At 41.2% G+C, this 72,089-nt stretch overlaps 1 protein-coding gene across 2 annotated transcripts; it reads left to right on the top strand.

Moving 5' to 3' along the window:
• Positions 1–61,521: 61,521 nt before the first annotated feature.
• LOC119500417 (immunoglobulin superfamily containing leucine-rich repeat protein 2-like) lies at positions 61,522–69,690 on the top strand. 2 transcript variants are annotated; one of them, XM_037790134.1, is made up of 3 exons: positions 61,522–61,690; positions 64,615–66,865; positions 67,429–69,690. In XM_037790134.1, exons 1-2 carry the CDS (start codon positions 61,673–61,675, stop codon positions 66,820–66,822), a joined length of 2,226 nt encoding a protein of 741 aa, XP_037646062.1. In that variant the 5' UTR covers positions 61,522–61,672; the 3' UTR covers positions 66,823–66,865; positions 67,429–69,690. The 2 variants fall into 2 exon arrangements, with proteins under 2 accessions (XP_037646062.1, XP_037646053.1); XM_037790125.1 differs by having other exon boundaries at positions 64,615–69,690.
• Positions 69,691–72,089: the final 2,399 nt, after the last annotated feature.

The following is a 72,089-nucleotide window of genomic DNA, read 5'->3' as shown; positions in this document are numbered from 1 at the left end:
TCTGGTCACATGACCGGAGCACAGCCAATAGGAATGCTCTCTCAATGAAATGACCTGTGATTGGTCAAGTCTCCCGTCATGGATAGATGTTCTAAAGTCTGAAAACAGAGCCATGAGGAGGAGCAGAAGTCTAGTTATCTCTCAGAACACTTGAATTACAATATGCTAACAGGTTATTTTTGTATTTTTGCCCAGTGATGCCAAAAATATACTGCCTAGTGCAGCTTTAAGTACGGAAGTTACGCGACAAATAAATCAACTTTACTTCTGGTTTCACAGGGGACATGAACACCGGTCTCCTGGGCGAATATCCTGTGTTTTTAGACTCACTCATCCACCCCGACCTCCTCCTTACGCAGTGTTAGCTGCTGCTGCTGCTGCCGCCGGGCACGGTGCTCTCCACCCAGATCTACGTCTGTCCATGGGGTGGAATCGGACCCTCAACAATGTCCATGTTTTAGGAATGTATCCTCTGAAAAAGCTCCCTGTTCGTCTCTATCAGAGAACAGTTTATTTTACACTTTCATAATTACATTCTGAGACACAACAAGCGTGGGAGGTCCAAGGTGGACATTTAATTTGGTTCTACAGGTAAAAGTAGCTGAAGGTTGTTGATTTATTGTGCTATAAATAGTCCTTTTATTCTTGTATGTCACATTATCTATACATTGTAATTACAATGCATGATGCGACAAAAGCCATTGGTGAGGTCCAGCTAGGCTGTAGCCCCTTGGTATACTGTGGCCTTGGATGATTTGGTTGGCAAAGACTATGAGCAGTGAAGCACTTCTTATCTAACACTGTCTTAAGAAATCCAGCATCGTCCTCCACACAGGAGGAGAGTTGAGACTAAACCTAAATGGTTTCTCCTCTGAGCCACCACCTAAACAAGGAGACATTTTAATACCAAAACAATCTGCCTCCACTCCATCTATTTCTGCTTCAAAATAAGTCCATTGACCCCTTTTGGATGAAGAACAGCGGGGGAGACTTTGTAAATGATTCTCCATTTGTCAGAATGAGACGATGGTAATCGGAGTCATCATCGGTGATGGTGATGCATTTCCCTCCCTTGGCTCCGCACAGTGATTATAACTCTCATTTGGTTCTCCATATTACATCACTGAAAGCTTGCCAGTGCTCGGGGGCGTGCATTACTTACAAACTAATGTACCCACCCAGCCAGATACAGTACACTATCACCGTGCCCTAATGTTGCCTGCTGCTCCATAATATGGCCATTATTTGCCAGCATACTGATGTTCTCTCATCATGTTTGGTAACTGAGGAATGTGCAGGCAGATAAACACCATCTCCTCTCCTCCCGTCTGTCTCTCTGTCTACCCGTCTCCCTCCTCTGCTCATCCCTCCCAGCCTCTCTATTTCCGAGGAAGGACCTAATGAATATTTCCCTCTGAGTGGGAGAGTGTAAAACAAACACAAGCCTGGATCTCCTTTACCTTTTTTTGTGGTTCCTTGGAGGGAAAATGCAAGATGCATGAAAAAGAAGAGACAGAAGATCACATGCAATATTTTGGCATCTGCACTGCCTCCTCTCCTCTCACCAAATCCTCTCCAGTCCTCTGATCATCTCCAACAACATGGCAAACGCTGATGGCAGAGAGCAGGGATGAGGCTGATGAGAGAGAGAGATGCTGCTGCAAGAGGATCTCTGCCGCCCAACCTGAGCTGCTGATAACTCTGCAGAGAACTTCAAAAATAACATGATGGAGGAAAGAGAGAATATAATTATGTTATAGAGTAATGGCCTTTACACACCAGGGGCGTTTTTTGTTTGTTTGATTAATTCACACGTCAATATATTTTTAACTATTGTTTTTATCATGAATACTTTCACACAGAATGCTGCGAAGGCATATATATTTATATAGTTATAACCAGTTTTATATAGATATATTTATCAAACAACAACACAGAGGCTCTATAACATGGCTTATTATTATGCAGCATAATGTCATTTTTTTTCTACTGGCGAAGCAACCCAGTATCACAGGAAGGTGTGTAAATACCACATTACACAGACGTTCCGTGTGTCATGAGTACACATTCTGCTTTCTGCATGTCATTTATACGCCATGCAAACATCCGCATTAAGGTTTAAGCAGGAAAACCACTTAGTTAGGGTAAGGGAAAACACGTACGGAAACAAATACGGAAAATATGTCACAAACATAAACAAAAAAACGCGTGACCATCGTCACTAACGTAACTTACAAAACAAAACACCTCTCCTCCCCACCCACCTACCTGCCCACCTTAAGTGGTCTTTCTCTCTTTTTATACTACGTCACTAACTTTTTCCGTAGCATTTATACACAGATGTGTCTACATTGCACTCAGTACAGGATACATGGCATACAAAAGACATGCGGAAATCAAGAAAGGCGCATTATTGTGGCATTTATACGCTTTTTCATTCCCTTTAGCACTGGTATGAAACGCACCTGGCGTTCCATTAACTACGATGTAAACCCATCAGCGGCAACAGTAAATGCTACACAAGGCTTTCATCCAGGAGACCGCTGTTCGTGTACCGTGTTCACAACGTTCAGTTAATTTTCACTGTACGGACGTAGTAGTTTTAAGCAGTGCTGGAAGTGGGCCGGTGCGGCACGCAGCGAGCGGTACGCAGTACCGGCACTTCTACATTTTACTCTATGCCGTACCGTGACTTTTTCATGCGTACCGGAGCTTCTCACAAGCTGCAGGTACTCTCCTCTGCCCTCTCCATATCAGGCTCTCTGGGAGATTCATAACGGCGCAGCGCCAGCGTATTTGCGCCGCATGGGTTCACGTAGGGAATGGAAACGTTGCGCGAGCTGAAGCCTGGCTGTTCACATCAGAAGCACATTTGTCTGCGCCGGTCAACAAGCGATTCTGATCCTCTGCTGTTCACTATCCATCTCTCTCTCTGTGTCTCTGTGTCTCTGTGTGTCTGCTCGTCTCTCTCTCTCTGTTTAGAGACAACTGACACATGTGTGAAATAAGTACGTCAACAGCAGTGACACAAGGATATCTATAATAAATATAGTGGATGGATTTTGAAATGTGATTGGGGGAGTGGAGAGTGGGAGGGAATCAGAGAATTAAAAAAACTCCAGGAGAACAGCAGGGAGAGAGGGGAGGGGAGTCAAAGGCGTTCGTGGGATTCATGTTTTATCATCTAATCAGAATCAGATCATTTATGTAATATATATTATATAATATATAATATAGAGCACCTGGATGAACACGACGCACAGCACGGTGGAGAGGGGTGAGAACGAGGGGGCTGTAATTTAGCAATACAGTGTTATGTCATCCGTTTTGTAAAAGAATTAGTGAACTGTTCGTCATAACTTTTTTTATTTGTGAACAAATATCATTTATGAAACATTATTTAAAAGTTTTCTGAATCTGCTCTTTTTGATTTATAGAATATGATTTTACCGGACAAACATTTCCAGAAGAAATAAATGTTCAGACGAAGGCTGTGATAAATGATAAAAAAATAATAATTTCACTAGTAATAAGTAATGGTCCAAATGATGTAAAATGCGTAGCTTTAATTTAAAAACCTTCAGATTTTCTTGGGGAAGACCCCAAAACAATATCTCCTCATGTCTTTTATTCACTGTAGAAAATAGATAATGTTTTTCTTTATCCTGCTGTATAATATGGATGAGCACCCTGACTGGGACTGACTGTTGATTCCAGGCCTATAGACATCCCTATAATATATTATAGAGAGATACTACAAATAACACAAGGAAAGCACTTTAAGTAATAATACTATATACAAACACACCACTATAACCCTTTAATGTAGTAATAAAGTATAATAAATATAGCAGTGAAAGCATAACGATATGACTGACACAGTTTAACCTGCTTAAAGAAATATGAATGAATAAGAATAAGTTAAAGAGATCGCTGATACCGGCCGATACACACACCAACATATGATAAGAGGAGTACTGGCACTTATTGTTTTCCACTTCAAAGCACTGGTTTTAAGTTTTTAAAATAAAGTGATGCCAAAGGGCGTTACAAAAGCAGCGGTATGTGACGAGTTGGGATGACCCACCACTGTGCCATCTTATTACTCATTGCCTTTGTTGGTTGGGTTGGTTAGGTTTAGGCATGAAGAGTGAGATTGTCTAGGTTTAGAGTAAGAATATCAGGGTAAGCCAACCACAGGCACAGAAGGGCGGGTCACGCCTTTGTCGTGGTAGGAAAAAAGATATTGTGACTGGGAAGGTAAGATGATGTAATTTTGCATAATAATTAGCCATGTGCTTTTGTTCGATGCACTGACGCCCGGGACACACAGGGAACGTCAGGAGCACGTGGCATGGGGACTGCGTGATTCACGCGTCAGGTGTTCACACCAGCTGCAATCAGCTGCGTTTCTGCTGCTGCAGCTGCTGCTGTCAGCCCTTTCTTTCAACATAGAGTTTGCTTTTTAATGGCCATTTAATTTCATTATGAATAACATTTATATTTATTTTAGACAGAGAAAGGTTAAGAATTGTGTGGTAATTTGTAAATAATAGTAATAATCGACAATTAAAACTCTGTACTATATTTATTTATGGAGCTCTCCCAGTCACTGAATACAACATGGCACATATTTCAGAATAAAAGCCTCGTGTTGAAGGAATGAAGGAATTCTGTCCACAGAAAAAACGCTTGAGGGCTTTTATTTCGAAATGAAAGCAGGAAGTGTTGATTTAAAAAGAAGTCTTTACTTTTTTTTCATCTCCGTAACATATTCTACAGATAGATATCGAAACTGTAGTAATGTTGCTGATATTATGTAAATATACAGTCAATAGATCACCTTCACTGTCCATGACATATTCTACAGATGTCTAGACATGTAAACTGTAGTAATGTAGCTGACATGATGTTAATATACAGTCAATAGATCACTTTTACTGTCTGTTGCTGAGACGCTGCGTCTGACGTGCGTGAGGCGCGCGTGTGACGTGCGGCTCACGTGGGGGAGTGTGGCTGCTCTAACCTTTTAACACGGATGCCGAAATAAAAAACATCAGGTAACGCAGCTGCCCACTCGCTGCTGACGTTCCTGGTGTGTCCGGGCTGTAAGAAAAAAGTAGCTAAGAGGCGAAATTGGCCAATCATCATCTTCAGTGTTTTGGGAAGGAATATCTCCTCTCATATTCTCACAGTGTTGCCAGATGTATCCAAATGATCGTATTTGTACGGTAATTTTCCCTCTGTACGATCAATAATGCCATAATGTATGATAATTTGACCATTTTTCAACTCTTACTATTAGTAGTTTTAGTCTGCGCTGTCTCATTTTAATTCAGTTCAGAATAGGAAAATATGGGTCCTGTGTTTACGCATCTCTTCTCACGTGACCTCTTCCAGCCGATCATGCTCGCTGTAACGTCAGGCTGTGATGTTGATGACCGTGCCTCGCGAGTCCGGTTGTCGTTCTCTCTCCCTCCTGTACTTATAATTTAATTTTGTAATAGGCTATTACAAAAAATGGTCATACTGATGGATGTTTGAACACACAGCCCCTTCCACGTATCATAGCTATGTCAGTTTACTTTAAAAGACTTTTAGGTGTGTCAAAAAGTTGTTTAATTATGTGTTTTAGAAAATTACACATGTACGCCTATTTGTTCTCATAGCTATGACTTGCGTACGAAACTTTTCCTCAGAATACGATAATTAAAGATAAAGACCCTGGTACGATAGTTTAACATTTCTCATCTGGCAACGACGATCCTTTTCACTGTGAGCCAGAAAACTAATGAAGTAGCAGGAAATGGTCAAAGGCTAAAAGATAAAATCAAAGTTTATGATAGCTCCTTCTTAAATGGGACATGACATTATACTGTATAAATATTTTAGAAATGACTGAACAAAAATGAAGTAGTAACTGGAAGAAGCATTTCCATGAAGACAGTCAGTTATAAAAGGTCTACGCCACTTGTTTCAAAAGGGTTAAACGTGGTGAACTGGGCTTTTATTCTGATTGTGAGTTAAATAATAGCTCCATGTAAACTCAGCTCGTGTTACTCTCTACTGCCTCCAACCTGCTCGCTGGTTCTCCAGGGCGGCTGCTCCCCGTGGCCACGCCCGGCGTATCGAGTCTGATCAAAGGGGCTCCGGCGGGAAGATTACCCAAAGAGGGAGCGCTCCAACCGGGGTTTCCGCCGGGCACAGATGGCACACAGCGAGGCTGGAGGCCCGGGGCAGGAGCTGGTGAGCAAAATCAGAGAGATGTGGGCACGGTGCTGGGGGAGTCTGGGGAGGAGAGCCCCCTGGCTGCTGACAGTCCATCCAAATGGAGGCAATCTTACAGCCCCTCGAGGGAATGGCTTGCAAATGTACCAGCAGGAGAGGGGGTGAGATGAGGAAGGGGGGGAAGGATGATGTGGTGAAGGAGAGGCAGGCAATCTCGGTGTGTCCTTTGAAGCTTGTCTTATGGCTTTTCTCTGTCAGGTCTCTCTCCAGGGACACTCGGAGAATCTGGCGCTGGAAGGCATCCGTACCCTCAAAATCCGAGCCTGAGTTCAAGCATCCAGCCTGGAAAGACTCTGCATAGAGTGAACAGCTCCCAACATAACCTGTGACATTCACACTTCCGTACCGCTACAGTACAGAGACAGTGACATGTGAACATGAATATACATAATCCAGAATGTAAACATCTTCTTTCTGTAGTTTTGTCCATGGCAGGACGGAGGAGAGTGTGCAACCCCAGCTGCAGATCCTGGACAAAAAAACAGCAAACAAAGGAAAACACAAAAAAATGTATTGATGCAACATTTCAACATACGAGGGCTTCACCAGGCTTTTGTCCAAAAACATTTTGGAGGAGGAGAATTCACTAAACACGGCAGCTTTACTCCAACAGTCATGAGAGCAATTAACACAAGCCTTTACACTCTTAATTAAACTTTAAACTTAAACTTAACTTAAATCTGACTTCTTTACTGCAACCGGCCGCACTGAGCAAGTCCTCTGATTTAAACAATGAAATATGTCTTATGTAACTGCCTTCCAGAATGACCCATAGAAGCATTTTCTGAGTGATTGGTACAATAACATCAGTTGTCCAGTGGCTTCATAAAGGGTTACAAATCACTGTTACTACTACAAATAAAACTGTGTTGTGATTGGACACCCCAAAGGTTAAGGTTTCAGCACCAAAACTACTTGGTTAAGGTTAAAGGGGACATATCATGCTCATTTTCAGGTTGATGTTTGTATTTTGTGTTTCTACTAGAACATGTTTACGTGCTGTAATGTTAAAAAAAACTCATTATTTTTCTCATACTGTCCGTCTGAATATACCTGTATTCATGCTCTGTCTGAAACACTCTGTTTTAGCGTATTTCAACGGAATTATACTGCTAGGAAACAGCTTGGGTCCATGTTTACATCCTGTCAGCTGATGTCATTCATATACACAACAACAGGAAATAAACTGGGACACATTTAGAATGTTTACGTTTAAAACTGTGAAATGGTCTAAATATTGTATATTTGTGACATCACAAATGGACAGAAATCCTGACGGCTTGTTTCAAACACAATTTCTGAATACGGGCTGTGTATATTTCTCTGTGGATTGAGTGTTTTGATACTTTCACATTATTTACGTATATATCACTTAAACCTGCTTTATGACATAAAAGACATGCAAATCTCACTTTTTACAATATGGAACCTTTAAGGAAAGATCATAGTTTGAGTTAAAATAATTATGTGGTTAAAGGTGCAATGTGTAATATCTGGCCACATGCTCCAGAGAAATAAGGGGCAGAATTTCACCTCCATAAAGCCAACTACTAACTAACAGCGGGGCAAGAATACACACAATGTAACCGAACCGCTGAAACTCAGAACTGGTCAAAATAACACTGCTATCTTATAGTCTTCACATGTGGCGTCAGCCTATAGTTTACGTTAGCCATCTTTGTGTTTACTGTGCCACTGTAGGGACCCAGCATCTGGCTGGTTGTAAGTGACCCTCATGAACCTCAGTAACCTGATCCTTGACCACAGGACTCATCTCAGCTCTCATTGGCTACAGTAACATTTCACCCAGAGGTGTGAAATTCACACAGAACAAAACCAGAGGAATGTCCTTTGTTCCTCCTCTTTCGTCTCTTTCTTCTCATCTGCTCATCTCTCCTGACGTGCCAGAGGTGAGCTGCTGCGCTCTCTCTGCTCTTCATCTCCTCAACCCAGGCTGACCTGGTTGAGGTGAACGGCTCTCAAGTCCAGAACTTGCAAAACAGTTCTGGTTCTGATCAATGGCCCTGTTAGGAAACAGCCATTGCAACCAAGGAACCAAACGGCAGACGACGCGAGTGCTCTGCCCTTTCCACCAGCTAACTTCAAGCTATCAAGCAAAGAAGCACCAAACTAACAGCAAAGAACGACCTCTTTGACTTGGAACCACAACTTCAACACATGGAATCACAAATCCTTTCTTCCATGGATTGGTAACGTACTGGGCCTTAGCATTAGCAATCGCACAGGGCTGAGCAAGACTGTCCCAACTTTGATTTCTAGAAAGTACTTGTATTGATTTGGTTTAATGTTATTCATTGAGTTTGACTGTGTTGATTTATCTGTATTTGATTTTTGGGTAACTGGCTTCGCCACATCTGATGTGTTTAGTTTATGCTTCACATAGACAAGGTTTTGCATGCAAAACTAACCATCTTTTCTAACCAACTGCATATCTAACACACATAAAGATCACATACAGAAACTGTGAATTAGTTAAACATAAACATACAGCTTCAGATAATCTTAACCCCACATCACCCCCCTCTCTGTCCTTCTTCTCAGAAGAACAAAGAGGTCATGTGGTGACATGCTGATGGCCATCTTTGATTCCGCCATCTTTGATTCAGCCATCTTTGTAGTTTTACAGTGCCCGCCATTTTGTTTGTAGGCCATACAGACATTTTGAGACAAGAACCCATCTTGTTTCCCCCCCCCTCTCTCTCTCTCACACACACACACACACACACACACACTGTGTTTGGTTTGTTTAGTTTAGTTTATTTAGTTAGATTAGTATTGTGTTTTACACCTTTATTATCTTGTGAATAAATGATTGTGGAATATACATGCTGGTCTCTTTAATGTTGTACAAGAGTGAATAATGCCAACCTCTGCTATGTCAAGAACTCCGATATCCTTCAACCTTTACTATCTATTTTGGTTATAGTTATTAATTTAATTATTAATTAACGTTCCAAATTGATAGTTTAGCATATATAATGAGACTATATTAACGTTTTGGTCATTGGTCCCTGATCCCAGGGTGGTGCCCCGTTTATTATTGATGTTTATTGATAATCTTTATTAATATTAATAATTATATTATTATTTATTAATTATTTTGCTAATAACCAAAACCTACCAAAGTAGAACCCCTACATAATGGTGCCCCGTGTGAGGCATAGTATTCTTGTTGGCAAATGTTCATAATTGTGCAATATTAATTTTCAACCTAATTTTGGTCAAAAACAAAAATTTCATATTCCACTTCTAAACAAACCAAAAGTGTTTACATTCTACACCACTTGTCTTCCACAGGAGTAGAAGTCCAGCTGTACTTTTAAACAAGTATATTGTGGTTAGAATTGTTTATTTGAGAGATTTTGAGTATTAACACTTTAAGCCTTTATGGTGTTCATTTTAATAATTTGCTTTTGCTGCTAATTCAAGTTAACCTACGCTGTAGAACTTGAGAGAATTTTGGTTCAGCATTCGAATACCACAGTATTCAATGCAATCTAGTCTAGTCGTCATATTTTGCTGTTAATCTAAGTGTTCCTTTAATGACACAGCGTGCCACCGGCCCTGTGTAACATAGAGAGCTTGTACCCTGCTGTGTAACTGCCAAGCATTCCACAGCCTGAGTTAAGATAAGAGCCACAGTGTGCTAAACAGCCCTGTGATATAAGTTTGCACCTAGCTGTTACTTCCACATGTTCCAGCTTGAGTCACCTTTAAGAAACATCATCACAACTGTTACTGCCGTGCATTTCAGTTAGTGCATGTTGTGTGTAAGCAAACTTATTTTGTAAACTTTGTTTACTTTACTGGCCTTTTGTTTGATGCCCACTAGAGTCACTAGTTGGTCCCCTCCTCCACAGGAGCTACTCCACAGGGAGCTACCCCCCATAGTGTAGGCCAGTGTATTGTTGTTAGACTAGTGTACCTCCCAAACTACACCAAGGTGTCTGCCAACGCAACACCATAGCCAACAACATTGTTTTGTTTTCTACTAGACATCCTGTTTAGTTTCACCCTCCATTCCAGGTTTAACAATGGAGAACCCCTGTGTAGAGCTTTTTATTTCTTCCCTAGCACAGAGCCTAAACCCTGGCTGCCCTGAACTCATCAGCAGGTTGAGTATCAGTGAATGCAGGAAAGAAATGGAATCGCTCCTCACAGACAGGTTTGATGCGCAGACTGCATCCAAAGACTCATTGTTAAAATGCTTACTTCTGATTTTTCACAGGCAGACCAGTCTTGCCATTCAGAGTAAAACAGCCCTGGAAAAAGAGGTAGATAGCCTAAGAACGCAAAGTGCTAGTCTCCTCCATGAAGTTCAGACAGCTGATAAGAAAGCCATGCGTTACTTAGAAGACCTGCATTCAGCAGAGTTAGCTCTTTTTCAATACAAAGAGAAATTGTTAGGGCTTAGATTAGAACATCTCTCCCCACCACAGTCTGTCAGTCACTGTGATTCTGGTTACTCAGATTCGCACTCCTCACTCGATGAGAGGTTAACTCCCTCTCCACTCAGAAGTGAAAGATTTCCAACCGACTTAAAATCTTTGGGAATGAAGTCAGATCCTCAACCTCCGCTGAGAGAAAGAGTGAACAGCTACCTGACTACTTATTGTTCTGAAACTGACAGTGAAGACACATGTAGTTTATCTTCAAGAAGATATCCTGCCTCATGTTCTTCTCAGCCACAGAGAAATGAGACCTTCCTCTGTGCTCCTCCCTCCAAAAGTTCAGCCTCCTTTCCACTCTGTCACAAGGGTGATGACAGCGGTCCAGCCTCTGCTCCTCAGCCAGAGAGGACATTAGCATGTGATGCACCAGTGCATTGTAATGCTAATTTAGTCTTGCCTTCAGCAGAAAGGACTCCCCGCCATGAAGTGCTGGAATTCATAGCTAAGGACATTGAATGTTTTGATCCAGGCAACTGTGATCAACACATTGATGACTATTTTAAGGAATTAGATCACAATCTAATTGACTTAAACAACACGCCACCCAAAGGGAAGAAAGTTAAACTTGTGTGGAAAACCAGCTCTCAAGCTGTGCACAAGTTTATACAGTCACAACCTCCCAGTGTCAGAAATGACTATTGTGAGCTTCGCCATGCACTGATAGAAGAATTCTCTTCCACAGCTGACGAGACCTCAGCGATGTTTGCAGCCCTTCAAATTAAACATTCACGTAGTGAGAATCCTAGAGATTACTACAAACGTTTAAGGCATGCATACTTCCAAGGTAAGAATGCGCCAGGCTTAGAAGAAAACTCTTTCTTCAAGTCCTTATTTCTGCAGAATCTGCATCCCTGTGTACGCACTCACGTCGTACTGAGGACGCAGGAGGGTAACCCCTCACTGTGTGAGATAAGGAAGATGACACAGATAGCTTGGGAAACTCTGGTCATTTCCAAAAGGGGGGGCAAATTAACTGAGCCCACCAGCTCAAACACTGACGTGTCAAGCAGATCTGCCACCTCAAAAGCCCACCTTCACAACAGGTCGAAGGGGGGTCAGAAGAGGCGGCATAAGGACACTGAGCGTAACCGCCATGTTCCCCATTTGCATAGAGATAGGCATTCACACAACAGAAGTGTTAGAAAGCCATACGCTGAAATTCTGTCCCAGAATTGGCGTGACCGGTCTGACGATGACCTCAGCATCTCTGACCACATTTCAGACTCTGAACAAGGTTCAGAACATGGACATAATCTAGCATACAGTGATAGCTACTCTGAGTGCCTCTCTGCCTCTGGTTACCTGGAGCGTTACAGCCCTGAGCCACGAGGTAAGCACGAGAGATCCAGAGCTACCTTCCCACGGTACTAGCTAACACCTAGCTAACAGTGAGACTGACGCTAGATCCCGGTGCCTTCATTTTCCTTTCCTCTTTTGCAGATACTAGGGAAAACTTGAGTTTGTTAGCAACAGCAAAAACTCAACTCAGACACCACTGTCCAACTTTACAAGTACACTTGGACCAACTCCTTAGTAGTATCTTGTTTAGAGATCACTAGTGCACACACTAGCTTAGGACACCACATTATGACTGTACAAAAACAGTCATACACCTGTCCGCATTGTTTTAGGTGACACTCCGCCTCTCACCTTAACAACTTAACACCTCTGACATTCCTGTTCTTCACTAACCTTATAAATAACAGAGAAACATAGTTATGTATTTTATACAATGCTATTGTTTTTGTTTATCTGGTTTTATTTGTAACTTAGGGACTGTTCTTGCTTAGCCAGGATAGATAGTCTTAACCAATGCCCAATTGGTTAATGAACTGCCCAGACGTTACAAAATGGAATGAACTGTTGAATGAACTTTTTCAATCATGGATTTAACAACTTTTCAGTTGTCCCCAGGGATTGGACTGTACAACCTCCAGGTTGTTTCCAAGGATCTGTGAACTGTTCAACCTTCTGATTTGCTCTTGAAGGATGTTACACATCTTAAAGACCAAATGGGGGGATGTAGGGACCCAGCATCTGGCTGGTTTCAAGTGACCTCATGACCTCAGTAACCTGATCCTTGACCACAGGACTCATCTCAGCTCTCATTGGCTACAGTAACATTTCACCCAGAGGTGTGAAATTCACACAGAACAAAACCAGAGGAATGTCCTTTGTTCCTCCTCTTTCGTCTCTTTCTTCTCATCTGCTCATCTCTCCTGACGTGCCAGAGGTGAGCTGCTGCGCTCTCTCTGCTCTTCATCTCCTCAACCCAGGCTGACCTGGTTGAGGTGAACGGCTCTTAAGTCCAGAACTTGCAAAACAGTTCTGGTTCTGATCAATGGCCTGTTAGGAAACAGCCATTGCAACCAAGGAACCAAACGGCAGACGACGCGAGTGCTCTGCCCTTTCCACCAGCTAACTTCAAGCTATCAAGCAAAGAAAGCACCAAACTAACAGCAAAGACGACCTCTTTGACTTGGAACCACAACTTCAACACATGGAATCACAAATCCTTTTCTTCCATGGATTGGTAACGTACTGGGCCTTAGCATTAGCAATCGCACAGGGCTGAGCAAGACTGTCCAACTTTGATTTCTAGAAAGTACTTGTATTGATTTGGTTTAATGTTATTCATTGAGTTTGACTGTGTTGATTTATCTGTATTTGATTTTTGGGTAACTGGCTTCGCCACATCTGATGTGTTTAGTTTATGCTTCACATAGACAAGGTTTTGCATGCAAACTAACCATCTTTTCTAACCCACTGCATATCTAACACACATAAAGATCACATACAGAAACTGTGAATTAGTTAAACATAAACATACAGCTTCAGATAATCTTAACCCCACATCACCCCCCTCTCTGTCCTTCTTCTCAGAAGAACAAAGAGGTCATGTGGTGACATGCTGATGGCCATCTTTGATTCCGCCATCTTTGATTCAGCCATCTTTGTAGTTTTACAGTGCCCGCCATTTTGTTTGTAGGCCATACAGACATTTTGAGACAAGAACCCATCTTGTTTCCCCCCCCCCCCTCTCTCTCTCACACACACACACACACACACACACACTGTGTTTGGTTTGTTTAGTTTAGTTATTTAGTTAGATTAGTATTGTGTTTTACACCTTTATTATCTTGTGAATAAATGATTGTGGAATATACATGCTGGTCTCTTTAATGTTGTACAAGAGTGAATAATGCCAACCTCTGCTATGTCAAGAACTCCGATATCCTTCAACCTTTACTATCAATTTGGTTATAGTTATTAATTTAATTATTAATTAACGTTCCAAATTGATAGTTTAGCATATATAATGAGACTATATTAACGTTTTGGTCATTGGTCCCTGATCCCAGGGTGGTGCCCCGTTTATTATTGATGTTTATTGATAATCTTTATTAATATTAATAATTATATTATTATTTATTAATTATTTTGCTAATAACCAAAACCTACCAAAGTAGAACCCCTACACCACTAACCGGCAGAGCTCAACAATAAGAATTTCCTGATTGCCCGGGGCAAGTAAAATGCCACGTAGGGCTAGTAAATCCAGCAACTCACTCACAAGAGGTAAGAAAATAGTTAAACACATTGTTTTATCCGGAGCTGATGATGGAAGTAGCTAAGGAGTAAGCCACTTCCTTCTCATCTCTGTTGAGAGTTGTACATGTGTAGTACCAATCACGCACTCGTGAGAAAATGGCGGAGGGTAAAGAAAAAGTTTATGAGCTGAAGCGTAATCCTGGAAACAGGAGTTTAATTTGGGTGGCATTAAAGGATGTGGGCAAAACTCCAGATTAATTTACTTAAAGATTAAAGGGACTATTTGTAAGAATCAGAAATGTCTTGTTAACAGCGACACCTGTGGCCGTTAAGTCAACGAAAGTCAGTGTCCTGTTGCTCGCGCTTGTGCTCGCTCTACATAGACATGAACGAGCATTGCTCAAATCAGTGAGGCGACACACGTCAGCTAAAAGCACAATATCACTCTATATTTCAGCTGCTTGGCAATAATGTTAGCTGACCAGATGAAGGTCTCTCCATGAATCACTGCTGATCCTAGTGTTGGCTTTTCCTGCCTCAGCCTCCCGACCGCGGTCGGAGGGAACAGGGGAGACAGGGGAGAGTTTTGGTCGGAGACGATAACGTTTCTCTCTGCGGAGCCCCGTCACTTCACAAGACACGGGAAACCTCTGTTGGTCTGGAGGAGCTGCAGCAGTTATTTCTGCACAAACGTCCACTGTACATTCACTAGATATTCTCAGAGCTAAACTAACTCTTCTGCAGTGTGGAGTGTGCGCGCATGCACGTGAGAGTGGAGCGAGCTGAGCGAGTGGGAACGAGCGTGGTGTGTGAGTGAAGGCAGGCAGGCAGAGGAGTAGAGGAGCAGAGTACAGCAGAGACTCCGGCCCTGGAGACCAAAGCTATGGTCTCCCCCGCGTCCTCCGACCGCGGCCAACACTGTTTAACAGACGGGCTTCACTAGATACAACCAAGAGGTTTTGGTGCTTCACTGTAGTTTGTGTTGGAGTCTGAGTCTGAACAGCGTAGCCACACGCGAGCGCGCATGGGACACCGACCCGCAATGATTTATACGTGTAAGAAGTTACTGACAGTCCTTTTAAACATGACACTTGTTATTTGATAACCGCTAATAAATAAAACAATTTGTATAGGGGCAAGTAAAAAAATGTAGTTGGGCGAGTAAATTTCTGACCGGGCACGTGGAAAAATTATTAATGTTGAACCCTGCGAACCGGGGGGCTGTACGGTCCGTGAACCTTTTGATAGTTTGTTTATTGGATTGAGTCCAGAGTGGCAGAAACGAGAAAAGGACTTCTCCCGGTGAAGTGGTCTCCTCCCAGTAAACTATCAAAACGTACACAGGCAGCAGACTTCAGTGTCAAAGTCAAAAGTTTTGTTGACCCTACTTCCTTCTCTCCTGATTGACGAGAGTCATAATTACTTCATTTAACATGTCATTTTGGGCACTTGCTGAAATGTTTGATGCGGTTGTTTTTCTTGGGAGGACAGTCACCCTTGTGTCTGCTGGCAGCCTGGTCTCCTCAAAATGACGTTGTCATGCAAAGAAACTTCTTTGTCAATTATGTTTCGAGGGAACATTTGTGTTTGACGTATCACAAATATGTTTAATCAAAGTCTATGTAGAGGTTTGAGGAGATGGATGGATGGATGGATGGGATATAGGACTTTCCTCCAGGAGACCATTGTGTGCGTTCTGTGTGTAATGAAAAGTACCGTACTTCTTTTAACTCAAAACATGATATTTTACTAACCCTAACCTAAAAAGTTACGAGAGTACGCATTTTAGCCTTTTTCGCGTGTCATGTGTACACCACGCAAACGTCCGCAGTTAGGTTTGGGCAAGAAAACCACTTAGTTAGGGTAAGGGAAAATTTAATGTTTGAGCGTAAAATAAATACGTAAACTAAGTAAAACACGTACGGAAACAACTATGGAAAACACGTGACAAACGTCAATAAAACACAGGCCACGTGACAAACGTCACTAATATAACTTACAAAACAAACTTAACCCCCCACAAAATACGTTAAATCAGCAACAGTCTCGAGCGTGGGTCTTGTGGTTAAAAGTCCGGTGTTTATTGGGCACAACCACCTCCCCACCAGCTCACCATGGTCTTTATACTGTGTCACTAACTCTTACTGTAGCATTTACATTGCAGTCAGTACAGGATACATGGCGTACAAAAGACACGTGGAAATCTAGAAAGGTGTACTTATGCACGCTAAACACCTTGCCCTTTATCGTGGCATTTACATGTCTTTTCGTGCAAACGGGCTGAAAATTCGATGGTTCCGTCCTTTCAAAAGTGAGGATTTTACTGCTTTTGTCTGTTTAATTTCACTGTAACATATTATCTTTTGTTGGACAAAACTGGCAATTTGATGGCACCACCCTGGGATCAATTGATAATATAAAAAAATATTAGTTGCAGCAGTTGGTTTAGATAATTGCAGTTAAAGCAAGTTTAAAGAAAGTTCATGTTGCCTGCCTTATAAAAGATTGCAAGTAATAAAATAAAAGATTGATTCTTGGGTAACATGTTATCAGAATCAAGAGGAATGTCATGAAACTATATGAAATCTGAGGGTGTAAAACCAGATTTTCCTCTAAGCAGACCTGCATGTGTGTGTGTCGGAGCTCCAGTCTTTTCTGCAGAGGTCTCCGGTCAAAAGCCTATCTTTAGCCTGCTGCGTGATTGTGGCAGAGCTCTGTAGGCCTTGTTTAGTCCCCTAGTGCAGAACTAATGTGCTTCAGATCAATAGTGGCTCAGAGGCAGGGCTGAGATGAAGTCTGCACAACAGCAACAGAAACATGGCCACTGTGCTCTCACCATGCCAGCCCTTCTCTCTCTCACCCACAGAGACAAATGCCTCACACTTCCCCTGTTTAATCGGAGTTTAAAAAGATTTTTAAAGCTTCAAATAAAAGTCTCTCTCACTCTGGAAATAGGTGCTCTATTTATTTTCTCTGATTGTTTTCAGCTGACATATTTTCTCTCAAACGTTCACATTGATTGTCTTTTCTTCTTTCAATTTCTGTGAGGCAATTCATGTATGGTATTCTTCAAGCTTGGTCAGGACTAAATAGCCTTATCTGAGGCTGCCTCGCGCCTCGTGTACGGCGTGTCAGAGACGATTGTTTTCGTAGGACATCACAGGCAGATAGACAGATACCACCGTACGCCGACTCCTTGTCAATTCTCTGAGCGGCAGCATGTGCGTTCACTCTGTGTTATCAGGCGGGAGATTGATTTCTGTGTCCATCTTGTTTGCCCTTCCCTTTGTGTTGCAAAGCTCAATTTAGAGCGGCCTATGATGTATTGACGTGCACGCCGTGAATTACCCTGCTAAAAGATGCAAGCGCACAAAACACCTCGCAGAAACGGATAGGTTCTGTCCTTCCATTTGACGGCGGCTTGTTGCCGTTCAGGGCACGTCCTCGTTGTGAGGCGGCGGCGTGCGATGCCTCGCAGAGATGAGGCTAATGTTTGGCAGCCAAATGTCTGACTGCAGCAGCACTAACTAGATCAAGCCGCTCTAAAATAGGATGTCAATGGTGACTAATATGAAGAAAGTATTTGCCTTGTGGCAAAGCTTCTTTTTTTTTCTATTCGCCTCGCAAACACATTCATCACTTAGCAACACAATAAGCGAACAAACACCATCACTCTCTACAGCAGAAACCTGCCACCCCCCTACACACACACACTCTTTATCCACTCTCCCTCCATAAACCTGGGCCTTTACTTCATTACCTCGACAGGCCGTTTGTAGGCCTCAATGCTGCGCATCTAATTAAGAAACTTGCTTAATTAAAAAAGAGGCAATAAGCTTTTAATGGTGACGAAAAATAATGAATATGTCACTGCGGGACCCAATAATGACCAAATGAAATACTTATGCTTGTACTTAGATGGAGCGTCCACCTCGACTGCAGCCGGACCTGCAGCCAGTCGCCATTGTTGTTTGGTCAGGAGGACAAATGAGATAGTTAGTGGCTGTAATAGATGTGGCAGTAAAAGCTAGCATGGCCGTATTAGCTCTGCTCTCTCACCCATCAAGAGCGGAGCAGAATATCAGCCACTAAAGGCCTTGAGGAGAGGAGGCACCTCTCCAGAATACAGAGGAGCATCCAGCTAAATGCCAACGGGCCACAGTCATTTATCTCCCCATAATGTTTCAGGACTATTATTGTGCTCATTTGGTCACTGTGAAGTACACATTGGAGTGTGTCAGATGGTTGTAATATTGTCAAATGTTGAGTTTTTGATGCTAATTGTCAAACGTTTGACCTTGTTCCTCTTCAAGCCGGGAACAAACGTTTGAAAGAGACTCACACGTTTAATGAATGAGTTTTGGAGATTACAGTCGTCTACGTTTCAGGCTTCAGTCTCTAACAGTCCAGCTGTGTCTCCTAAAATTGACTTCCCCGTACAATGAAACTGCATTGTGAATTACAAGGGGAATGCATTTTGTGTTGTTTTTGACGTATTATGGGTGGGCGGATCGATCTGAAAATATCGAGACTATCAATACTACGTCTCGTTTTGAAGATCGATTCTGGCGTCAACAGAATCGGTTTTCTCTCTTCTAAACCCATGTGTACTTAATCAAAGAGTAGAACTGTCTTTGCAAACAATGATCTGTTGTACCGGTTGCTTCTCACTGCTGTTGTGATGTTGTGTGCATTCAAATAACAAACGCGTCGTGCGCGCACAGCGCACACCCAGACTAGTTACTCCGACAGACACATGAGGAGCATGTTTGGAGCTATTTCACAGCTGTGAGTGATGGTTGAGGGTAGTTTGTGTTTTTTTGTAGTTATTTGCACTAAAAAAAAGTTTTAAAACATAAATTATTCTCAACAAATAAATGTTTGCACTTTGTTTATTAAAAAATAAGACTTTTTTGATGTTTGCACATCCAAATTACATTTATAAAAAAAAATATTTTTGCTATTTGCCTTGTGGTACTTTTACTTAAAGTGAGACTGATGTACGATGGCATATTAGGGCCATTGTAGGTAAAAACTAAATTACAGGGCCTGGGGAGGGGGGTAATATTCTGAGGAGAAAACTAATTTACCAGAAAAAAACTCTGAAAAACGAGTGTGTTTTTTTTTTTTTGTCAAGGAACCACATTGCTTAATTTTGATGGTCAGATCAACCTCATCACACTGAGTTCAAGCCAGCTGTCACTCGCATCTCCATGGTCACAAGAGGCAACGCTAAAATTGTAGAGCACCCATATTCATGGGCGCGGGTTTATGTTTTTCCCTGTGGGTGCCCAAACTTTATGAATCTCACTAAGGTGATAATTGTCACAAAATCACTTTTGTTGCACTTTCTTTAATAGCCCAATTATTAATGACATGCAACACTGCTCTGCTACAAATTACACGCTACATCAATGTTTCCCACAGGATTTTGTGAGACTGGTGGGTGGACCTCGGACCATGTAGGGGGGTCCGGGAGCATGCAAATAAATAAATAATGTAAATGCATCAATCATCAATCAAGTTAAGCGGCTAGATCTATGAAGAACTTGGGTTACCGACAAGATCACTAGGGAGCTGCGAGCTACCTACACACTAACGCCCGGGACACACCGGGAACGTCAGGAGCGTGTGGCAGCTGCATGGCGTGGCGGGTGCATGGCGGCTGCATGGCGGCTGCATGGCGGCTGCATGGCGTGGCGGCTGCATGACGTGGTGGCTGCGTGATTCACGCGTCGGACTTTCACACCAGCTGCGTTTAAGCTGCAGCTGCGTATCTGCTGCGTTTCTGCTGCTGCAGCTGCTGCTGTCAGCCCTTTCCCTCTACATAGAGTTTGCCTTTTAATGGCCATTTCATCTTTTATTTTTTCATTTCATCTTTTTTTTCACAAAATGTAATCTATGTGATTCGTGTATATAGACACAAATTTCCCCTTTTTTCGTGACGCTCAGCGCAACTTTCAACAATACGCAAGTGTCAATTTCTGCTCCAGTCTTTTCAAAATAAAACTATGTAGTTAGGAAGAGATCGACTTGGTTAGACTTAGGCAACAAAACTACTTAGTTAGGTTCAGGGAAAGATTGCGGTTTTGGTTAAAATAACTCCGGAAGTGACATAACTTAAGTACGGAAGTTATGTGAGAAATAAATCAACTTTGACTTCTGGTTTCACAGGATACATGAACGGCAGTCTCCTGGGCCAAAGTCCTGAGCCAAAGTCCTGGCCCAACGCCGCGTTAGCAGCTCTTTATACTTCCAGGTTCTTCCAGGAGGTAAATTATCATGGGAGTAAAGTAAAAAATAAAACAAAAATTCAACTAATGTGAGTCTAACATAGTTTTAAAATGTTTTTCCATACACTGTTATGTATGAAAAGACCTAAAATGAACACTGTAAGCGGACTACTTGATTACCATAAGCAAATTATTTAAACAGCATTTGTAAAGGAATGATTCTGTCTCAAGCTGTTTGGTCCATATGAGCGGTTGATCACTGTAACCGTGATCACTATAAGAGGTTTCCACTGTACTTACCTTCCTCCACTGCCAGTTACAAAAAGAAGAGAAAAGCACGAATGCAAAGGTCATCGCTTGTCTTTTTCACATATTACAAGCGAGTTATTTGGCGTATTGTCCCTTTAAGGAGAGCCCCTCATAACTTGGGTGAATGCCATAACTTTTGCTGAGTGCAATGTTCGATATAAATACCAGCAGCGTGGCTTGTGAATGCATGTAAATACCTTCATGAATGCTAATAGCATATTTACAATACAAAGCAGCGCGTTCAAGAAGGTGAAGGAGCTCGAACATAATGCGTTTGCTACATAACAGATGGTTGCATCCGGCTGTAAATTTCCTCACACAAGGCCAGCAACTCTGCCATGATGTGACCCAGCCGGCGTGCAGCGTGGGGAGAGGGAAGATGAAGGAGGACGAAGTCAAGGATGAGTGTGCTCCTCGCTCGGTTTAGGCCGAGCCGTGATTGGTGGTAGTTCGACAGCGTTGTTTGCTGCTGCAGTGAAGCGATAATCAATGCCTGTTTATCAGCATGAGGGAGAGAAATTCTCGGCCCAGTGGGGGAAGAAAGTGTTGTAAAGGGCAGCGGTCAGGGATAGAGATCAGGGTGAAATTGCAGCAAAGGTCACAAGCTTTCTTGCACAGGAAACTAGTTCCTTTTTAGCCAGACCTTTGAAATTGATGATGAAAGTAAGCACAGCTTCTCACGTCATGATTGCAGACATGAAGGAGAAGAAAATAATTCACCTCATTATTCGCTGCAGAGAGAACACACTCTCTTCAGTCACACAATGCACCATTTCTTATTTCATCCGCCTCTGCAGCGCAGCCACTTTATCGTGTTTCACTGTTTCCGAGTTGATTCAATGGACTGAAATGAGATGAGACACGTTCATTCCCGCAGGACGGGACAAAGGCTCTCCAGAGTAGAATCACTGACTGGAGCATCAGCAGGACAAAAATCCTCATGCATCAAGGTTTCTTTTCCCTGCTCATGTAAAAGCCGCTTGTCATTATTAAATCAGATCAGATTGTGTTTCTATCTGGAGTTCTGTCAGAGTTTTATTGAGATTTTAAAGTACAAGTTTCACCACATTTAATAGACTTGCTGCCACTCGTTGGTCTCATATCTGAAAAAGCACCCAAGTCGTGAAAGTCATACTTGAAATCGAAAATCTAAAAAGTCCAACTAGCTTTGACCTTGTAAAATCTCTTTAACACTTTCAACACGACACAAGTCTGAACTGATTCATGCAGAAGCTGCAGCAGCACAAAGACACTGCAGGTGAATAGGATTACAGCTCTAACTAATAGATATCACCATGGAACTTCCCCAGTTGATTACTTACATTAATTAAGAAAATTATTGTTTGTATTATTAAGTTTTCTGTAATTGTATGTTTTAATATGCAAATGAAGCATTATCATATCAAATATGTGCTGATTCGCAACAATTTCCAGTCCAGAGTCAAAGGTTTTTACACTCTTTGTATCAATCCATAAATCAGAAAATACTGTTAACAGCCATTAAAAAAAAAATGTTGCCATGTTTTTATGACTAAAATGTTGTATCAATCAGGCTATGAATGATATGAACAAACCCCTCAGTAAAACCCTTCAGAATATAGATAGTAATGAAGCTGGATAGTTTGGTGTTCATTTTCTGGGAACTATAAATGTGTTTACAACATTTCATGACAAACAATCGAATAGTTGTTGATGTATTTCAGTCTGGATCAACTGAACAGCATTGTCTCCAGCGTGGCTAAGAACCCATTCCATTTGCATGGATTAAATTATTAATATCCAACAAAATACCTTACAGACAGTGTAATGTCTAGTTTTGTGCTCCATCGGACGCACACCTGACACATCAGCACACCTGCCAACCTTGAGCACTCAGAAATAATGAGAATTTTGAAACAAAAGCAGTGAGTTTGGGGGTCCTCACCCAGAAAAAATTGTGTTTCAGAGACTTTGCTTCCTGCATTCTGGTGACTTCAAAAGAATGTAAATAAAAAAATAATAAGTACACAACAGTTGCATTTTATGTGAAAATGGGCCCTCTTTTAATTCTTAGGAAAGAAAAGTGAATAATACACTCCTCTGGCGTGAACATGCTTAGATCTCTGGCATAAACTAATATTGGCTAGCGCTGTGCCATGACTGCTTTTCTCTGCATCGAGCAAAGCCCGACTTGTGCGCTGAACCCAATGGTGAGATGTGTCGCAAGCAGCTGTCTTCCACTAGGAAACGACATTTGGTGTGGCTGTATTGTTGTCCGGGTGGAAACAACAGGGTTAACACATGCTGTACGGTGCCAGAAACAGGCTGGCACAACGAAAAGGAAAAATAAATCGGGAGAAATACATGAGTATTGATGAGAAAATCAGGGGATTCGCTTTAACAGGCAGCAGCAAGAGTCCTTCGTGCTCACCATAGGAACTAGGGATGGAACAGTTCAGGAAAAAAAATCCGAACCGTTCGGTCAGCTAGTCACGGTTCGGGTCGTGTATGAATAGTTTGGTTAATTTGAAATAAGTTATGAGGCCTATTGTGTATTTTTTTCATGTAGAGTTAGAAATCAAGGCCTATTGAAGGACACTGGGACATGGGTGGATATGGGTCTTGAGGTACGGGGTTTAACACATGCGCAGTGTAACTGAAGCTGCGGTCGTGCGTTGCTATTGGCTCAATGGGCTCAATTCGGCGAGTGCAGACCAGATTTTACTGTGCATGTGTTAATGAAGCCTGACGAGGGTGAGTAGACACGATAAAGTCCAGTTAGAGGATCCACCAGCATCGTTTGGCTCTGCTGTATGGGAACATTACGGATTTAGTGTAGGATAAAATGGCAACTGTGTGAGAACTGTGCAACACGTGTGGTTTATGTTAGCGGCATCAGTCCGGTGTGTCTGTCGTAAGCGCAAGGAGAAGAGAGTCGGGGAGGAAAGAGCAACTCCTCCTCCTCGCAGCATTTGAACAGCCTCTATATGCAGACTCAGACTCAGACTCAGACTCAGACAGGGTAAAAACACAACTACAGCATCGGGGAGGTTTATAGTGAAAGATATGCAGCCTTATGCAGTCCTGGAGGACGATGGATTTCAACATATGATTAACGGAACGTTACTTAAGCCGGTTTATAATATTCCCTCTCGCCGACACTTAAGCAACACAGTAATTCCAGTAGCACAATCCCTGTTATGTGTTTTATATTTATTAGTTATTTTTAAATAACACAGTGGCACATAAATCCAACCGTATTCCTCCAAATACTGCACTTTGTGAGTGGAAAAACTAATCTTTCAATTAAGAGCTGATAATCAGGGAATTGAGACATATGTTATACAGTTGTTGTTTTTTTTTTGTATAGTTCTGGTTGATCTTATGCTTCAATTTATGTTGATGGCTTTAGTCTATAATTACATCATATTTATATGAAAATAACAAAGCTGCATTTTTAGTTTGCACTAATGACTGTAGAAGACTTATTCTTTCAGTTAAGATTTGACAATGAAGAAGAGTTTATGTTCTTTATGGAAGCCATACTTTTGTTAAGGCAAACATTTGTTAACTTATTTTTGCCAAATAAATGAAAAGCATGTTGAAATCAGAACATGACCTCCTCGCTGTAACAGAAATGTACCGAACCGAACTGAAAACCGTGACCCCAAAACCGTGATATGAACCAAATAGGAACTATTTAAGAGCAAAATCAGATTTAAAATCCTTTAGTGATTCAGTCTGTGAAAGAACAGAAAACATTTAACTTCTTTGATATCTTTACTTTTCAAACTGAAATGAGCTGCTGGTTTCGTCCTCCGCTCATTTCTATTCCACACGGCAGCACCATGTGACCTGCCTCCTCTGTCTTCCTTCATGATAAACAGAGTTTCACGCGGCGCTCTCAGTGTTTGAGCGTCTGATGAACGCACGGACGATGTAGCCTTAATGGGTTTGTGAGTGCTGTTTTAATTTCCCATGTGGAGGCCGGGGGAGCCCGTCCTCCTGACCCTGGCATGTGTCGGATAGCCCTTCCAGAGCTCAGCAGAGAAAAACGGCCTTATTAGCCCAGTTCATTAAAATCATTAATAGTCATGAAATGAGAGGCACCGGAGTCCAAAAGGCTTAATGCTCCATCCATATTAATTAGACGCCCACAAATCTGAAGTGAGGGAAAGCGGGGCTGCTGCAGCACACACAAACACACACACACGTACACACATTTAAGCAACCTGCCTACTGTGGCGTAACCTCCTCGCACCCCTCGCCCCTCCCCTCCCCCCCGACTGTCACCGCCGCTACCCTCCTGTTACTGCTCCCGATTAAATTCCGTTTTAATTAAAACTGATCACATTAAGAAACTGATGTGGTTAATTAACTGGACTGTGGTGGAAGTGGCTTCCTCTACATCTGACGGCTGCATTGTAAAACACTTCCCGTCGAGGGGAGCGGCGCTGCATGTAATACCGCCACCGCCACCGCCACCCCCACTGTCTTCCACCCTAACTCCCCCTCTTCACATAATCTTCATTTTCAGGCTTCAAGACTCTTCATTCAACCAACTGGATGACTCCATGTGCCGCAATTTCTCTTGTTTAAGAATCTCCTTGAATTGTCGGCATCTTTAATACTGTTTAAACTTTAACACTCAACATGGCTCTTTAGTAATGTCTAGTGGCAGCCGTAGGAAACTACAATTGTAAAATTTGTGTCCTGCTGCTCTATTTTTTTATTTTTTTATTTTTTTTCTATTTGTTCATGTTCGACTGGCATATTCTTCAAACTTATCTTACTTTTATCTCATGCATACTACCTGTTACTGATTTTAAAGATAAAATAGGTTGTTTATTTGACAAACAAATTCAATCCTAATCGTGCATCAGTGTTGCAGTGTTTGGTAAGAATTTAGGGAACGTAAAACAAGTACAAATCACATGGTGGGTTGTTCAGGGAGCCTGGAAATGTGGAGATTTCCCAGAAAATACATAGAGCCTTTGGGTAGTTTACAGGACTGGGAAAGGTGGAGTTTCCCAGTAAATACATAGAGCCAGTATATAGATATATTGGGACTGTTTTCCCAGCAAATATACAGAGCCCGAGGGTAGTTCATGGGACCTGGAAATGTGGAGTTTACCCATATATTAGAAGAACTGGAAGTCACTCCAAGATGGAGCCTATTCATTCCAATGAGAATTGCTCGCTTGGTACATACGCCCAAAAAGTTTTTTTGGTTTACATTGTGATGATGTCACAGATTTTAAAGTTGATTTTCTCGGCTTGAGGAAAATTTTACAAATATAAAACCTCCATGGATCAAAAATTCGCCGCGAATGGCCGCTAAAAAAAAATTGGAAGCAAGGCTGACCGGCAACACCGTGTCCAGGTCTCAAAATCAAGTTCAAGTTAGGTATTTAAGTTAGTATTTGTCCCCGAGGTGCAATTGGTTTTGCCGCAGTAGCAACAACAACAACAACAACAACAACATCTCATCACAATAAGACAATATACACATACTGTACATCCCCACATACTAAAACACTGAAAAAAGGTGAAACCTTGAAGTACAAAAATGTTAAAAGAGTTACAATATTACCATATAAGATAATGACAAGAACAGGCATGGTTGGATGTGCTAATACTACTTATACTTTACCGAGTTGAGCAGTGAAATGGCCGAGGGTATGAAAGAGAATTTATATCGGTTATTATTGACTAATGGTTGTCTGAGGCGGGAACTTCAATTCTGAACGCAGGGGGTGGGTACTGTCCGAAATGATGGATTCTGCTTTCTTTATGAGCTGTTTGTTGTACAGTTCAGATGATTTTGCTGCTGATTTTTATCAGCCTTGTTAATGAGTTTTTCTGTTTGAGGTTGAGGGATGCATACCAGCAAATAAAAGCAAAAGTGTAAACTGACTCAATAAAAGATTTATAAAACAGTGTCATCAGGGATTTCTCAACCTGGAACTTGGCTAGCTTCCTCAAACAGAAGAGACGCTGCTGGCTTTTCTTACACAGCATATCTGTGTTCCTCTCAAAGGTCAACTTATAGTCAATTATGATGCCCAAATACAGGTCTTATTATACATCCCAGCAAATGAATATACAGAGCCCATGGGTAATTTGGAGAACCTGGAAGTGAGGAGCTTTCTCAGTAAATAGGCTATCCAGGGTGCGGCGTGTGTTCTGTCTGGTTAGAGAGTTTGAATTCTCTGCAACCATTAAGGTTCTACTGGCACTGATCTACAACATCTGAATAAACCTCAATGATATATTATGGTGCCAGTAAAATACTGTTGATTGTACCTTTAAATGAGACAGAACAAGGCCAATCCCTGCATGATATTAATAAAATCATTTTTGATTCTTTTCATTTACAGAACTCAATAATAATCAAAGCTGCTGAGATGAACACTTCCCTGCTTCCCTTTCTTGATCTTTTATGGAGGCTTTTCATTTTTCATGCTCCATCCTTTTCACCTTCGAGACACCCCTCTCCTTCTCCCTTTTCTCTCTCTCCTTCTTTTCTTCCCTTTCCTTCCTCCTCTTTGTTCACCCCCCCCCCTTCTCGTCACTGCCTCCCTGTCTTCCACGCCGGCCTCCGACCACACGGCGCTCTTGCTAGCCGTTAGAAGTTATGGTTTGTGGCTGGTGAGCTGACAGCGCTACAGCAGAGGGCGAGATAAGGCTGTGACCTCTCTGGCCGGAGAGGATGAGATGAATACATTTATTCCCTGTGTGATGGGAGGCTGGGGGAGAGGAGGAAAAGGAGGGGTGAGTCGGTGTGTGCCGTCCCTGGGTGCCTGACCCCCCCCAACTAAATCTGCTGTATCTTTAACAAGGGCTTCAGACAGCGGGGATGGGGAGGAGGAGAGGGGGATGGGAGGATGACGGAGGGAGGGAGGGGTGTGTGTGTGTGTGTGTGTATATATATGAGAGTGTATCGTCTCGTCTTTTTCCCCAAGGCCTGATATTGGATGATGTCCCAAAATCAAGGCCTCCTGCCACGAGGCCACGATTCATCACCCTGAATAGATGTATGTGTGTGTGTGTGTGTGTAGTGTGTGTGTGTGTGTGTTTGTAAGAGAGAGTGAGAGTATCTGTGTGTACAGTACAGTACGATGTATGTGTGTGCATACTGATGTATTTTACAGTCTGTCTACATCTCATTTGCATTTCTTTTAGGGCTGTCAATTGGTTAAAACATTTAATCGCGATTAATCACACATTTTTTATCAGTTCTAAATGTACTTTAAAGGGAGATTTGTCAAGTATTTAATCCTCTTATCAACATGGGAGTGGACAAATATGCTGCTTTATGCAAATGTATGTATATATTTATTATTGTAAATCAATTAACAACACAAAACAATGATAGATATTGTCCAGAAACCCTCACAGGTGCTGCATTTATCATAAAACAATATGCTCCAATCATAACATGGCAAACTGCAGCCCAACAGGCAACAACAGCTGTCAGTGTGTCAGTGTGCTGACTTGACTATGACTTGCCCCAAACTGCATGTGATTATCATAAAGTGGGCATGTCTGTAAAGGGGAGACTCGTGGGTACCCATAGAACCCATTCACATTCACTGATCTGGAGGTCAGAGGTCAAGGGACCCCTTTGAAAATGGACATGACAGTTTTTCCTCGTCAAAATTTAGCATAATTTTTGAGCATTATTTAACCTCCTTCATGACAAGCTAGTATGACATGGTTGGTACAGATGGATTCATCAGGTTTTTCTAGTTTACTATGATACCAGTATCTTCACTCCAGCTTTAAAACTGAGCCGCTACAACCTAAAAATCACAGGTTGCGTTAATGTTTTAAAGAAATTAGTAGCGTTAAAATGAATTTGCGTTAACGCGTTATCACGTTAACTTTGACAGCCCTGATTTCTTCATTTTTCAGCACACTGCAAGTAAGTTTTAGTATTTACTTTATTTGTCATTTTAAAGACCTTTACTGGAAATGTAGATGAAGTTGTGATAACGACTGTAAGGTGTGAAGTATTTCCTGGAGGTGAAGAGGGGAGGAAACAGGTGATTGACAGGAAGCAGAGTTTGAAATAATGATTTTTCCCCTGTGGAACTGTGTTTTTAATCATGAACAAGAATGAAAAGCAGCAGATGTCTTCTTCTGAAGATGGAAAACAATCTGGTGTGATTATACTTTTTGCATTATTTTGCCCATTAATTGCAAACTGCATATAGTTTGCATTTCTGATTATGATTTTTAAATGCATACCACTGATGTCTTTATTTACATTTTAATATTTTAGCACACAGTTACAGTCTTTGCTGAGACTTGAAACTTACTTGCGATACAGTCAATAAAGCATCACATCCACAGTAAGCAGGGACCCTTAAAGATGCATTCAAGGACATTCTGATGTCAAAGCATTAAAAGTCAACAGCCAAACACATTGCACTGATAATCTATATGTTCGTTAAACAACCGAACCGAGAAGACAAACAAAAGGGAAAAATAAGAGGATAATATGAAAGCGTTCACTCTTGCATTATGAAAGGTGGCTGTTATCAGTTGACACTGAAATCTCAGATGTTGAGGGACCCTTGAATGCAACAATAGAGAGTTTTCCGAACATTTGCTGCTAACAGCTTCATTGCTATGCAATGAGCGGGTTACTGAAATCAATGATGGCTGCCTGCTTTGAGATTGTTCAGCATTAAAACAAGCATCCCTGACATTATGTTGCTGCAAGTATTAACATGAAAATCACAGATAAAATAACTCTAGTTCATCTTTTTGTTGACCAATTTTTTAATTCAAGTTATAAAGTTTTTGATGTTTTTTAGTTTATTTTTTCTGCCGTTCCAGGCAACCATTGGTTTCCATTCATTTGTGAACCTTTTTTACCCCATGACCCATTAAAAAAATCCATCATCTACACATGTTGCTTATGTTATGAGTAGTTCCACCAAATCTTTTCATTCTTTTTATTTTATTTTGATATCATTTAGAGGCCCCTCTAAATTATGTTAAAATAAAAGTTTTTCACAAGAAACAAATAAAGATTGGAGAAAAGTCAGAAAAAATACATTATCTTGTGTATGTTTTGACTTTTCTCTTCTTTAAATAATCTTGAAACCAGTGGTCAACCTCCGGGTCTGAAGTAAGTGAAGCCAATGCTGAAGTGCCTTAAAGGTCCCATATTGTAAAAAATTTGATTTTCATGTCTTTTATATTATTAAGCAGGTTTAAGTGATATATAAATACTGTGAAAGTATCAAAACACTCAATCATGGAGAAATACACACAGCCCGTATTCAGAAACTGTGCGTTTGAAACAAGCTGTTGATTGATGATTTCTGTTCTGATGTCACAAATCTACAATATTTAGACCATTTCACAGTTTTAAACGTAAATATACTAACTGTATCCCAGTTTATTTCCTGTTGCAGTGTATGTGAATGACATCAGCTGACAGGATGTGAACATGGACCCAAGCTGTCTCCTAGCAACGCAATTCCGTTGCCATTTCGTTGAAATGCATTAAAACGGAGCGTTTCAGACAGAGGGTGAATACTGGTATATTCAGACAGACAGTATGAGGAAAATAAAGTGTTTTTTGAACATTAAAGCATGTAAACATGTTCTAGTAGAAACCCAAAATACAAGCATTAACCTGAAAATGAGCATGATACTGTATGTCCCCTTTAAACCTGCATTCTTTCTACCAGCCAGCACGGGGCGACTCCTCTGGTGGCTAAAAGAAGTCTGGTTGTATAGAAGTCTATGAGAAAATGAGCCTACTTCTCACTTGATTTATTACCTCAGTAAACATTGTAAACATGAGTTTATGGTCTCAATCACTAGTTTCAAGTCTTCTTCTAATTATATCATTTTTGGTTGCCTAAAAATGTCTTAATCAGCGTTCGGTTGATCTTAGCTCCTCCCTCTCGTGTCACTTCTGGTTGCAAAAAAACAAGATGACGACGGCCACAATGCCGAACTCGAGGCTTCTAAACGGCAGTCCACGAACCACTGGGTCACTTCACGATGACTACATCCACTTGTTATAAACAGTCTATGGTGGTTGTTGGGAACCACTGAATTAACAAACTGTTGAAACTTGCTTGAACATCAAGTCTGCATTAATTTCTGTGATAATGCTGTTTAAGTGCAGATTGATTTAGAAAGTTTTGCGTTGCATTACCTCGTAACAAAGTCTGCTGAGAGATTTTTATATCAGATGGAAATGAATTAAAAATCGCTGGATGGTCGGAAACAAAATCTAAATGTCTTTAACACAGCAGTGTAGTTTGACAAATGTTTAGTTGCGAATTTGATTTGCAGTAAATGCACTAAAACATGCACAACTCACAGGTACAGGATTTTCTTTTTGTCTTTGTACAAGTGTGTGTGATTGTGTTTCTCTTTTGAATTGTGTGTGTGTCCACCAAGGGCATCATTTATCCAGCAGCCCAGAGGCAAAAACAACCTGCTGCCAGTATTGATGGTTCGTCCTGCAGCACCTGTGTGGATTGGGTTCAGAGGTCGCCAGTCACAGGCAATCAGGAGTAAATGGAGCCTGTGTAACACTAGACAAACGGCTAAGAGCTTCAGAACAAAGCCAAGGCCGCCGTCCTGTGTGTGCTGCTGGATATGTGTGTGTGTTACTGCAATACTCAGACTCCCTTATTTCACTCAGGTTCAGCCGCTGTAACAGGATTAATTCTTGTTTATTTCCAAGTGTCTGACCTTCCCGAGGATCCCTTTATCCTTACTTCTCCTCGTGACTGCAAACCTCACCAAAAAAAAAGTCAAATCATTTTCTTTATTTTTCACTAAATAAAACGACTGCCGGGTGAGCCACTCAGCAGCCAAAACACATCTCCAACCCTTTTATCCCCTTAGTAAGGTTTAACACTCTCAGCTCCTACAGTCCCCTGTTCATCCTCAGACTAATCCAACACTGTTTTATTGTCTTATTGACTCTCTGAGCCTGAACGCCAAGAATCATAACAGCTTGTGGGAAGCGTCGCGAAGGCAAGCCGACGAACTCGGCATCTCGGAGCGGGACGAGACGAGGAGGGGGGCCTCGCTTTCGAGGAGGAAGACACATATCAAAGAGGCATTAAAACGCACCGATCCGTCGTGCCTTAACTCACTCTTACATCATCATAAAACATCATCCAATTTACCAGCACTGTCAGAGAGGAACCATAACATATTTGCATAATGCAGCGTCTTCACTATGTTAATTCACCCTCAGCTCAGCCATACACAAGGACTCTCTTCTGTGTTTAGACTTCTTCTACCTCTCTATTGTGTGTGCATGAGTGCATTACACCACGCTAGCACGTCGATGACTGTGAAAGATTATGGAGGTAAATGAGGCTCTCCAAAGCCCTCCAAGCTCTCCAAGCTCTCCATGCAGCGGTGCAGCGATACCGCAGGGTTTCACAGGAAGAGCAATAGAAACACATTACAGCCCAAATCACATTGCTACTGAGGGGTGTAAGTTACCGAGGAAATGGATAGAGGTGGGGGTGGGGAGGCTCTCTACAATTTGCTTTGACACACGTGATCTCTTTTTAATTTTCTGGCTGCCGAGAATATGGGAAGGTGACTTGATTAAATTCAGCCTCGGCTGGATTGTGATGCAGAGCAGAGTACACTGCCTGGCTGTGAACCCTCGTCTGGTGAATCTGTAAATTCAAGTGTGTTAAAGGGAGAAATGGTCCTTCAGACCCTCTGACTCTGTTTTATATCATCAATATGTGGCTTTGAACTGCTGCCCTCAGGCAGACGTTTCAGGAAAGCACGAACTAACAGATTAAAGAACAGTTTTTATGCCAGAGCCATAACTGCACTAAACACAGCAAAAACTTGAACATTTTGTAAATATGCACTGTGCAATAATGATATGAGTCATGAAATACCTGCAGAATGTGAATGTCTTGTGTGTGGTATGTGTGTTTTTTATTATTATTTATTTTTTTATAGTTTTAGAGGCACGTTATTGTTTATGTTTCTTGCAATTTTTAAGGATTGCATTTAAATTTCGTTGTACTTCTACAGTGACAATAAAGATATATTCTATTCTATGCTATTCTATTCTATTCAGTGACGAGCAGCAGACTTTTAGCCACGGCAGCGTAATGGCTCCCGTCCATCACTCTGATCCAGACTGAAATGTCTCAACAACTATTTGATGCTGGGCCATCTCCATCCCTTTTGAGGCCCTTGGCTAAATTCGGATTTGGAGAACCCTAACCCTGTAAACTGCAACACACATCAGACATCACAATGGTTTTTAGACAAAGATTAAGATTTTAATTTTCATAAATAACTGTATTTATAATAATATAAATAAACAATTGGTCCCTGATATTGTTGGCTTTTTTAATAAATAATTGCAGCCGGGCAGATTACAGAGTTACAGGGGAGAAAATTGTGTTTCTATCTTTCTTTATTTATGTGTTACCTCAATATAGAAAATGAAGAAGGGCGCTCACCAGCATTTATTATTATTATTATTATTATCATTAATATTATTATTATTCATTTATATTTATTTTTTTAGAGGGCGACTAGCGCCCCCCAGAAGGTGGCGCCCTAGGCGATCGCATATATGACTCGCCTTAAGCCGGCCCTGATTTGATGGATTGCCAAGACATTCATGTTCCCCAGAGGGTGAACCTTTGTGACGTGGGGCTCTCCTGCCATTTCACCTCGTGGCAGGTTGACTTCTGAGGTTCTGACTGAAATGTTTCAATAACTGTTGGATGGATTGGGGTGAAATCTGGTGCACAGATTCACAGGATGAATTGAAGACGCGTTAATACTAACACCACCACCAGGTCAATATTTTAATGTGCCCAATACTTTGCTTTATGACCAAATATTATATATTATATATTAATATTATATTATGACAAGGTAAATATTAAACCTGCTTTACATCAGCCTGTGAGAATGTTAGCGTGGTGACCATAGAAATAAAATAGGAATAGAACGGACATTGAACTGTTTGCCGTGGTCATTTGAACTAGTTCAAAAGAAGATGGTGATTGTTGTTAGTTTTTATGGTGACATCACACGTCAGCGGGGCCGTAAAGTGTGTCAACACATTGTGGCTCCGATGTCTGTGTAAAAGGACGAGACTACATGCACACACACACACACACTAGACGCCGATGCTGTTTGTTACACGCCCTGCATGTGAAACTCCCGGCGAGTCCTGTGACATAGCCGCGAGTACTGTTTAAATGAAAGTTGCAGAAGTAGCCCGTGTTTCATGTGTAGTACACATAAAAAATGGCCACTGCTCTGACCATCCCGCTACGTTGAGCTTCAACACAGCTGAAACCAAAGGTAGAGCCTGCTATTGTAGCTGCAGGAATCTTAGTGGCTGTCAGTGTTACCCCATCCAGGGTCTACGTCTAGGATGCATTTAAATCAGTGTGCATGGTAAATGAAACTGAGAATTATGATCCCTGAAGAAATCATGTTCATATTGGGATGATTCTGCACAGCTTATGATTTATGATTCAATGCCAAATTTCACTGCAAATACGGGAGGTAGCGAGGCAGAAGACTACTGTAAAGGGGTGTGGAGGTTGGGGAATGGAATAGAATAATGTGTAAGGTGTCGCACGTATGTGACAAACCCAGAGAGAATGATCAATTAGCGGTCAACCTCTGAGCTCTTTGGAGAGTTTAAAGCTGACATATTATAAAAAAAGTGAGATTTTCATGTTTTTATTATTATAAAGCAGGCTTAGGTCCTATGTAAATACTGTGAAAGTATTGAAACACTCAATCCACAGGGAAATACACACAGCTCGCATTTCAGAAAACTCTGCATTTGAAACAGGCTGTTCAGGATTTCGTCCATCTTGTGATGTTCACAAATATACAATATTAGACCCTTTACGCAGTTTTCAAACATAAACTTCTAAATGTGTCCCAGTTTATTATTGGTTGCAGTGTATGTGAATGTCATCAACTGACAGGAAGCACACATGGACCCAAGCTGTTGCCTAGCAACGCAATTCCGTCAAAATGCACTAAAACGGAGCGTTTCAGACAGAGGGTAAATACAGGCATATTCAGGCCGACAGTATGAGGAAAATAAAGTTTGTTTTTAACATTACAGCATGTAAACATGTTCTAGTAGAAACACAAAATACAAGTATTAACCTGAAAATGAGCACGATACCGGACCTTTAAATGTCTTTCAGGTTAACTGTTTTGGTTCAGTCTCACCGCTCTCATCAGCCTTTTTTACAGCAGCAGCAGGCAGCTGTTTTCAGTGACCAGGTTCTGATAAACCCACTGCACATCACAATGCCCATCACCAAACAGCAGACAAAGTTATCAACCACCTGATGTGGAGCATTTAGCAGCTAAAGAGAGTGAATAGTGGACTTCCATTCATCAGGTGGATGTATAAATAAGCCACTGCTTGCTCACACGTTCATCATATCAACTTTGTAAGGAGATCCTAGCATATTTGGTATTGGAAGCTTTGAGATTTGGGCCAAAATTTCAAATAAAGTTCTGTGAATTGGAACAAGACTTGTCTATATCATATGAGTTTGCAGAGACTGACCCCTGGTGGGTCAATGAGGCTGTTTGAGTCAACCATATTTGGGTGCACGACACAAGAGCTACAACAACATCATATCACCCCCTATCTGAGTATCTCCCCCCACAGCTTGAGAACTACCTTTGTGCACCATATTTTTCTCACAAGCCAATCAAAGCAGACTGAGCTTTCTCAGGAGGAAGTATTAAAGAGACAGACGCTAAAACGGAGCGTTTCAGACAGAGGGTGAATACAGGTATATTCAGACAGACAGGATGAGAAAAATAATGTGTTTTTTGAACATTAAAGCTCTAGAAGCTCTAAAGTTCTAGTAGAAACCCAAAATACAAGTGTGAACCTGGAAATAAGCATGATATGTCCCTTTTAATTCTCTTCACTAAAAGGTTAATCTTAGTGATGTTAAAGTGATGTTAAAGTGTTCCCTTAAATGTCTCTGAGAAGTGGTCTTCTTGTACCAGCTATTTATCTGATGATCGTTAACAATGGTGCCTCTCGACTGAAACATTCTTAATATTATTTCAAGGATTGTAGTACCATCTGCTGGAGGATCAGGTTCATTACAGGTTCGACGTGTTGTGCGTTCAAAGATGGTATTCTGCATACCTTGGTTGTAACGAGTGGTTATTTGAGTTACTGTTGCCTTTCTATCATCTCGAACCACTCTGCCCATTCTCCTCTGACCTCTGACATCAACAAGGCATTTTCGTCCACACAACTGCCGCTCACTGGATATGTTCTCTTGTTCGGACCATTCTCTGTAAACCCTAGAGATGGTTGTGCGTGAAAATCCCAGTAGATCAGCAGTTTTTGAAATACTCAGACCAGCCCGTCTGGCACCAACAACCATGCCACGTTCAAAGTCACTTAAATCCCCTTTCTTCCCCATTCTGATGCTCGGTTTGAACTTCAGCAAGTCGTCTTCACCACGTCTAGATGACGTAATGCATTGAGTTACTTCCATGTGATTGGCTGCTTAGCTATTTGTGTTAACAAGCAATTGAATAGGTGTGCCTAATAAAGTGGCCGGTGGGTGTATAGTACTGCTCCTAATATACTAGGATGGGATATAAATGCAGTGGCTAAATTTCACTATGTGCTGTGCTGTGCTATGTACAATGTGTGACAATAAAATTGGATTTACATTTTACATTACATTTACATATAATGTTGTAAAGGATGTTGTTGTTGTTGTTTTTCTTTTACTTTGGTTTTGTACACGTGTTACCGAAAGATGTATGTTATATCTGTTTCACTCATCACACTGATCTTCAACCTCTTATCCGGGGTCGGGTCGCGGGGGCAACAGCACCGGCAGGGGACCCCAAACTTCCCTTTCCCGGGCCACATTAACCAGCTCTGACTGGGGGTCCTGAGGCGTTCCCAGGCCAGTTGGAGATATAATATCTCCACCTAGTCCTGGGTCTTCCCCTTGGCCTCCTCCCAGCTGGTCGTGCCCAGGGGGGCATCCGTACTAGATGCCCGAACCACCTCAGCTGGCTCCTTTCAACGCAAAGGAGTAGCGGCTCTACTCCGAGTCCCTCACGGATGCTTGTACCCGCGATCTAGTTCTTTGGGTTATGACCCAGCCCTCATGACCATAGGTGAGAGTAGGAACAAGGATTGACCGGTAGATCGAGAGCTTTGCCTTCCGGCTCAGCTCTCTTTTCGTCACAACGTTGCGGTAAAGCGAATGCAATACCCCCCCTCCCCACCGCTGCTCCGATTCTCCGGCCAATCACATGTTCCAAGACCCCGAGGTACTTGAACTCCTTCACTTGGGGTAAGGACTCATTCCCTACCCGGAGTAGGCAATCCATCGGTTTCCTGCTGAGAACCATGGCCTCAGATTTGGTCTCTCAGGTGCTGATCCTCATCCCGGCCGCTTCACACTCGGCTGCGAACCGATCCAGTGAGTGCTGGAGGTCACAGACCGATGATGCCAACAGGACCACATCATCTGCAAAAAGCAGCGATGAGATCCTCATCACACCAAACTGCAAAACCCTCCTCCCCCCGACTACACCTCGAAATCCTGTCCATGAATATCACAAACAGGATTGGTGACAAAGCGCAGCCCTGGCGGTGGCCAACCCGAGTGGTCGTTTGTTATTGGACTTATACCTGTTGATGTTTGATAAATATCAGTGCCTTGTAATCCCATGTTTAATGGGTCAAATGTTTGGCATGAAATGGAAATAAAACTTTCTATAACTAACTAACTAACCATGCAATGATAACATACAGTACAGTAACTTGGAGAGGAAGTTGTTTGGCTGCCGTGATGTTCTCTGGGATACATCACCCAATGCAATTATGATTCAACACTCTACAAGTTGATATGAATCCCGGCAACAGAGGGAGAACAAATACCCAGCAGACCGGCAGGTACTGAAGGATGAAGGGAAATTTACTACGGAAATGGTCAGAAACAAGATTACACTATTGTCAACAGGATGGTAGGTGGATGAGAGAGGGCCAGGTGAAGTCTGAGGGGATCTGGTGGATGGATGGGGAGAGTTCCTATAAATGCTTGAAGGGCCTGAGGGAAGTGAGAAGTGTCTGGAGACAGTCAGGGGCCGGGGGTCTGATGATCCTCCTGATCTAGCCTGCTGATTGGAAATATGCCTCTGCTGCCCTCCACATTAGATCTGCAGCCAGGCCTCTCTGCTCAGGAAATGAGAGCTCCACATTATTCAGCGTCACTCCTCATGTTGCACATTGTACCGTAGCCTCAGCATGATGGGGCATATTTCACAGCTCTCTCCATTCCTCTCTGGTCATCTGCTGCCCCCTAGAGGACACAGAGCTGTTGTACATACCGCTAACATGCTGCACACTAACCAACATTGAAGGCCCAGTTTCATTAACTTGTTGATTACATTAAAATCAATTGTATCTTGATGATATTATTCTATTGTAATGTCTTCATATTTTCTTTTTCTTTTATTCTATTTAATCTGTATTTGAATATTTCTGCTGTTTCATTTACTTTACTTCAGATCAGTTTATAACAGTTGTAATGAAAAGTTAAATGTCATATCTCCTTTTTGATTGTTTTTTCAGAGGTATGGTCTGCTAAACTAACACGTTAATTGAAATAACACATCAAATTGTTGTTTTTCATAAATTCTAAATAATTTAAAGCTGTTGTTGTCTGTCCTCTTGTCTGTTAAAAACAGCTTATTAACCAGAATATCAAACAAACTGCTTTGATGGATAGTGTTTTTCCTCACTGAGTTAAAGTAACACTAATGATTTTACTGTGCAGCTGTAGAGAAATCCACATCTGTACAAAGCTGCAGTGGGTAGAAATGGTGCAAATATGATTTTAAAAAGTTATTTTTATAAAACGGTTACTATATCCTGACAGTAGTGCATGTCATAGGTAATCTGAAAAAAAATCATGTTCCTCTGTGTCCCCCGGTGCTCCTAAAAGCATCTGCAAGATTTCACAGACCGGAGGAAAACAACCAATCAGAGCTGACCTGGAGTCTGCTGTCCATCTGTTGTCTATGAGAGTCAGCTGTCAATCACTCACAAACTCCGATCAAACGGTCAAACTAGGCAGCGCTGATCAAATATTAATCAATATTCTGTTACTGTAATGCCTATTTCTCTCCTCAGATGTTTTCAGAAATATCTTGTAGTGTACTGTTTAGCTGTAAAATGAGAAAGTGTGTGACCGGGCAGCCATGTTGAGATCTCTTGAGGAAATACCAAGCACCGCCCACCAGCCGGAGCACAATAGTAACGTCTCTCTCTGACCTGTGATTGGTCAAAGTCTAGATATCTAGATTTTTTAAAGCCTGAAAACAGAGGCCATGAGGAGGTGCAGAAGTCTAGGGCTGTATTCCAAACTACTACTACATACTACTGACGAACGCAGAATGCAGTATACAGTACGTACAGTACTGCATACTGAGTTCCTGAGTAGTATGCAGTATGCAACAGTTAAAGCGATGTATTTAGCAGTATGCTAGACCAGGCCGTAGCCTTTACACCAGCTCTTAAAGTACTGGACAAAAAGAAGAACTCGTACCACTATTGCAATATTATCGAAAATTACAACTGTGATTTTGATGTTTATGTTCTGTTAGTTTACTGTATAAGATACTGCAGGTTTAAACTATTTATTCTAACAGCTCATAATGAAGTCAGACAAACAGGATCATCAACGAGGGGAGACGGGAAATATAAAATATTGATCCACAAAATTTACATTACTCAAACTGCTTTTTCAGTTAAGAAACTAAACAGTGGAATGATCTCCCTCCAGATAAATTTTATTAGAGTAATGTTAAAAAGGGTCATGTTGTCTCAGCAGGTATCTCTCTGCCCCGTCGGAGGCTGCTCTTCCCCTCGCCACTCTGCTGCTCTATAGCCGCTCTGAGTGTCACTGGCCGGCTGGAGAGCCGCGGGTGATTGTGGAGCTTTTCAACTCCAAAAAGTCAGATAATCTCAGGTTTCTGTTAATATATAAATGACATTTGTGTTGTAATATTTAAACAAACTATCCGTCAACAAGGAAATAAAAGCCCCTCGTCTACAGACTGGTCTCTAGAGAGCTCCAGCCAGCTCATAGTGGTCTCTGAGCGTGACCGCTCGGCTGGCGAGTAGCGACCCCGGCAGGCGCTAGCTGGCTGTCATGGCAGTTTGTGGAGTTTCTGAACTCTGAAAACGTTGGAGCAAATGTTTGATTTATCATCTAATATCGTAAAACTGTCAATATTCAAAATCTACACAGTTGATTTCACGCCTCAAAAACTTTCAGAATTGAATTTAGTGATGAAGTAGCTATGAAAAATGTAAAAAAACAAGCCGTTTTTGGCTGCTGTTGTTATAACCGTAGCCTGTAGCGGTCCAGCGCTTTGCATTGTGGGATACAGTAGGCGAGGTAGACTGGTCCGATGCATACTGGAGATTTTTTCCGAATCAGTATGACATCCGGGTATTTTTGGCATACTGGAGATTTTGCTTTCGTTCGCATACTGCATACTACATACTACATACTACATGCTACATTTTGGCCAAATCAGTATGTACTACTAGTATAGTATGCCGTTTCGAATACAGCCTAGTTTTCTCTCAGAACACTTGAATTACAATATGCTGAAAGGTTATTATGGGATTTTTGCCCAATGATGCTAAAAATATACTGCCCACTGAAGCTTTAAGTGATAAAAGGAGGAGCAGAAGAAAGCCCGTTCTTCATGCTGTAATGATGCAGAGAGATTGCAGGCAAGATGATGAAGACGAGATTAGATCTGAACTAAATGAATCAAGATTTCTTCAGAGGATTCCTATATCTAATCAACTGTCTCTCTCTCTCACACACGCACACACACACACACACACACACACACACACACACACAAACAAACACACACACACACACACACACACACACACACACATATGTGTTTATAGACAATATCAGGACTTTTGAAAAGAATGTGAACCATTTTAATACTACAAAGGCTCTAGAACACTGTGGTGAGCTCGGAAAAATGAGGACGCCAAAAATGTTCTCATTTTTCCGAGCGTCCTGATATTGAAGGTGTGTTATTATAGAATTGTCCTCATTTCTCATGAAAACAAGTACTCACACACATACACACGCATACACACACACACACACACACACACACACACACACACACACACACACACACACACACATACGTGTTTTTAGACAATATCAGGACTTTTGAAAAAAAAGTGACTAATGGGGACGTGCCTTTCCCAAGGTCCTACAGACTTGGGAATCAAAATATTTCCAGGCCATGCTTCTACGAATACATCAAGCTGTTGGGATTTTGTCTAAGGCTATATTTTGGTCACACCTGATTTTAATGCTACAGACACTCGAGAACACTGTGGTGATTTTTCTGAGCGTCCTGATATTGAAGGTGTGTTATTATAGAATTGTCCTCATTTCTCATGAAAACAAGTACACACACACACACTCAGATAAACTCACCTGACTTCCTATAAATGGAGAAGGGAGGAGCAACACTTCACAGCAGGTGATCCAGGTACATGAACAGGAAGGGAAGCCTGACACTTAAAGTGTTCAGTGACTCCATTTTGAGTCAACAGAGCAGAAGGATGAAAACTGAAGACTGACGCAGGGTGAGTGTTTATCCAACATTTTATTATCTTACTGTCAAAGTCTCTGAGTCAGTTTTCTCCCTGTGGACTGTGGAGGAGAGAAATGTTAGAATGAACTCAGCAGTTTGATTCATCTGTGAACACAAAGTCATGACTGGCTGAATAATACTCATTAAACCTGTCGTAACCCAAGAAAACAACCAGAGATTAAAGAGAACCAGGTGGAGTTCTGAGTGGTTTTATTGTACTGTTTGTGTGTGTGTGTGTGTGTTTGAGTGTGTGTTACTTCCTGTTCTCTCAGTCTTGCCTGTGACTCTTGAACAAACTTGTTTCCTTTACTTGCTCACAGTCAGTGTTCTTGTTTTACCTCTCAGACTGACTTCAGATCAGAAGATGAGTGTTTGTGTGGAGGAAGGGGAGGACAGAGAAGAGTCTCTAGTCTCTGGCTGTCTGAAGAGTGACCGATCCAAAGGTTGTCCTTTGAACTTCAGTAATGAACCTGGACCTTCAGAGTCAAAGTAAGAGACTGTTTTTACATTTAAACATAAAAATTAGAACACATTTGACCAAAACTCGTTTTAAATAAACCTGTTCAAGCCAAAAGAGATTCTCATGAACACACCGTGTTAAAAACTGATTTGTGTGAAACACACGCCCTCGTAGATAAACTCAAAGGTCAAAGGTTTCCTGTGAATGAATAACAGAGCAGAAGGATGAAGACTGTAGACTGAGGCAGGGTGGTAGTGGGGCAGCTGAGCTGAAATATTTCTAACAATTGTGCATTTTGCGATAGAAGCAACAAATTTGGCAAAGATGTAGGTTTATATGTAATTAAAAGATAGATATTGGGGCGCTGCAAATTTGGCCCCCGGGGGCCGTGGCTGCTATTTTTCAAAATGGCCACCAAATAGGCGCTAAATATTCCAAAATTGTTGCAGAATATTTTCATTAGCAGTAAAATTGACAGAGATATCGCTGGACAAAGGTCTGGGTCACCAGTAACTTCTAATCACAGTTAAAGCGATGCTGAACTTTGGTAAAACTTTGGGTTGTATTACTAACTAGCAGTGATATATGACCAACTAAAGGAGATAATTATCATCGATTACTCCCGTGAGCCGGTTATTGTTATGCTTTTTTTTCTCTCTCTCTATTTACTCCCTTGCTAGCGAAACAGGTTGCTTTCACTCATGACCCGTTCTGTTGGGTTAAAACAAACTCAGGTCTGTACAGTTAGTACGGTTTGTTTGGGCCGGTGTGAAAGCTCATTCAAATTCTGGTCCACCTTAAAAGGTGGGTCTCGGTCCGCTTCCAAGCGAACTCTGGGAGTGTTTCGTTTCTGGTGTGAAAGCAAGCGAACCATCCACAAGCAGATATGTGATTTTAGCATGATTTCAAAAGCTAAACTACTAATAAATCCATCTGCTGATTGGAATCTGTTCAGGAAGTGATCTTATTGATCTGTATTTAAACGTTCAGGGGAACCACCCTATGTTCATCCTGACAATGCTATATTATTTTTTATACCGTCTGCCTGAATATACCTGTATTCACCCTCTGTCTGAAACGTTCCTTTTATCCACTATGAAAAATTTGTTTAAAATCCTGGCGCTCTTCCCGGGGGCTTGGTTTAGCAATATCTAAAGATATTCCTCTACACTTCAGTAATGAACCTGGACCCTCAGACACAAAGTAAGAGAGCTGCTATATTCCAATTTCTACACAAATGCATTTGCCAACTAAAAGGGAACAGACTTCGTCAAATAAACTCTTGCTCTTAGTGTCAGTCACCTAGAAAAGATGTAATCTAATCTAAGAAAACAGCTACAAGCTCTTAAACCTCGTTATTGTCAACAGCAGCAGTAGTTTGTGTGTTTAGAGCGACCTTAATGACCTAAAAAGAGATTCATGTGATATGAATTAAATCATCTTGATGTTTGCAGAGTTCAGTACAAACAGAGAGCAGAGTCTCCAGTACCCAGCTGTCTGTCTATGAAGAGTGACCAGTCCAAAGGTCATCCTCTACTCTTCAGTAATGAACCTGGACCCTCAGAGTCAAAGTAAGAGACTGTTTTTACTGTAAGCTGACCTGGTGGACGATGATGCGTTGAAGATGAAGACAAAGCGTTCTGCTAAAAGATTTATATACCTCAAAATGCAGCTTCATGTTGTACTAATTGAGCGAGATGAAGTGTCATTTCTGGCTACCATCTATGTTTGGATTATGAAAAAGAGTTGCAACTCAGGAAAATGGCTTAAATTATTTTTTATTATGCAACAGACAATAGTTTTTTTCTTTCAGATGTTGAGAAGAATCTTAGTCATATAAGTCTGAAAAAAAACAACAGAAAACGCACATTAGTTTTTAATCATATTGATTTAAAGATAAAAATGACCAAAACTCAGACTGAATGACCAAAGCTGAAAGGTAAATGAAATACAGAGCAGAAGGAGGAAAACTGACGCCTGAGGCAGGGTGATTGTTAATCCAACATTCTATTACTTTACTGTCATAGTGTCTGAGTCAGTTTCCTCCCTGTGGACTGTAACGGAGAGAAATGAGCCGCTGCCACCTTGTGGTTTCCCGGCGTGCCCTCGCAATATGCGTGTCCATGAGCAAGTTGCAGTTTCTTTTCCCCCCATCATGTTATATAGCCTCCAGAATAATATCAATGTTTTAAAAGTGGCCAAAGAGAGCTGATTATGTCCTTTACTGATTCACAGTCACTTTGGGCAGTTTAGTTTGAGTTAGTTAGGTTTGAACTGAGGTTAGAAGTGGACTAAATATTGAGGTAGACCAGCAGTCTAAGACACACAGCATGTAACACTGGTGTCCTTGGTGTTCCTTGTTAGAATAGAATAATGTGAATGTTTTAAAAATGGCCGTTGTTCCTCTTTAATAAACAAAGTTCAGTCAGATCACTAAATGTTTAATAAGACAGTCAGATAGGAAAAGCAGCTAATTCTTGTTTATTAAAGCAGGAGAGTTAAAATAAAGGAATATTTTCATTACAGACTGAATGCTGAATTCAGTACCAACACTTTAACTCTTCTCTGTGACCATCTGAGCTTCAGTATCGGCAAAGTCTTGATATTCTTCAACAACAATCAACAAATGATTTTAGTTCTAAAGTAATGTCTCCACAGAGAGAAGAGGAGGAGTCATGCTTCTGTGGAGGAGCTGATGTCCAGATCCAGAACAAGACCTGGACTGCAGACAGCCAGTCAGACTGTAGTCTGTAGATCGGTCTGCTGATGTCTTCATGTCTGGAAACAGGACATGTTGTTTTAATACACTGACAATTGTTGTGACAACTGTTTAAGATATTCACCACCATAGATACTATCTGCTCTGTATCACTTGTATTTTTTTCTCCTTTGAGAGAAAACCCAGAAGGAATAGTTTTACATTTGTATGTTTTGTTTTTATGATAGCACTAGATCTTTGCATCAACCAATCACGATGATGTTTGATGGAGAACTATTAATCTCTGTAAAGCAACAACATCACTGTTCTATCATAGACAGACAGTCACACTGATGAAAGGGGAGTTATTTTCTTGCCATTGTCTCATAACAGTACATGCTCATGGGGGATGTCTCGTTGGGTCTCTAAATTATAGAGTACGGTCTAAACCTGCTCTCTATGAAAAGGATCTTAACTTCTGTGATGATTTGACGCTATATGAAAATAAATTGAATTGAATTGAACTCAACTGAACAGGAGCCACAGACGTTGAACAACATTAGCTTTCCTGCTACAGTCTCCTTCTCTGACTTACAAACACACGTCTGGTCCTGCAGAGCGACACGTTGAAAAACTATTAACAATAAATATAAAAATCACAGTGACGTTAGTTTTGACTTCAAGAAGGGATGATGACTTTATAACCTTTACTTCTTTATATGTTCTTATATTGATTATTTTTATATTGGCATTAGAAATAATAAGTTTCTGTGTTTTGTCTTAAACTTGTCTCTCTCTTTCAGCAGATAGAGGTCTGCAGGAGGTTGTAGATGAACATAAGATCAGTCTGAATAGAGGTCTGCAGGAGGTTGTAGATGAACATAAGATCAGTCTGAGGAGATGTGAACGTGTGACTGAAGGAACTGATGAAACAGGAAGTGGAACCCTCCTCAACAGGATCTACACTGAGCTCTACATCACAGAGGGACAGAGTGAAGAGGTTAATAACCAACATGAGGTGAGGCAGCTTGAGACAGCTTCCAAGAAGAAGACCCTCCATGACACTCCAATCAAGTGCCACGACATCTTTAAAGCCTTACCTGACCAACAGGGACACATCAGAGTCGTTCTGACGAACGGCGTCGCTGGCGTTGGAAAAACCTTCTCAGTGCAGTAGTTCACTCTGGACTGGGCAGAGGGCTTGGAAAACCAAGATGTCAGTCTGGTGGTTCTGCTTTCGTTCAGGGAGCTGAACTTGATCAGAGATGAGCAGTACAGTCTTCTCATGCTGCTTCATGTTTTCCATCCAACATTACAGAAGCTCACTGTCTGTAAAGTTCTGTTCATCTTTGACGGCCTGGATGAAAGCAGACTTTCACTGGATTTCCACAACAACGAGGTTGGCGCTGATGTCACCCAGAAATCATCAGTCAACGTGCTGTTGACAAACCTCATCCAGGGGAATCTGCTTCCCTCAGCTCTCGTCTGGATAACTTCCCGACCTGCAGCAGCCAATCAGATCCCTCCTGCATATGTTGACAGGGTAACAGAAGTACGAGGCTTCACTGACGCCCAGAAGGAGGAGTACTTCAGGAGGAGAGTCAGTGATGAAGAGCTGTCCAGCAGAATCATCTCACACATCAAGACATCCAGGAGCCTCCACATCATGTGTCTAATCCCAGTCTTCTGCTGGATCACTGCTACAGTTCTGAACCACATGTTGACTACAGACCAGAGAGGAGAGCTGCCCAAGACCCTGACTGACATGTACTCACACTTCCTGTTGGTTCAGACAAAGAGGAAGAAGCAGAAGTACGGCGAGGGACATGAGACGAGTCCACAGGAGCTGACGGAGGCTGACAGGGAAGTTCTTCTGAAGCTGGGGAGGCTGGCGTTTGAACATCTGGAGAAAGGAGACATCATGTTCTACCAAGAAGACCTGGAGCGGTGTGGTCTGGATGTCACAGAGGCCTCGGTGTACTCAGGAGTTTGTACAGAGATCTTCAAAAGAGAGTGTGTGATCTTCTTCTTAGTGTTTTGTTCACCTGAGCATTCAGGAGTTTCTGGCTGCAGTCTACATGATCCACTGTTACACAAACAGCAACACAGAGGTACTGGAGGACTTCCTGGGAAAAAAATATGTTGATTCTACCCTGGATGTCTTCCTGTGGAGAGCCATGGAGAAATCCCTTGAAAGTAAAAATGGCCACCGGGACCTGTTTGTTCGCTTCCTTCATGGCCTCTCTCTGGAGTCCAACCAGAGACTCTTAAGAGGTCTGCTGGGTCAGACAGACAACAGTCCAGAAATCATCCAGAGAATCATCAACAACCTGAAGCAGATGAACACGTTTACTTATACCTCTCCTGACAGAGGCATCAACATCTTCCACTGTCTGATGGAGATGAACGATCACTCGGTATATCAGGATATCCAAGAGTTCCTGAAGTCAGAGAACAGATCAGAGAAGGAACTCTCTGTGATCCACTGCTCAGCTCTGGCCTACATGCTGCAGATGTCAGAGGAGGTTCTGGATGAGTTGGATCTGAAGAAGTACAACACAACAAATAATGGACAACTGAAACTGATTCCAGCTGTGAGGAACTGCAGAAAAGCTCTGTAAGTCCAGATGTGATTAACTTTATAGATCAGTGTAGATTAGTAGTTTAGTTCTTCAAATATACACACTATAAAATTATTCTTAAAATATAATATTCTTATAAGTGTTCCACATGTTTATTACATAAATATGTTTCTAGCTGTCAAGTTAATAAACACTTACTCTATTTATTTCTAATATCTGTTACATTTTACAGTTTTTTCTTATTTATCTTTTTGGATGATGGAGACGACATGTGAACCTGATAAAACAAATGAAAAAAACAAAGATCAGCTGGCTGGTGGAGAGCTGGGTCTAACCGGTTTAACAGCAGCAACAGAACGTTTGCTGATCCAGCGGGGAGTCTGGGCAGTCCTGGGATCAGAGCCCTGGTGCTGGGGGTTGCACTGGCTGAATTTGAGCTAACTGCTAACTGGGGGAACGTCTCCTGGAGCTGCCGCACACTCTACTCCTGGCGAAGCAGCCTCCCAGCGGCGAGGAGGGCAAGGCGGGGGTGGTAGTCGATTTCTCGTTTCTGCTTCTTCTGATTTAAGCCAGACAGTGCAGTGTCCATCCAGAGCATGTTTGTTCAGAACGGGCCGAATGCTTGCAGCTTTCTCGAGAACCGTTCGTACAAACAACTTCACACTCGACATTGTGCTTACTTGGGTCCTGAGCAACACACCTGCCATGACATAGTTCCTTCACACACCCAAGTCACGGCTACTCACAGTTAGGAACACCGGTGAAATACACTTAGCGGAGGTCATTTCCAAATAGGTGTATTTTCCTGGAGGTAACTTTATTAGTGTTATTTGTTAGTATCAAGTCTGACACCGGGGGAATACCGTCTTACTCACGAGGGAAAAACACACACAGGTCACAGCTTACTCACGGTCACACCGGTGAAATACAGTAGAAGAGTTTGGTTGTAAAGTGAACTGCCCGCTGTGGACGACATGCTGGACTCTGGGCTCTGAAGCCCTGCCCCCGCTGCTGCACAGAGTGCTGGTCGCTTGTTTATTCAAAGATTAATAATATTGAACGCGCGTCCAAATTGCACCAAGATAGTGCACGTCCTTGGGTCCCCAGCAATACACCCACCAAGTGTGAAGTTGAGTGGATGATAGTGTTGTCACGATACCAAAATTCTTATATTTGATACGATACCCTGCCTAAATATCTCGAAACCGATACTGAAACGATACCACGGAAAAAATCTAAAACATCAAAAGAAAATTAATGGAATAATAGATAACAGAACATGGAATTTATGGAAATTATTTTTTTATTAATAAAAAATATTAAATGTAACAATTTATTCATTAAAAAAATTTATTTGGTATACAGTAATCTGATTGTCCCCTATACTTAAGTTTATGTGATTTCTTTGATAGTTAATTTTATATTTGCATTTATTTTTATAATGCCACATATTTATATTTCATCTATATTCGTATTTTTATTTTCTTATAGCTTATCTATGTTTTTTATATATTTATTATCTATAATGGAACAACTGTAATTACCCCAGGGATCAATAAGTATTTCTGATTTTGATATAATTTCTTAAATAGTGTTAATTACGTTTTTTGTTGTTGTTTTGTTTCAACAGCCGCCCCCGGTTCGGTGCCTTAGTAACAGTTCAGGCGGAGAGTGATTTTTGTTTTGGAAGCAAAACAAATAATCTAGAAAAAGATAATAATTCAGTTCTGAGAAGTTGAATAAGAGAAAAGCTGCTAAAATCAGGAAGACACCACAGTAAGCTGTAGAAAAAGCCGAGTGTGTCGAAGTGGTGTGAAGTAGAGAGTCACTCTCACCGGACTGATTTTCCTCTCGTCACGGTTACAGAGACACACGGCAAAATAATACTTTAAGGGGACTGTTTGTACCTTTTTACACGTATAAATCTACCGGGTCGGGAATCACCATGCGCGCTCACATATCGTCCTCTGCCTGCTTGCCTTCCGTCACATACCGCGCACGTTCTCGCTGTCTCGCTCCACCTCTGGACGGGCATGCGCACTCACTCTACACACTGCAGGAGAGTTAGTTTAGCTCTGAGAATATCTAGTGAATGTACAGTGGAGGTTTGAGCAGAAATAAATGCTGCAGCTCCTCCAGACCAACAGAGGTTTCCCGTATCTTGTGAAGTGACGGGGCTCCGCAGCGAGAAACCTTATCATCTCCGACCGGGTGCCGGTGTCTCCCGGAGGGCACTGTCGGGAGACGATAATGTTTCTCTTGGCTTTTCCTGCCTCAGCATCCGGGGCTGAAGCAGGAAAAGCCAACACTGGCATCAGCATTGATTCATGGAGAGACCTTCGTCTGGTCAGCTAACATTACTGTCAAACAGGTGAAATATAGAGTGATATTGTGGATTTAGCTGACATGTGTCGCCTCACGGTGTTGAGCGATGCTCGTTCATGTCCATTTAGAGCAAGCAAGCGCGAGCCTGACGCTGACTTTCGTTGACTTAATGGCCACAGGTGTCGCTGTTAACAAGCATTTCTGGAAGTTACAAACAGTCCCTTTAACACGTTACAGAGACACACGGTAAAATAATACTTTAACACGTTACAGAGACACACGGTAAAATAATACTTTAACACGTTACAGAGACACACGGTAAAATAATACTTTAACACGTTACAGAGACACACGGTAAAATAATACTTTAACATGTTACAGAGACACATGGTAAAATAATACTTTAACACGTTACAGAGACACACGGTAAAATAATACTTTAACGCGTTACAGAGACACACGGTAAAATAATACTTTAACACGTTACAGAGACACACAGTAAAATAATACTTTACCGAGTTACAGAGACACACGGTAAAATAATACTTTAACGCGTTACAGAGACACAGGGTAAAATAATACTTAACACGTTACAGAGACACATGGTAAAATAATACTTTAAGACGTTACAGAGACACACAGTAAAATAATACTTTAACACGTCTCAGAGACACACGGTGAATAAAACTTTAACTCGTTACAGAGACACACGGTAAAATAATACTTTAACATGAGCTCTTTGGTGGATTATGTGTTTTTCAGGAGATGCTTGGACAGCTTCAGAAAAGACGGAAATACACAGCTTCGACCAATAACAGAGTCTGATGAATATAATAATAATCACAATAATCTTTATTTGTATAGCACCTTAACATAGTTACAAAGTGCTTGCACAGATACAATGAAATACAGACAAAATAAAAACAACAATAAAAGAACAAAACATAAAGACCAAATAATGAGAAAAAATAAAACCTGTAACCAGTGGTACTGTATAAATACAGTATGCCAAAAGAGGACAATAAAAGGTGTGGAAAAGGTGCACCAAGCTGTTGCCTTACGGAGTTAAAAAAGCCTTTTTATAAAATAGGTTTTTAAAAGATATTTAAAATTGGCAATAGCGCTAGCTAACCTGAGGTCCTGAGGTAGGCTGTTCCACAGTCTTGGGGCATTGATGGCAAAGGCCCTGCCTCCCTCAGTCACCAACCTAGACTTGGGTATAGCCAGTAGAGCCAAGTCAGAGGACTTCAGGTTACACGGTGGCACATAGGGTGTAAGGAGCTCAGTGATGTGGCTTGGTGCCAAACCATGCAGATCTTTAAAAGTTAATAATAAAATCTTAAAATCAATTCTAAATTCGACAGGCAGCCAGTGAAGTGCAGCTAAAACCGGAGTGATATGCTCAAATGTCCTCGTACCCGTAATCAGTGTAGCAGCTGCGTTTTGGACTAATTTAGTTGCAGGCGATGTAATGAAATTTGGCTGAGACCAGAATAAAGGGCTTTGCAGTAGTCTAAACGGGAGCAGATGAGAGCGTTGACTACTCTATTGAGGTCATGACTTGATAAAAATGATTTTATTTTAGAAATGTTTCTGAGATGTATGAAGCAAGATTGCACTACCCATTTTATTTGTGCCTCAAAACAAAGTGTTGTATCAAATACAACACCCAGGTGTCTTGCAACTGGTTTGCTATTTACAGAGAGGGAGAATATATGACAGCAGAATGGTAGAATTCAGACTTTTTAAGAGATCTTATACACACAAAAGATCAATGTTGTGTTTTTAATGCTGATACACTGATAACATCTTTCTGGTGATATTATGTTTAAAATAATGCAACCTTATTGGTTCATTAATTGTGTTTGTAAGCTGAATACGTTTGATACTCAGAAAAGAGTGTTAATGACGAAACGCCATGCAGTCATCAAAATATCTAGTTATATGAATGTTTAATTATGTACAGGTCTAATATTATTACGTGATTTGTTTAATTTCTCTACCGTTTGGCAGCAGTCACTAAATTTTCCCATTTATGGACGTGAACCTGAAAGCAGCAGGTAGCAGCAAAGAGAGGTCAACTTTCTCAACTGTATTATTATAACTTATTCACAGAGTTTTAAAAATGCTTTTCTAATCAAGAGGGCCTCATGCTAACTTTGTGGAGACACACCTGGGATCAGATCACACTGACAGACTGGACATTATGGAAGCCTCAATGTAACTATATTTTCTCTCTCTTCATCTGAAAGATTAAAGGAAAACAACAATTAAAAGTCTGCAGGTTTGAGAGAGAGTGATGAGAATTATTGTTTCATGTCAAACAGTGAGATAAGATTAGCTGAACCACTGATGTGAGGAGCAAATGTTAATCAAAGAAGTATATATCAAACTGTTTAGTCATCAAATGCATGAAGTAAATATAAACTGTCCTCTTTCATAATAACATATTTTGTCATTTTTGTGTCATGACAGACTTTCTGGCTGTGGACTCCCAGATACTCACTGTGAAGTTGTGGCCTCAGCTCTGAAGTCAAACCCCTCCCATCTGAGAGAGCTGGACCTGAGTGAGAATTACCTGCAGGATTCAGGAGTGAAGCTGCTGTCTGCTGGACTGGAGAATCAAAATGGTAGACTGGAGACTCTGAGGTCAGTTCACTGACTGTAGTTTATGTAGTTTGTACACACACTCTCTACACACTGACTCTGCTCCAGATGGCTCTAGAGAGGGACTTTCACATTTTCACGTCAGCCACCGTAGCTCTCCCACATGCATGGCACACAGGAGAGGCTTCAGTTGGTTGCAATCTCCTTAAGTCACCGCTAGATACTGCAAGATCCTGCCAGATCCTACACACTGGACCTTTAACCACAGACCTTATTTCAGGCATCTAACTAAAAACCCATTGACTTCCAGACGAGGGAACAGGAAGTGTTAAAATGCTAACTCATTTCTGGGATTTAGGACTCATTCCTGTAGCGCTTTATTTGAACATGTCTAAAGGTGCAGCACTCTCACAAACACGTATTGCACCAACTTAAAAGCACATAAGTGATGATTATGAACGACACCATCAAATTAGAGGTTTCTATGGTTCTAAGTTATTCCCACGTTCTTTTTGACAGCAGATCTAACTGTGCTCTGTTTTCATGTCAGCATTGTCTAATTATTTAAAGCCGCAGACATTTAGATTACAACAAAAACCAAATAAATATTCTGCATCAGAAACATCTTTGCAGGTTCAAATTTTTTGTAGGTCTATCTTAATACAATACTCACATGTTCATATGTACATTCAAAGAGTTATTGATGTCTGTCATCATTCCTTCTGTCTGTGAAGCCATCCCCATTTAACCTGAGTGTTACGAGATGAGGACTAAATCCACAGTTCTGTTGTTCTGTGTAAAATGACCTGTGAAGTTAATCTTAAACTAATTGGAGGCTTCAGCAGTCTGAATTAGATGTATTAGGGCTGGGTGACTTGGAGAAAATCAAATGTCACAATATTTTTGACCAAATACTTCGATTTCGATATTGCGAAGATATTGTAGGATTGACCATTGGTGCTTGCACAAAATATTTACACAATGAGATTTTGATAAATAATCATCAGTAATGTGGATCTCATGACTAAGTGTATATGACAAATAATAGAACAGCTAGAACAGTCTGGTAAGTTCGGAAAATTACATCACTTTACTGTAATGTAGCCTTTAAAACCAGGAAAAGATGACACTGACGCCATATCATAATATAACGATATCCAAAATCTAAGATGATATCTCATCTCATATCACGATATTGATATAATATGGATATATTGCCCAGCCTTAGTAAGTTATCCAGTCAGTATGTTGTGTTTGACAGTTTCCTTGTTGAGCTGCAGGACGATTAGTAACTCAAAGAGGGAATTTGGTACTAAACAGTCTGTAACTTTGGTAAACACCAGAGGCGGGAAAAAAAATCAATTCACCTATGTATTGCAATTTTATTTTTAAGATTTTGAAATCGATTTTTTTAATGCCAGAGTCGATATATTTGCTCCATTTGAGTCTATGTGGAGGTAGAAGGAAGCTTACCGCTTCAATTCAGTGTGGTAAACACTACACATCCAGTAAAGGATGGAAACACTTTGGGTTTCACACATTGCAGGAAAAGCAGAGCTAGACATCACGGCTAAAGCTGCATGCTAGCTCTGTCACAGACAGAAAACGTTATCATATCGTGATAATGTGTGGTCGAGCCGGCCACGGCTCTCGTCTCCGTGGTCAGATGGGCCGGCGCTACAACTGTAGAGCACCCATATACTGACATTTATGTTAAATGCATTCAAACAGCCCCGATGGAGCTGACCATGGATGGATAAAGAGAACGGAGCTGACGGGAGAGCTAGAGACCACCTCGGAGAAGTTAGAGGAAGTAGACACATGGGACTACATCCGCTTTTCAAAATAAGGTGTTAACAAAGGGAACTGTATATACAAAATACATATATGGAAATAAGATTGATTGGATTATATTCACCAGAAGTATAAAATATTACATGTCACTTATAAATTAAAAAGAAAATATCACTAATTTGTGAAGGAAATGTCTTTATTCTTTGATTTTGGGGTTGTTGGAAAAAATGTAATAAATAATTCCTGACATTTGACTTCAGGACATCTCTGACTACATACATGCTAAAAATCAAACATTTTTACTTGATTCATTTAAAGGTTTTCCAAAGTAAAAGTCCCTAGCAGTGTATGATTCAATGTTTTTCAATAGTCTAGTGTTAAAGTTAACAAAAATCACAATAGATTGCGAAATCGAATCACAATACTTAAAAATCACAACACATATCGAATCAGGGGATAGTAGAATCGTCCCAGCCCTAGTAAACACCCACTTGATTTCTTTTAATGTACATATGACATGTGGCTGTTGTTTATAGACACACTTGAACAAATGTGGACCTTTCCTGTAAATGACATAAACCTGCTGAGCTACCAGACACAGTGAGAAGAAGGCCATGTAATAAATGAAATAATGAAGTCCAACAAGTCTGATTTGATATTGATCCTCTAATTCCAGACTTGAGTGAGATCAGCAGCATGTTATTGATGTGTGTTGACATGAATAGGTGTATGAATGTCGTGGTGACATTTGGATGATGTCTATAGAAGGCTGACATTATGATGATCCACAATAACACAATGACAAAGTCACTCTACTCATTTTAGGGAAAAGATCATTGATTAGGACATAGTAATGTTGAGCTACACATTTAAAACCTGAACACATCTGATTGGATTATTAACTGATTTTTATCTTCATCATTTATTCTTTATTCAGATTGATGAGCTGCAAGTTGTCAAAGATTAGCTATGCTTCTCTGGCCTCAGCTCTGAAGTCCAACCCCTCCCATCTGAGAGAGCTGGATCTGAGTAAGAACGAGCTGCAGGATTCAGATGTGAAGGAGCTGTGTGGTTTTCTGGAGAGTCCACACTGTAGACTGGAGACTCTGAGGTCAGACACCATGTTTTACTTGTGTACTAATATTAATATGATGTGAAAGTTGTGGTGACACTAAACTGCAGATATAAGGCTGATATTATACTGATCCATACTGAGTATCTTAATGACAAAGTTAATTTTCTTCTTCAGTGGTTTAGTCCATTGACTGTGGCAGAACAATGTTGAGCAACATATTTAAAACATTCATATATCACAACACCTGACTTCCATCATGTTAAAATAAATTATATAAAAAAACATAAATATGAAGAATAAATAAATAATCTCTATTTCAGCTATCAGAATATTCACTATTTGTTTTTTCTATACATTTTATGATGCTATATGATGCTTATACTGACTGAAGAGTTTAAACTGAAGATGCTTTGATTTTATGACTCAACTATTCCTAAAATATATATTGTAGATGAGTTTTGTTCACATTTCCCCAAAATCTATCCTGACATATTTGACATCTTTAGAAACTTTGAGATCTTGAGTCGAATCTTGAATCAGTTTCTGTGTTTTTTATTTGTGTTTGGCTGCTCAACATGAGTTTGTATAGATGGATCCACTGGTGGAGCTGTCAGTGTTTAAGAGGTGAAGTCACTAGGTCTTTATTGAAGTAGCAGCACATTGTCATTAATATTAATGAGAGCTCTGTTTCACTGTTTGTATTTTACAGTTTTTAACCTGCATCCTGTTGGCTTCAGGTGTTTGGAGTTTACATTTTCTAAACTTCTACGTTCTAAACCTTCTTCAGCTCTGAACACATTATTAAAAATGTAATGATTTCAAACAGGAACGTTGTCTTCTAAACTTACATCATTTATTCTTTATTCAGATTGAGGGGCTGCAGTTTGTCAGAGATCAGCTGTGCTTCTCTGGCCTCAGCTCTGAAGTCCAACCCCTCCCATCTGAGAGAGCTGCGGCTGCATGACAACAAACTGCAGGATTCAGGAGTGAAGCTGCTGTCTGATCTTGTGAAGAGTCCACACTGTAGACTGAAGACTCTGGGGTCAGTAGAGGGTCGGAGTCGGTCCATGCTGGTTTCAGCAGTATTGTTGTGATGTGTTTCCTCCATTAAGCTGTGAGAGGAGAATGGCGACACAAAGAGAGAGAGAACAGTCAGCCAATCAGATCAGCCAGAAGCTCATCATGTCATCATGTGTTAGAGTTGATGTGAAGAAGATGTTGTTGTTGTGTTCATGTCTCCAGGAAATACAGCTGGATTACAGCTGACAGCATCACAACATGTATAGAGACAGTGGTCCTCATCCATCAAACTGTCGTACCATCAAATCTGATCAGAAAGTCTTTGATCTCTCATTGATCAGTTCATCTCTGTCACAGCTCTGAGATCAGTCTGACTGAAGCCTCAAATCACTGGCTCTTATTTCATAGAACTATGGTTACATTTAGTAACCATGATGTGGTCTGCCCAAAGAGCTGTTAAAGGAGGGTAACGGGATGAGGGTGTGGAGGTTTAGTGTCTTTTGTAACTCGTTCCAGTCACTAAGAGCAGCAAACTGGAATGAGTGATGACCAGAGGAGGTGCAAACTTTAGGAACGACCATACTGATGAATTTTCTAGAAGATAAATTGCAGTTACTGTTGGAGATATTCAGTAGTGAGCGGAGATATGGAGGTTGGTTCTGCCAGTGATAGTTTTATAAATGAACTGTGTGCTGCATCACTGACTGACAGCTGATGAAGGGAGTCTCTGTAAACACTGATTCATGACTTCTGTTCTCTTCTTCTCTCATCAGATGGAGGTGATCTCTGTCAGAGTGAGTGATCAGAAAAGTGGATGTGTTGAGAGGATCAGCCGTGTCCTGATGATCCACAGAGGTTCACCACCTGGACCTGGATAAAAACTTGCAAAGCCCAAAAAGGACTTCAACTCTGCCAAACTCTGGGGCCGAAACCACTCTGCACTGCCCGAATCTTCTCTCAGACAGTAGCCACGCCCGCAGCTGATATAACATGCCCTTGGTTAGTGACCTCTGACCGGAAAAAGGAGCACTTGCTCAACTTAACCTTCAGGTTCAACTGAACCAGCTGAGACAACACCAAATCGAATCGCTCAAGGTGCTGCTCGATTGTAGACGAAAACACAACAATGTCATCCAAATACAGGAGCATGGACTGGAACCTCTGATCCCCCAAGATCCGCTCCATCAACCGCTGAAAAAGTCCCTGGCGCATTACAGAGCCTCAACGGCATCCGTGTGAACTCATACAATTCAAAAGGTGTGCAGAACGCAGTCTTACAGCGATCTTTCTCTGCCACTTCCACCTGGTGATAACCACTCGCCAGGTCAAGAGTGGAAAACCACCTGGCACCACTCAACGCATCCAATGACTCTTCAATGCAGAAGAGGGAATGCATCTTTCCTTGTTCTTGCATTGAGCTGACGGTGATCCACACACAGTTTAAACGACCCATCTTTCTTTCTCACTAGGAAGTTTAACAGGTTGGTTGGCGTTGGATAACAAACCACAGTGCAAGGGAAGCTCACAGATTATGCGCCAGGGCGCTTACTATTGCCGACAATAAGCTGGCCCACAACAGCACGGGGTGGACAAACTTACAGTTGAATCAAAACCAAACAAAATAAATGCATCACCTGGCGGCTCACTCACTCATATGAGCAAGCCACTAGCGCGCACCGCCACGTCAGGGTAAGATGCCTCCGAGACACTGAGCTCAGAAGCAAGAACGTCCGCGGATAGCCTCAGCTTCACACCGGTAACGTCTGTCAGCATGCAGCTCCCGTCGCCCCAATAGATGGCGAATTCAGTCAACGTGCAGCCCCCGTTGCCACACCAGAGGGCGAAACGGGCTGGCTTACAGCCCAACCAAACTTTTACCCACAGTAACACTGTGCTTCACTCAAACCACATGGAGTCCCAGCCCGACGTGGAGGAAACAAAGGGCAGACTGAGTGCCCGCGGCCCGCCACCAGCTGCCTTTTATCAACTAATCACTGCCAGTGCACTACCTTACAGGTCCGGCCAGACAAATCACTCCCCAACGTCAGTTCCACCTGGCTATAGAAAGAAAGAAATAAGGCTGGATGTAGCCCACATGTCAATCTAGTGGAAATACTTATTTAGTCTATAATGGATAAGAAGTCAGTGATGTGGTGCTCATGGAAACCATCATTTGTAACAGGACCCAGACACTGTACAGCCTGAAAGCCAGCCTGGTAACGTAGTGAGTGCTACGTGTAGGACATACAAACCATGCAAAGTTCCTGCTGTGCAGCACACACTTAAAAAAGCATACTGATGGGATTAGAAAGAGAAGTAGCCTAAGTGATAGTTTCAATGTACACTATAAATACTGTATACACAGTAACACTATGTATTATTCATTGCTGTGTGTTTCTCTCCCAGCAGACCAGCGATCCAAGAAAAATAAAATGTCAAAGCATTGTGGTGTCCTCTCCCTGCTGTTTTATGAATATACAGTACACTATACAGTATAGTTATTGGTTCAGTGAACTTTATCAGCCATTTCTAATCAATAATATATTCATCAAACCTCTAACAACAATATGAACAACAGTCTTCATAAACACAATATAACCGTAACAATGACTATCACATGAATGATTATAAAAATAAAAATGATTGATGATCCCAATGTTAAAACAATAGTACTGAACTGAATGATGGTATGAATTCAGTTAAGTACTTATTTTTCTTAGTCTGCATTAAAATATAGTATTTTAATGCAGGCTAAGAAAAATAAGGCAAAATACATAAAATCATGGACTAACTGTAAAAAACACATTGGTTTCTGATCGGAGTGACTGCTGACTGAACAGATAAGACACCAGGATAAATCAAGCCTGGCTGTTAGCCTGGTCTGGAGCAGGCTAGCTGCACAGAATAATTCTCCATGGTAACTGATGTGCCACTGTTTTCATGAAACCCAGTCAAGGCTAAACTGAGCCAGGATAACTGGAAAATCCCAGCTTAATCCCCTATCTTGGTTTTGTGAAACAGGCCCCAGGCCTGCAGAGGTGCATCGTCCAATAGTTGTGTATTCGTGTTGAAAGTGTGTGAGATCAGTCTAAAGAATAAAACTGTCATTGATCGCTGCAATCTGCCTCTGTGTATCTGTGCTGAGGGAACTCGTTGTGGCAGCAGTCCTGCTACACTCCAATGTAAACCCATCCGTGTCATTATTAGACGGTCAGAGGTACTAAAGAACAAGAAAGTTCACCTAGGGTGGGTGGGACTGGAGGATGGATGGGTCAGACAAACAGGATTTTCACCCAGGAGACTGCTGTTTGTGTCCCGTATGAAGTCAAGTCAACGTTGACTCATTTTACTGTAGTTTTATGTAACTTCCGGACTTTACTAACACCAGTTACGTAACAAGCGTACTTATTTTACGTAACAAACATACTTATTTTAGCCAAAACCACGATCTTTTTCTAAACCTAACCTAACTAAGTAGTGTTGTTGTGTAAGTAAACCTAAAAACTATAGTAAACCTAAAAACGAAGTATTTTATTTTGAAAAGAGACTGTATGCATGTAACGAGCGGAAACTGTATGTTTTCTGCACAGCAATTTATTTTAAAAGACACTATCTGTGTAATGAGTGGAAACTTGGCACATTGTCCCTGAGACACCTAGAGTGTCATAGTTTGAAGCGTAAGGCCACTGACCAAGTGTCGGTATTTTACAAATTGGAAGTGAGAATGTGTTGCAACTGTACAGGCAGAGGACACGATAACATGAACACCTGTATAATGTAATACAATGTAAATATCCCGGCAGTCAACAATATTATCAATTGTGGTAATTTGATTGAAAATTTATTTGGGAATATACACCACTAAAGCACAATATCAGCCAAGTTAATGGATCTTTAGAATGGGCCCTCATTCTTGAGGAGGAATTTCTGTAATAAAGAGCTCACAAACGAAGAGTATATATTTATTATTTAAAGACAAATCATGAAATAATAGTTTCATCTGTATGCATATTATATATATCATTAAAGGTATGCTCTCCTCAGGCTGTGCAGTACTCCTCAGACTACACATATTTAGCATTACACTCCTATAACATGTTGGACGAACAAGGAAAACAAGGAAACAAAGAAAAGGATAAAAATCGTTGCACCAGAACCTGAGTTTGTCGAAACATGGTGCCTACATTACCCACAATGCAACTTTACCGCCGACATTCCAGAGATTCCGATGTATTATTCTAGTATCGGCTAATGGAGCCTGGAGCCTCAAGTAGAGATGAGCAGCGAGCTACAGAGGTCTGGACTTCTTTCTAACTCCACACCAACAGATATTTTTTTTAATTTTCTAACTTGTAGTCTTCAGCCCCAAACGTGAGCCACAGAGTGTAAAACCGTGGTACCGCCAACCGCCATCTGATTTCCGTTGCTCCTAAAATAGTGTTATTATGGTATGAATGGCCTTATGAGGCGAAGGCATTAAAATGGTTTTGAACTCGGTGGGTCACGTTACCTCAGTCTTGGAAAGAGAGGAGTGAGCAGTGGGGTACAGTGGTTGCAATCTGTAACCACACCACTAGATGCTGCCAAATCCTACACACTGTCCCTTTAAAGGTCCCATATCATGCTCATTTTCATGTTCATACTGGTATTTTGTGTTTCTACTAGAACATGTTGTAATGTTCAAAAAATCTTTACTTTCCTCATACTGTCTGCCTGAATATGCCTGTATTTACCCTCTGTCTTAAACGCTCTGTTTTAGCGCATTTCGACGGAATTGCGACGAAATTGCAACAGAATTGGGTTGCTAGGCAACAGCTTGGGTCCATGTGTACTTCCTGTCAGCTGATGACATTCACATACACTGCAACCAGGAATAAACTGGGACACATTTAGAATGTTTACGTTAAAAATTGTGTCAAGGGTCTAAATCTTCTATATTCATGACATCACAAACGGACAGAAATCCTGACAGCTTGTTTCAAATGCAGAGTTTCTGAATACCGGCTGTGTGTATTTCCCTGTGGACTGAGCATTTCGATACTTTCACAGTATTTATATTGGACTTAAGCCTGCTTTATAATTTAAAAAAAACTGAAAATCTCTCTTTTTTATAATATGGGACCTTTAAAGTTTCATATTAGTTAGTATTTTTATTGTTTGTAATCCTTGTAAACGTTGTTTCATATCATTTCTTATTTGTAAAAGACTGTATTAATAGTATTAGTAGCCTATTATTATTATTATTATTAATAACTAAAGCAACAATCAGTCCTGTAAACAGCAGTGATCATCATATTGAAGGTCGTTTCCCCTTTAAAAACATTCGGGAACGTCGATGCTGTTCTGTCCAGAGCTGTGAGGAGGGGAGGAAGAGGGGAGGATGAGGGGAGATGTGACATATATTCACAGGCAGGAGAAACCCCGCAGCGGACACGCACGTTTTCACCATGTAGATGCAGACAGACGGAGCTTAATGTTGAAACTTGAAAGCAGCATGTCACATCCTGAGCTGCTGTGACTGGAAACACCGGCTGACGTCTTCTCTGCAGGGATGAACATAAAATCGCAGGTAAGCTCGTCTCCCGGTCTCAGGCTCCTCTAATAACGCAGAGGTGAGCTGAGCTCTTCCTTCCTCCCAGCATCAATTATTCACATGCGAACCTGCGTCCAGGTCTTTTTGCAGGGATGAACTTTGGTCTCGCGGGGTCAGATTACAGTGACAGTTGTGTTAAAGAGTGTGTGATCTGCTGCATATCTCATGGCATGCTGCAGACCCGACTGTAAACAAACCGAGCAGACATGCGGCTGCCGTTCAGCACCAAGGACAGAGAACCGGAGGCTGCTGCGTAGCTTCATACCAGCAGCTTCTGCCGACGACACCACACACACACACACACACACACACACACACACACACGCTGCTTTACTGTGAATGAATGACTAATGTCAGTTCATCAACCGAGCGCATCTTCAGAGCTTCACAGCTAAATTATTCTATCTTTAATGATGAGCTGTGAGATTGTGCACCAGTTGTTTTTTCTGTTTTCCCAGACACCACAGGGTATGTGGGTGTATTTATCGGACAGAAATACATGTTAACTCCCAGTATAGCTGTCTTGTCACTACAAGAGAATAAGAATCACATAGTAAAACATATTATTGTTCTTATCAACAGAAGAATGTCTAGGTCTGTGCAGCATATAACACTAAGAGACTAAAACAACCTCAGGAAGAGAACCAGAGCAGGGATCCCTTTTCTAGGACAGACAGACCAGAATAGCAAAATGACAATATGGAAAATCAGGATGACAATACTACGTAGATCGATTGAAATCTATATGCTGTATGAAGAATATGGATTTTGGGGAGACGTCCAGCAACTTGTAGGTGCTGCCAAACAGGCAAAAAGCTGTTAAAAGGGAATGCCACCTAAATTAAGAATTTCAATATGATATTTCCATGGCCTAAAGTTCAATTCCTATCTGTGACCATGAGCTACTTTATCTCAAAGCAAGAGACCAGAGAAGTATGTCTCAAACTTGTATAAAGTCTGGAGCTGCTTCATAGACAATGAATGAAACTGGCCTCACTCACAACTCAACAAATACCGCCAATTGGTCAGCGCCCCTCGCCATTAGAAACCGACGGATGGAGGCACCTTTAGCGACTGAATGTGATGAAGCGGCGTTATTCGACGGTCGGAGCGGTGAGGTAGTATTAATAGCGTGAGTCCGTACAGGGCGGCTGGGAGGGGTGGTGGATGGGTCAAACAAACACAAGACTTTCAACCAGCATTGAATAATTGTGTCACATTAGTCTTTAGTCACGTGACTCGTTGTTATCGTCAGTCCCTTGAGTCGATAGTCAGTGAAGTTAACATCAACCAGGACCGTTTCCTAACCCTAACTAAGTGCTGGTGTTGCCTAAACCTGACTTCTTGTGAAAACAGAAATTTATGTTGAAAGGACACTATGCATGTAATGAGCGTATACTGACACACGGTCCCTGGTCCGTTCAAAAGTAATGAAAGAGGGGTACTGTGCGTCTGTCTCCGATGCCGAGAGGCGGTGACCAAGCATATTTGACGAGTTGGGGTGCGAGACTGATTTCATGGAGCCACAGAATGTTTGTTTTCTTTTCATACCTGAACAAGCTTCATTCTAGTGTTGTCAGGTGTGAACCAGAAAATGTTCCCATATACTCCGAACATTCCTCTGGGTGCTCTCAGTGTCATCTACAACATCTCTCCCAATTCATTGTCTATGGAGCAGTTCCACACTTTATGTCCGACTTATGACATCACATGTTTGAGTTTAAGTACTCTAGTTTTTGGATTTGGGAGAGAGTTGTTTTGGACTGTCTTAGACCATAGGAATAACATGTATGAATTTTGAAAATGGGAGTAGTTCTCCTTTAAATTGAGCTACTGTATGGAGGTGCTCCAGATTCTGTACCCCAGTGGGGATTGTGTATTCTGTAAACTGACAAAAGCAGCTGCCCTGTCTCTCTCCTCTGGTACAGAGAACAGATCAAATTGACAAAAGTGTTGTACTATAAATACTTATTTTCTCACTTACCTCCAAAAATCCAGATAGTTTTGGTTTTGTGTATCCAGGTATTGGGATATAAGTGACCCAGATTTCTCAGTACGCTGGAGGTGACTAGAATTTTGTTTGCAGGCCTCAAATAATTTAAGAATTAAATAAAAAAATTCTGCAAAATCTCTTTCCAGAAACAACTTCCTGGTTACTCTGGATAATCAGCCCGGTCACACTAAATGACATGATTATCGCAAGACATTTCGCGTGCAATAAATACCACTGTTCTTACTTTTGGCGTGTCATGTGTACGTCATGTAGTCTGTACTGACTGCAACGTAAATGCAGCTGCATTTTCCATACATATTTTACTTAGTTAACACCTGAACAGGAGCTTGACATTCCAGTCAGAACCAGTTTTGTAGCCTCATGACACTGAGACATCTTCAAAGTTTTGACATCATAACAGTGCTAAAGGTTACAATGCCCCTTCAAGTTATAGAGCAGATGATTCAGTAGTTTTCTCATCTACATTTCAGCATAATTCTACAGCAGGAGGGCAAATTAAACCAAAATGATTTGCATGACTTGATGTTGCCAGAAGCGAGAGAAAAACATGTTTTTTGTAATTTGGCTGGATCAACCATTTTTCAATGTCAGTTTGCCAGTGAAATTTATCCTTCAAAGTAAACCAGGACCTGGTGGGAAGATGAGCTATGAAACTGCTTGTGCTCCGTGTCTTTTATTCACTATCCAACCCTGTAAATCAGCTGTTTGTTGAACTGTCTTTATTTTGCTTCAGCGCTTCATTTTCTTATTGCCAAAACATATGTGTTATTTTTATTTTAAATTGCTATTCTTTTACTCTTCTACTACAATCATGTTGCATTAATTCTGCTAAATAAATCAAGTTCAATTCACTGATTGATAAATGGACTGTGACACTGTTTTCCAGGAGCAGAAAATGGCCGCCGCAGACGTCCTCTACTTCACTTTGTGGATCACCACAGTCCTCACCACCGGACTCGGATGCCCTGAGCTCTGTACCTGCTCGGACAAACATGGCCGTCATTTTGCTGAATGCTCCTACAAAGACTTAGATGAAGTCCCAGACGGTTTGCCTCCTAATGTGATGACTGTGAGTCTCTCCGCTAACAAAATCAGTTTGATACCACTGGGGAGCTTCGACAATGTGACCCGGGTGACGTCGCTGTGGATGGCCAACAATGAGATCGTCTCCATTGAACAAGGAACCCTCACGCCTTTGGTTCATCTGCGTAACTTTGACATCAGCCACAATAGAATTGTAGACTTCCCTTGGGAGGATCTGCAGAACCTCACAGGCCTGCAGCTGCTTAAGATGAACCACAACGAGATGGTCCACCTGCCGAGGGACGCCTTCTCCAACCTCAAAGACCTCCGATCCCTCCGACTCAACAATAACAAATTCATAACCATAGCTGAGGGGACGTTTGACGGTCTGGTGTCTTTGTCCCACTTGCAGCTTTATAAAAATCCCTTTGCGTGCACCTGCTCCCTCGACTGGCTCAGAGACTGGATTTCAACAACCACCATCTCAGTCCCGGAGCAGAATTTGATCATTTGTGCAACTCCACAAAAACTTAGAGGGAAAGTAATCGGAAAGTTGCCAGTGTCAAAGTGCACAAGGCCGAATGTGACTATACGAACCGAGCCAAATATACACAATGCAACTCTCTATGAAGGGAGCATATTGGTCTTGACTTGTGAATTCACAGGAAACCCAAAGCCTCTGGTCATGTGGAATATTCGCAGCAAAAGCCAGAAGCAAGAGCTGGCTCTGCCCTTTACAGAAAATGACTCTGCAGAATCAAATGAGGACTCCTCACTATCCTCTAATCCTGTCAAAGTCTATAATAATGGGACTCTTATCATTTCACACCTCAGGAAGGAAGACAGCGGCAACTACAGCTGCTCGGCCACAAATGAGTTTGGAAGAGCCGCTGATTCAGTGTCAGTGGAGGTGGTGGCTTCACCTAAACCAACGCCCGTAAAAAAAATGACCACACCTACTTACACTAAAACACACCCATCTATACACCAAACAACACAAAAAACATCTGTTTTGGATTCTGTGCGTCTCGCTGATTTAAAGAGAAAAGAAATCATAAAAATCCTACCCACTTTCCCGCCCACTGCAGAGATCAATTCGTCTGAGGAGGCATCAACATATCCATCACGTGCTAGTAAATGTGGCGTGACGGCAAACACAAGATACATTTCTAGCCACATCTTTAACGGGAGCATAGATGATATCAAGCAGTACACATTTGACTTCGGTGTCATTGCATTAGGAGTGTCAGAAACAGAGGCGACAGTGCGACTCAATCCTCTTCTCATACCCAGGGACAACAGCGCCATCCGGGCTGCCGACAACGCCATTGCCGACGCCAACGCCAACACCAACGCTGACACCAATGTCAATGCTGCCACATCTGATGAGATCTCCCACGCTGACAGCGAAGAGCGTCACGGTCTTTCAGACGTCTCTGAAAGAGTCAATTCAAATGGCTTGTATCTGTGCGTTGCTGCCGACCGTAAACACTCAGCCGTGCAGTGGTCGAGGATCCAAGAGGGCATCAACACGTATCTGTTCAGCGGTTTACGCCCTGGCACCAACTACTCTCTGTGTCTGACCTACAGAGGGGAGGACTGCGAGGTCCAGGTGCTGTTCACCACCAGGAGGAGGGTACCCAACCTGCTCATCATCATCTCCGTCAGCATCTGCCTCCTGACTGTGTCCACTGTACCCCTCCTCGGCGCAACGTGCTTCCACCTGGTGTACAAATACCGCAGCAAGACCTACAAGCTGATTCTGAAGGCCAAAGATCAGTACCACATGGAGAGGAACCTCGCCGCCAACTTTAACATCCGCGCACCTCACACCGAGTCCCAGAGGAAGATTAACGGCAGCCAGCTGGACGAGGAGGAAGGGGAGATGGAGAGTGGAGACGGAGAGAAAGAGGCGGACACAGAAGAAAGCATCATGACGGAGTCTTTTTCTTTGTCTCAGTGCCGGGGGAATTTAGACAACTGTGAGGTTGGATCTGAGTACAGTGATAGGTTGCCTTTGGGAGCTGAAGCAGTGAATATTACAAGCAACTACAAATATCCAAATCAGTAATTGTTGACATCATTTGCACTTTACTTTAGCATGTGGTTAAAGGGTAGAACAGGATGTTTTTTCAGTTTGTGCCATTTAGCCCTGCAAAGGCAGCCCAGACATATTGCTATGTTCCACAGTTATCTGACAAGACATAAAATCATTGACTTGCTTTATTTGCAGAGCTGCATCATTCAGTCACTAGACTCTATCGATTGTTTGTGGATGCTTTCTAGCCAAACATCCTATTGAACTAGGCCTGGCCATGTTAACCTTGTTATTTTTTATAGCAGCTTGTTTTCCTCCTTTCAAAAATATTCCATAAACAACACTAGAAAGCAAAAATACAAGCAGCTTGTGTTCTAGAGGGAGGAGCTGGTTATCAAAGTTGAAACATGTGGCACACCATCAAAGCATTCAATGTCTGTGCAGCTTCATATTTTATTAATAATAATTGATGATGTGTTTCAGCCAGAGGTCGTCCTCAGAGCATGAGTAGTGTTTGACATTGAGGGAAATACGCTTATTTGCTTTGCTTGCAGAGAGTTAGATGAGAACATCAATACAACTCTCACGTCTGTCTGGTAAATATGCAGCTGTACAGCCATTTAGCTTAGCTTAGCTTAGCTTAGCACAAAGACTGGAAACAGGGGCAAACAGCTAGTGTACTAACAGCTTTAGTTGGCTTACTATAATGCACATAGAAAGTGCACCTTCACAGCAGCTGCACTGTTCTCTTTTTTTAATAATGGAAAATACAAAGAATTTTTAAAAGTGCATCTGGATCCAGATATGCACCAAAATACACGTAGTGATAGACAATCATGGGATGCATGAACCAGATACAGTGCTTTCAATAGTTCATAAGAAACAAAAATGATCAAAAATACCTTTTCTGTTTATATAAAGAAATCCCCTAGCCATATTCCTTGGTCCAACTATCTACCAAGTTTCAGTAAACTCTGTGTAGAAATATCCAGGCTTCGGGAGTAACAGAGGAACGACGTTACGTGATTAGGATACAAAAAAAGGAAACTGTATTCCGTTACAGAAAAAAAAGACGTAATCAGATTACCGATACATTTAGTAAAAATTGGGATTATTAGTAGGATTACAATTTTAAAATACATAAAGAACAATATACTACCATGCACATGTGCACACATTACAACACTTCACAACACGAGTCTCACACAACGGCCTCTAACATTAGTGAAAACAAAAGCTTTCACTGGGTGGAAATTTTGCCATTATTAAGTATGTAAAGCAGAACAGGGGAACAACATCACAGTACAGTGCAAGTTATCGCAAAGCAAAAAGGTTTTCACACTTTCCAGTTCATCAAGATTATTCTTTTTGCCAAGAGGCATCCCCGCATGAAAAAACGGTTCATAGAGAATGAGCTTAAAATTTCTGGTCCAGCAAACATAATACAGGACAAACTGGGTTCATTTAATTCAAGTTAAAATCCGGCAACAATAATGTGCCAAATTGAATTCAGTCCTTGGATGATGACAGTATTTTCACAGCTGGAAGGCAGAACTTGAACTGTCACTGTACTCTTTTCTGCTTTACACAGAAAATAATGGAGAAATTTCAGCATGTTTTTTATTTTTTTTATTGTCTTTTCTTTGCAGATTTGGTATTGAGGTAATCCAAAAGTAATGGAATTAATATTGTGATACTTGGATGTGGTTACTGACTACATTTTTTAACATTTAATTAGTAATTGTATCGGAATAGATTTTTAAATTAACCCTCCCAACCCTGGAAATATACAACTTGAATAATAGATGGATACAGTATATAGCAGGGTTATAATGAAACGCAGTAAACGTGAAGGCTTATTTGTTCATTTGTGCCTTTTGTGCAATTTATAACAGTGAGATATCGATTGTACAGCTGCAAAATTCATTTGGATTAGCTGGCATGAATGAATTGAACCCTGATATAAACAATAAATGGGTCCTAAATTCCTTTTAATTCAAGTTGTTTTCAACGGAGCACACCTCGAGGAAGATATTGAAGTTTCTGCCAGAGAAAAGTCTTACAAAATGTGTCATTATAAAGTTACTTATTGCCTCTGTCTATTTAGTAAGAGCATCGTTGTTAAAAACCTAATAATTCCTAATAAACAGCTAATGAGTGAAAAGAAGAGCACTATAAAAATGTCCCTGTTTCTGCTAATTGGCGTCAGGATTGAGGACTATCGAGGTTTGGCCACAACAGAAACAAAAGGATGTGTTAAATTGAATGTAAGAAAACCTGTGTCATGTGACACATTTTGCAAAATGATTAGGAAAAATGTCAGCTAGATGTAGGCAGTAGTAACAAAAATATACTAATATTATGCTTTAAACTACTTGCAATAAATTTGTGCTGTCGTATTAGAAGTGCAGTAGCTTGAAAATACAGAAACTTAATCCTCTAATAAGAGTTTAAATGTTTAGAAGAACTGTGTTGTTTCAAAGAGAAAACTATTGTGTCCTGCAGCTATGAGCTCGTTGTCCAGTTCTACTGTGAACATTTCCTATGAAGATAACTGTTTTCATGTTGAATAAAACTATAAGCTCTCTGTAACGCTGGTAAAAATGTTGGTTCATTATTATCAACCAAGTCTACTGCATACTGTGTGTAACAGTGCAGCACTTGTGAGTGTGTATGTGAAGCTATTGTTGTATCTGGGTCATGTGTCCATCCTGCTGTATTTCCCAGAGTTCTGTGTGTTAGAAGACCTGCATGCTGCCTGTTGTTGTGAGTCACAGTATGCTGAATATTCTTTTTTCTGTTTTATACCCCTGTAATAAAGGAAGTAGTAGGTTTTAAATATCCTCACTAACTCTCCTCATCCTATGTGCCTCAATAAAGTTTGGAAAAAGGAATACTGAATGAATGCTCATCTATCTGGCTCTATTCTTTTTCTCAGCATCTTTAGATTCCAATGAGTTAGTTGGTTAGATAGATGGTTTTGGTTTCCATGTCATTTCTACGCCAACATTTGGTCCATCCCAAATGGGATTACAAGACACCCCTATGAAACATAAAAATGATAACATTAATAAGATATTTTAAGTCATGGTAACACAGTTACTTAATATATTTCACCCTTCAGCAATTAATTGTTAAAAAATAAATATATATAATATATAATATATATGTATATATATATATTATATATGTATATATATATGTTATATATATACATATATATATAAATATAAATATATGGAGGACCAACAAAAAGTCTTCCAAGTGGTTTAATCAATATTTCTTTAATGGATAATCAGAATGAATGAAAATGAACTATAATTACTAATAAAGTAATAATTGAAAATTAAGGGGACAATGAAAAAAACTAAAACATTAATGTATACATTAAATTACAATGCTGAAATAAATAAATAGAATTAGAACAACAGTAATGGATCTCATACACACGTGACACTATTAAATAATTAATACATTTTGATGCATTTATAAATTTCATTTTGTTATCATTTTAAAAAGGGATATAGTCACAAATTTCACATCATAACTGTGCTTTCTATTTCAGCCCAAGCAGTCACTTGTCAGATGTTAGAAAAACACTTTATTTGTATATATCTATTGAAATAGCACATAGAAAATTCATCAGGTAACAGAAAACTATAATCTGTCTATGTGAAAATATGAAATATGATTAACCACAATAACTCATCATATAATTCACGGCATCATAATGACGAAGCTGAAATAGAAGTAGAAACTGTTGCGCACACAAATAATATGAAATGATCACATTGTACAGTATTTATAAGCCAAAGGTTAGGATGGAGTATGTTGTTGCTCTCGTATCACACTCTTGTGATGGTGGTCGACACATTTACAAAACATCTCAAAAGTCATCGTATTGACTCAGAAAAACCAGACAGCATGCCGAACTGAGAACACTTTGAGAACCAGCATGTGTCGACATAACTGCATCAACCGGAGGAGAAAGTGGGCCGTGACCTCTTGTTGACTCCCTGCCATTGATCACCACTGGCCCTGAACATCGAGTCAATATAATCACTAAAAAGCCTCACCAGTGCTGCAAAAGCAGAACACAATGAACGTTTACTCTTCATATGTCATATTGTCACTGATATTATTGTCAGAGAGCTTCAGGGATCTCATATTAGTAGTTTTTGGAAGTGGTGCCTTGTTAGCTTCTATATATCTTTTATTCACGTGAAAAAATAGTTTTTTGGGGCCCTTGAGGATCAGGGACCAGGAGGCATCTGGCCCACCTGCCTTGTGGGTGAGCCAGGCTTGCAGGGCTTACCCAAGCAATCTCTACTGAATGACAAATATCAAATGGTCGGGTGGAGACAAACTCTAAAGCCTGCAACAGTTTGTAGCAGATAGAAATGTCTTTGTTTTATTGGGATGTTATTGGAGAAGCACATTTAAAGCTTAAAAAATGCTAGACAGGAAGACAATCCAGCCACTCTATTAAAACAAGTGACAAACGAGGAAGGAAATATACTGGGGAAAAAAAGTTCGGAAACTTGTGTTTGGTGGATTATTTCTTTGTTGTTACAATGCTAATTGGCATTGTATTTTACATGGTTGGAAAGCCTGTTTATTTACCTTCGCAATGATGTCCAACTTGTAAGGATCATGCATTTGTGGGATGAGCAGCACAGCTGATTATGTGGGGAGCGCCCAAAAAACATTTGCCAAAATGCTCTGCCAATGGTAAACAGTGTATTCTCCTGTTGGTGTTGACTCTTGTTTTGAGTTGTTTGGTGGATTGGATGATTGAACTCTCTATCAGTAACAAGGAACAAACAAGACATATTGGCTATTTTTGCACTTTATTCATTTAATACACCGTCAGGAGCCTCAGTAGCGGTGGAAGATCCATACGCAGCCACAACAGCCTGGCACCTCCTCCTCATGCTGGTCACCAACCTGGTCACACGTTGCTGTGAGATGGCGTTCCATTCCTCAACCAGGATTCGTTGCAGGTCAGCCAGCGTGGTTGTGTTGGTCATTCTAACACGTACAGCACGCCCAAGCTGATCCCACAAGTGTTGAATTGGGTTGAGGTGTGGACTCTTGGCAGGCCGTTCCATTCTCTCTACTCCCACATTGTGGAGGTAGTCTGTGATAACCCTGGCTCTGTGGGGGCGAGCGTTGTCATCTTGGAGGATGAAGTTAGGTCCCAGATTGTGGAGATATGTGATCGCCACTGGCTGCAGAATCTCATCTCGATATCTCACTGCATCGAGATGGCCTTCAATGATGACAAGCCTTGTTTTGCC

This window comes from Sebastes umbrosus, chromosome 2 (assembly GCF_015220745.1).
Source record: "Sebastes umbrosus isolate fSebUmb1 chromosome 2, fSebUmb1.pri, whole genome shotgun sequence".
NCBI lineage: Eukaryota > Metazoa > Chordata > Actinopteri > Perciformes > Sebastidae > Sebastes > Sebastes umbrosus.
Note: the sequence above shows the minus strand (reverse complement) of the source record. Positions and strands in the feature narration are given on the sequence as shown.